This window comes from Cantharellus anzutake, assembly GCF_015039405.1.
Source record: "Cantharellus anzutake strain C23 chromosome Unknown EI90scaffold_180, whole genome shotgun sequence".
NCBI lineage: Eukaryota > Fungi > Basidiomycota > Agaricomycetes > Cantharellales > Hydnaceae > Cantharellus > Cantharellus anzutake.
In genome coordinates, this window is record NW_024067130.1 from 80871 (window position 1) to 146409 (window position 65539).

At 50.8% G+C, this 65539-nt stretch overlaps 10 protein-coding genes across 10 annotated transcripts; 3 read left to right on the forward strand and 7 right to left on the reverse strand.

Annotated features, from left to right (window-relative positions):
• Positions 1–24919: 24919 nt before the first annotated feature.
• Positions 24920–25627, reverse strand: EI90DRAFT_3159870 (uncharacterized protein; the record flags this gene model as incomplete). The annotated part of the gene is made up of 2 exons (XM_039066252.1): positions 24920–25535; positions 25606–25627. 2 exons carry the CDS (start codon positions 25625–25627, stop codon positions 25138–25140), a joined length of 420 nt encoding a protein of 139 aa, XP_038908145.1. The 3' UTR covers positions 24920–25137.
• Positions 25628–26510: 883 nt separating this feature from the next.
• EI90DRAFT_3137132 (uncharacterized protein) lies at positions 26511–27379 on the reverse strand (the record flags this gene model as incomplete). Its single annotated transcript, XM_039064831.1, has 2 exons — positions 26511–27298; positions 27370–27379. The coding sequence occupies 2 exons, from the start codon at positions 27377–27379 to the stop codon at positions 26511–26513; spliced, it is 798 nt and encodes a 265-aa protein (XP_038908146.1).
• Positions 27380–30107: 2728 nt separating this feature from the next.
• EI90DRAFT_3022885 (uncharacterized protein) lies at positions 30108–31491 on the reverse strand (the record flags this gene model as incomplete). Its single annotated transcript, XM_039057825.1, has 5 exons — positions 30108–30461; positions 30525–30643; positions 30749–30776; positions 30869–30890; positions 31007–31491. 5 exons carry the CDS (start codon positions 31489–31491, stop codon positions 30108–30110), a joined length of 1008 nt encoding a protein of 335 aa, XP_038908147.1.
• Positions 31492–32065: 574 nt separating this feature from the next.
• On the reverse strand, positions 32066–33257 carry EI90DRAFT_3137134 (uncharacterized protein; the record flags this gene model as incomplete). The annotated part of the gene is made up of 2 exons (XM_039064832.1): positions 32066–32970; positions 33032–33257. The coding sequence occupies 2 exons, from the start codon at positions 33255–33257 to the stop codon at positions 32066–32068; spliced, it is 1131 nt and encodes a 376-aa protein (XP_038908148.1).
• Positions 33258–35502: 2245 nt separating this feature from the next.
• EI90DRAFT_649634 (kinase-like domain-containing protein) lies at positions 35503–36717 on the forward strand. The gene is made up of 6 exons (XM_039067909.1): positions 35503–35616; positions 35673–35757; positions 35822–35890; positions 35947–36136; positions 36189–36247; positions 36306–36717. Exons 1-6 carry the CDS (start codon positions 35603–35605, stop codon positions 36633–36635), a joined length of 747 nt encoding a protein of 248 aa, XP_038908149.1. The 5' UTR covers positions 35503–35602; the 3' UTR covers positions 36636–36717.
• EI90DRAFT_3092965 (uncharacterized protein) lies at positions 36637–37506 on the forward strand (the record flags this gene model as incomplete). The annotated part of the gene is given in 3 exon segments (XM_039062455.1): positions 36637–36871; positions 37123–37212; positions 37223–37506. Coding segments are annotated over 3 exon segments (184 nt in total), but the record flags the coding sequence as incomplete, so codon positions are not given.
• Positions 37507–37925: 419 nt separating this feature from the next.
• On the reverse strand, positions 37926–38398 carry EI90DRAFT_3092967 (uncharacterized protein). The gene is made up of 2 exons (XM_039062456.1): positions 38204–38398; positions 37926–38140 (listed from the first exon to the last, which is right to left on the reverse strand). The coding sequence occupies exons 1-2, from the start codon at positions 38335–38337 to the stop codon at positions 37972–37974; spliced, it is 303 nt and encodes a 100-aa protein (XP_038908151.1). The 5' UTR covers positions 38338–38398; the 3' UTR covers positions 37926–37971.
• An 8-nt stretch (positions 38399–38406) lies between these two features.
• EI90DRAFT_2880354 (uncharacterized protein) lies at positions 38407–38778 on the reverse strand (the record flags this gene model as incomplete). The annotated part of the gene is made up of 1 exon (XM_039053917.1): positions 38407–38778. A coding segment is annotated over one exon (372 nt), but the record flags the coding sequence as incomplete, so codon positions are not given.
• Positions 38779–40599: 1821 nt separating this feature from the next.
• On the forward strand, positions 40600–42053 carry EI90DRAFT_3004468 (uncharacterized protein). Its single transcript, XM_039056365.1, has 2 exons — positions 40600–41102; positions 41158–42053. Exons 1-2 carry the CDS (start codon positions 40751–40753, stop codon positions 42021–42023), a joined length of 1218 nt encoding a protein of 405 aa, XP_038908153.1. The 5' UTR covers positions 40600–40750; the 3' UTR covers positions 42024–42053.
• A 15036-nt stretch (positions 42054–57089) lies between these two features.
• Positions 57090–57701, reverse strand: EI90DRAFT_3137141 (uncharacterized protein; the record flags this gene model as incomplete). Its single annotated transcript, XM_039064833.1, has 1 exon — positions 57090–57701. The coding sequence occupies one exon, from the start codon at positions 57699–57701 to the stop codon at positions 57090–57092; it is 612 nt and encodes a 203-aa protein (XP_038908154.1).
• Between the last annotated feature and the right edge of the window lie 7838 nt (positions 57702–65539).

Below are 65539 nucleotides of genomic sequence, written 5' to 3' on the forward strand. Positions count from 1 at the left end.
ACGGCATCTAACTGGTGGATTTCAAGGTCGTGTCCAGCGGCATAGGTGAGGCACGCAAATAAAGTGTCGCGGCCAAGTGTGGGTGAGTAAGTCTGGAAGTAGTCCACTCCCAGAACCTCGGTATATCCTTTTGCCACCAGTCTAACTTTCTTTTTTACGATTTCTCCTTCGGCATTAGTTTTCTCGGCAAAAACCAATCGGCCATCGTGGACCCAAATGCCTCCGGGAACATTGGTTTCCTCGAATACCTTTCGATTGATAAGGTTTTGATATTCTTCGGTTATTGCTGCCGTCCAGCCATCAGCATCATTCCTTTTCATCGCTTCGTGATAACTCCGGGGAGAGGTTGCTGCGACATAGGCGAATTCTTTGCCATCGCGCATGATAGCAAAGTTGAGTGTTTCAACTTTCTCTTCATTTTCGCCCACTGAAGTTGGATTCTTTTCAGAATTGCCCACTGTTTCCGCATTTGGGATTGATTGCGTAGTTACTTGGGTGCATCTAGAACCCAAATCCATCTTTGGATCTTCATCTGGTCTGATGGGTCGCTTTCCAGTGTTAAAAACCCGGGTGGTTGTGGAAGAGGGGTTAAATGCGTGAGTCCGAATGCAGGCGGGGCTCAACTAGAGGGGGGTCCGAGGGCTCCGGTAGTGAACCGAAGCTTCTCAGGGAGCCCGGTCCTGCTGGATGGTACAAGAGGCTCTAAGAAGGACGCGGCCTCAGCGACTCGGAGGGAGCGCTGTGCCTCCGTTACGTCTCAGTTAGTCCTTGTATTTCTTATGTCTGAGGTGTCTTGTAGAACAGGGACAGGATTCACTCAGAGGGACTTTGGGTGGCACTTCAGTCGAGATTAGAACTGAGGAACTACAGGTTCTAATCTACGTGTATTTATTAAAGGAGGATGGGGAGGACTTTAGTCAAAGCCCGAAATGACAAAATGGGGAAAACACCGAAAGGTACCGAATGATACCGAGAGGTACCGAAAGGTTCCGAACGATATCTAAAACGGGGAACCGAGGTGTCGGGCCAAGGAGGGCGGAGTTGGAGGCCGGAAAATGAATGGGGAAGACAAATGGGTAAAGGGGGGTTAGCCGACTGAATGGTAGTAAGAAGGTAGTCATGCTAAGAATGGGAGATGACTAATAAGTGATAACGTGAGGGAGATCACCGAAGGATGCGGGTAGCTCCGAAAGCGGAGTTGCGTATCCGAAGGATGTTGGGTGACTCAAATAAATGAAATGGGTGGAGGAAGGGTTTAAGGGCATGTCACGGGATATCGGAGGTCTGTCGGGGTTCGGAGCAAATCCGGGGTCTCCGAATGTTCCGACTCGGGACCGAGGTTCCGGGATGGGAGTGGCCAAGGTTCGGTGTGCCGCAACCAGACCGGAGCTGAGACAGTCAGGAGGGAAGGTGACTTGGGGAGTGGGGAGGCATGGTGTAGGGGATGGTGAAGTTGTTAGGAAGGTGTGATGTGGTGGGAGTGCGCGGGGTCGGGATTCCGGGATATGACATCCAGCATTTATGAGTCATCCAACGGAGTGGTGGATTTGGAGTAGGATTTGGGTCTGGATTGGGATTTGGGTTCGGAGCAGTGTTGGGTTTAGGATTAAGGTTGGAATGTTGGTTCTTGATTGACTGGTTCTTGGGTATGTTAGGTGAGTTGATTTTTGTATCATTCTCGCCATTTCCGTCCTTGTCCCCCCTGAAACGTCATTCTGACTACTCGGACTTCCTTTAGATCTTCCAACTTCGTCTTCCACTCCCTCTTCCTCATCATCTACATTCACCCTCACCCTCTCATGTTCACCTCCCTCAATAAAGGTTTTCGACCGAAATAGGCCTCGAATGGTGTCTGATTTTGGTCAAGAGCTCGGGTCAATACCCGGTTCTTAATCCAGACAGCATGTTGTATGGCAATACCCCAGAAACTTGGAGGAAGTTGCTTGACTTTAAGCACTTCTTTCGCATCTTCTAGCATTGACCATGTGCGGTCATTTAGAGTGCGGTTTACCCTTTCAGCAACTCCGTTCTGTTGCGGGGTGTAAGCATTTGTGATCTCGTGGGTGATTCCCTCAGACTCAAGGTAAGTTTTGAAGTCGGCGGATGTGTATTCGCCGCCTCCATCTGTGCGCAGGGTTTTAACCTTTCTTCCAGATTCCTTTTCAGCTTTCACTTTCCAGGCTTTGAATAGATTTAGCGCTGAATCCTTGGTCTTTGCAAGTCCGATATGGGTGTACCAGCTATAATCGTCGGTGAAAGTGATGAAATAATGGTGACCCTCGTGGGTTTCAGGAGTGATTGGGCCGCATAAGTCGCTAAAGACTCGGCCTAGTGGTTCGGATGAGTGGGTTGAAGTGGATTTAGGGATTGGATCACGTGTTTGCTTTCCCTTTAGGCAAGGTATGCAGCGTCCCTTTCCTTTTTCCGTAATTTCCATTTCGCCCACTGACCCATGTTTCTCCATGTTTAGGATTGTATCCTCGGTAACGTGTCCAAGCCTCCGGTGCCATAGGGCTAGGCTGGCTTTGGAAGTTGACATGGTTTGGGTTGTGAGTGCATGCTCACCATCCTCTGCAACTTCGACTTGACAAAACTTTGCAGTTTCGGGATACATGATCTTTACCCGGAGTCTATAGAGACTTCCGTGTGGGTATGCATGATTAACGACTCTTCCAGATTTGGAATTTATGATGTCAATGCGATCATCCTCAATAATGGTTCTGAGACCATTCTTTGCAAGTTGTCAGCCAGATAGAAGATTTTCGTTTAAGCGGGGCACATGAAGAACATTTGTGAATCGGCCAGGATGGGATTGATCTCCCATGAATGTTTGGACCTTGATATCACCAATACCAACTGCGTCAATATAAGTGTCAGCGGTTTTGATCTTCTTTGGGTGAGTGAGTTTCTGATAAGTCGAGAACATTGAGGAGTTGGGGGTCATATGCAATGAAGCCCCTGTGTCAATGACAAAGTGGGTGAAGGGGGAAGTTTTTGAGGCTACTAGCACAGTCTCAGACTCGAGGGTCTCATGCGCGAGGTATACCAAGAACCCCTCTCCTGATTCTTCGGCTTCAGCTACTTTAGCTGATTGCCCTTTCCCTGACTTCTTCCATCTCGGACCTCTTCCCTTTGGGGCTTTCCCTTCTGCCCCACCTCCTTCTGCCCAACATTGCTCTGCAGTGTGCCCCTCTTTCTTGCAGTTACCGCACGTTAATTTGTTTCCCTCCCTAGATCTCTGACTCAGCTGGCCTGAAGAGGCCTTCCCTTTTGGGGTTCCCTTCCCAACTTGGACTAGCATAGCAGTTTCCTGCTTGTGCTTGAGTTTACTCTTGTGTACGAGGATCGCGTCAGGGTAAGTTTGTCCTTATTCAGGAGAATTTCCTGAATCATCTCCCACTCTTCCAGAAGTGCCATGAGTATGGCAACTGTCTGGATTTCCTCGCTAATATTGGTTCCGAGTGAGTCGAGTTTAATGAACAAATCCTTTAGCTCCTGAATTTGACTGTAGATATCCTTTTCGGGAAGCATAACAGTGCAGAAGAGTTTCTTCATAAGGTAAAAGACAGACTTCGCACCTTTTCCTTCAAACTTCTTTTTGATTTCCGCCCATGCTATAGGAGCTTCTTTGATACCCTTTATGAGGAGTTTGACTTCCTCATCGACGGACACGACAAGTTGGAGTAAAGCTGCAGAATTACCCTCTTTCCATATTTGGAGTGGAGTTAACGCGGTGCTGGGTTGTGGGGCAGGAGTAGCAGGGGGAGTGTTTCCTGAACCTGTACCAGTATTGGCAGGTGCAGTAGTGGGTGTGGGAGCAGGGGGAGTGGAGGAAGGTTTAGGGATTGAACCATCAACATATTCCAGTAAATGATGATTCTCGAGTACAAGTTCAATCATTGATTTCCAAGTTCCATAGTTCGATCCATCAGCTCGTAACTGATCATTCTCAAAGATTCTGGTATCAACTTTGTGGGAAATGGTGGTCATGGTTGATACTGGGTTGATGGGAGTTCTTTTTGGTTAGAATTAGAGAGCCTCTGGGCTCATAACCTAATAGGAGGGCTAAAGCAGGAGCTCAGTCTCCATTAATGAAGAACTGAATTACTACGGTTAATACTAACCTAAAGTGGGAGCTATAGTACAGAAGAGTACAGAGTAAGTAATGTAACAACTAACTAAAAACAATGATACTAACCTCAGTCACTGTTAATGAAGAACTGAGGAGAAAAGGAAAGTAGACCCAAACAATTACCTATATACAATGCAGTCACGGTATCAATACAACGGAAACAAAAAGTAAGATCATGTGAGTTTGGTTAGTGAGTCACGCGTCGTTGTAACTCCAACATAATCCCTGAAACATTCACTGCGTGGGGAAAAGTACGAATTGCCAATGGTGGAGATTGTATAAGGGTGAAATCCGCACAAGATCTTTATGCAGATCGCTCATGAGATGCTTCATTTGTATGCGTAAGTGGGATCTGGTTTATTTCAGTTAGTTATCCTCAATTCCTACTAACTATGGTACTAGTACGAAGTTCTTGCTGCACTGTGGGAAGTCCCCCCATCAGATTGTACTGGGTTGTACCATCACCTAATCGAAAATGCCAGGAGTCCCTATCAGCTTTTTGGAAATGCTCAGTCGTGTGTAGTACCGGGGCTACCTAGCATCTGGATTCTGACTTACATATTGATACCAAAAGACAATTTCGCACATTAACTTAGAGGATTCCAATCCCTCATTCTCATCATCGCTGAGTTCCATGTCCTCCCTTTTCAAGTCCGTCCAGGTGTGGGAAGTTCCCTGTCAGATTGTACTGGGTTTTACCATCACATTAAAATACTTATCATTTTCTTTGAAATGCGGCAGCTGCTCAGTCGAGTGGAGTACCAGGGCTACCGTAGGCATGTGATTGTTGGGAGCAAGGTGACCATTGGGAAGAGTGGAAGCGTGGGGCGCTAATGTCAGTTTTGGGTTCCTTTCCTCATCCTTGTCGGTTCGGGAGTTGCCATCTACTTTGGAACTTCGTCTCACCTGTCATCTCTCTTATCTCTGTGTTCCCCCCACACTCATCCAATCAATGCTGGATATCCATAATATGCGCAGCCATGTTTTTCTTGGCTGGCCCTCTGTTTTCTGCATCCTAATAGGTGCTTCAATGCTTACTATTGCCAATCCAGGTTGAGCGATCTTGCGCAATCAGCTCATCCGATCTTGGCGATCAAGCCTGCATTGCACCCTTTGGTGGGAGCCATATCTGTGTCTGCTATTTCGTCTCTTCAATTCTTGAGTCCGACACTGTGGGCCCATGCTCTGTTGCACCGTGCACGCTTCCATTCCAATAGTCAGGCCTGTACAATTGGACGCGTTCCCACGCATTTTGACGTGTTCTTCACTCATTGATGCCAAGATTTTGGGCCAACCGACATGGAAGGACGCAGACCAGATGTGTTATCATGGCATTGCCCAATGCGCTGTTGCAGAGCCTGCACTGGTGCCTAACCACAAAGTGTGCCTACTACTACGCTCTTAACTTTCCTCCTCTTCCCATTTCCTTGCTAACTTTCTACTCCAGGAAACAATCAAACTTCCCAAAAGTGACCGGAATTGGAAGACAATAGCTTCCTCCGCAGCTAAAAGGCGAACTCCCGTTGGTGAGGTACAAAGAGTGCTGGAACCCCGTGGGTCGGGTTTCATGGATGAGCAAACTATGTGTTCCCCACCGTTCACCCCACCATTCACCTCATCATTTGCTTTGCGATCTACCTTCCATATTTACCCCCTGATTATTGTCATCCTATCTTCGAAACCGACTTGCTCTTGGGACCTACGCCGGCCCCACAGACCCCGAGGGGTTATCCCTGCAAAGGTGTGTTCAAGCGCAAGGTTTAGCGCGAGGTTTTCTCTGCACCCTCAGTATAGCCTTGGGGTATTATTTTCTCCGACACTCGCAATGACAAGTGCCAGTGTATGCATGTATTACTATATACCAAATGAATATATTATGATTTACTATTAAAACAGGCGGGGTTACCTATCAATAACTTCCAGGGCACCCTGTCAGTATTTCCGGGGTACCCCGTCAGGATGGCCCCGTCAGACTGCGCATATCTGATAGGAGGTCCCGGCACTCGAAATCTGATGGTTGGCCCCATCAAATGGTAATGGGGCTACCTAGCAGGGCTGGTACCAGGGCAACCCTACACCATCTGCCAGGGTTACTTCCCACTGTGAAGAGTGGTTGCCATCAGATCGAGGCAGGTATCAAACATATAAGCCGAGTACAGCTGTACAGGCTTTATAGTCCCTTTATGTACAGGTACAGCAGTTTTCGAAAAAAAGCTGCCGTTTCCGAAAGGAATCGAAATAAGGAGATCCTCACGATCTCGCCACGGTTGTACCCACCTACCGGATGAAAATCGAAACTGGCAGTTTTCGACCACAACGTCGTTAAACTAGCAAGCATGAGACAACACCTAAGTACAATAAACTCAACACCGTAACACAACTCAATAAAACCAAGGGGAACCACTAAGAATCCGGATAAAACACAGGCAAAGACCCCTGGACCTCGACGGGGCAACCTTCACTAAGCCCAAATACACCGTCAGGTCCCCATCCGGAAGGGGCTAGGAGTTGGGTGCGCCAGACAGGAAACTGCACAGTTCCCGAGTACCCGGGTAATCCCGCAAGGATTAGGCTGGCGGTGCCATGAAGTATACTACAGAAATACCTCTCGTCCCAAACAAAACCATACCCGCGGTAGAACACCTCAAGGGTGTGTCTCCCCGCAACCTCCTACTAATTAAGCCACATACATAAAAACTTACAGTGGTTCCCCCAGGCTGCAAATATGCAAAACAACCGTAGTAACCTTAGTGACCCCTATCGCTCACCATCACCCTTAAGCTCCAACGGAGGAGACAACACAATGATTGAGGGCTGGGCCGGAGCGCACCAACACAGTACCCCCATTACCACTGACAAGGACCCGCCCACACTCACGCCCCCTCACACACTACTCCCATCCATTACCTCCATCCTCGAAGCAGCCAAACGCCACAGATCCCCGGACTCGGCCAACATCCAAGGCCCTGACCTTGCACCCCCCCCCCCCCCCCCAGAGAGTGAAGGAAACATGAACAACCCTCCTAACCACACTGTGCTGAATCTCCTGACTTCCGCGACAGCGAGTTCCCCTCCAACTCCCCCACGCAATACCCACCCCCCAGCCATAGCTGACGCACCTGACCCCGTAACCGCAGCGGCCCAGCGCCCACATGACGGCAATGAAACCTTCAACTACATCGACCTTGTAGGTGAACTAGCCAACTTCCGCGCCCACGGAGCGCAGCCAGCGAGAGTCCTTGCAAACATCAGTGAAGATTGCCTCAAACAATGGAGGGCCATCCCAAGAACTGCTCTAGCATACCCACTCGACGCTAAACACAGCCCCGAGGGTGACAAAAAATTCAGAAACAACTTGGCTACTTTCCTCAAAAGGGCCTTCCCCCAATCAGGCCCGAACATAACAGTCCGCCCCCCAATTGCCCAATCCAAAGACGTAACAGGAACCCCCTGGGGCTTCCTCATCGAGGGCCTCCACCCATCACATATCAACACTCTTATCGCGGGCCACTTATGGATGAGTCGCGCAATCTGCTTCATAGCTATCGACTTTGCCAACTACAGGCCCACCAGCTATGTTGTCTCCTTGCGCGGCCTCGGAGCTAATCTAAACGAAACTGGAGATGTCGAAAATGCGATCACCCAGAAGATCCTTAACCAAGGATCTACGTTCAGATCCTTCCTGGAAAGGGCACACTTACACATCGATGACATAAACCACATAGCAACCAGTTGCACTGTCATACCCCGCGGTTATGCTGCATCCAACCACGGGAACCGGCTCAACCAGTCCAAACGCAGGAACCCAACCTCCGACTCCAACGTAACAATGTGGGAAGTCCACCTCCCCTCCCCATTCTTTGAAGTCCCGGACCCCACCCCCGGGGACATGAACACTAGCTTCGACCAGTGGGTCCAACTATTCAGAGAAACCTCATTTGCCACTCCAACGAGTAACAACGGGTCAGCTAGTGGCTCCCATATATACTGCCACACATGCAAAGGATTGGATCACACCTTCGCAGTATGCCCGATCCATGAGCACCATATATGGCGTGAACTCAACCCAAGCACCACTAGTCCGGCATCAAACCCTGATAACCCGCCCCACTCCCACCCAGCAAGACGCGGCTGCGGTAGGTACCAAGGACACAACCGGGGACGCAGAAGACACCATGCCTAACGGCCGGCTTAGATGGAAACCAGTAACCCCAATCCCGTCTAACCCCATATAAAAATATTCCGCACAATATACTCAACACATGAATGAAACTAACCAAAAATAACCTGAGATGAAGCAAAATTAAATTTAAATTAAATTAAAACAACAAAACAGCATCAAACAAGAGCGCCCAAATCTACTGGACCGCAAGGTGACAGGAAAGCGCACTTGCCCACACCTCCTCTGCTCCTCCCAATGGCCAGCAACCAGGAAGGAGCTTACAAACAAAAGCCAGCAAAAAAGCGAACTTAAACAGCAAACATTGGACCCCCAATCAGGTCCCAGCACGAACTCAACCGGTAAATGGCCTCCTCCCTCTGTGTCAGGGCACACCCGCCTGACCCGGTTCCACCCGGGCCCACCTGGGCCCACCTCACCCGCTCACCCGCTCCCCGCTACCCATCTCTCCTCCCTCTTCCCTCTTTCCTCTTTCTCCTTTATTTCACTCTCCCTTTCTGTTTATTCTTTCTATTTACACGGACCACCTTCCCTTGTATCATTGTACTGTTGACCCATCCAGCTTGGACACCCCGGACGACTTCCTGCTACGCCCAGCATGCGCACCTGCAGAGGACGCCCTTGGGATCCCCCGCGGGGATACCCGGATGGCTGCGGCCCTCTCCGTAGATGATGTGGCACCCGTCATGTGACCCAAGCCGCATGTACATAAATGTACCTGAAGTGGGAACTGAAGAAGTAACCTTCTTCTCACGTTTTCCACTTCAGGTAAGTAGTGTAGTTCTTCCTTTTAATAACAATTCACGTTTTCCACTTCAGTCTAAGTGGCCAGGGACTACAGTCCCAGATCGGGCCCGTCAGTACGCGTGCCCGCTTCGTCCCCCGAGAGGGTCCCCCCGCCGGGCGCTACAGCCGGGCCCCCTCCACCCCGGACGCGTCCCTGACACTCTGCCCCTGGAGGACCACCGGCTTTCACCATTTTCCGAACGTCCAAGGATAGAGGCAGAGGATCTGAAAATGGCCCCCACCCACACCCCCCTCCGTCTAAGAGGTGGTGACCCCACCCATAATTGCCTCCCCAGACTAAAAATCGGCACCCTTAACATCAAAGGCGCAAATAGCCCCACCACCAAACACAAATGGACAACCCTCACGCAAAAAATGAAAAAAGAAGGATACAGCATCATGTGCCTCTCCGAAACCCACACTGACCAGCACCAACAAAACTACCTAAATGACATCTACAACTCCGAGTACATAATTGCTCACTCCATCAACCAAGAACACACCCGTGCTGGCGGAGTTGCAATCATAATCAACAAGAGCATAATCAAGACCCCCCCCAAAACCACCAGAGTCATTGAACCTGGCCACACTCTCCTCACGGAAATAGAATGGCCACCCAACCACTCCATAAACATCTTAGCTGTATATGCCCCCAACTCCCACAATGACAACTCCCGATTCTGGGAGAACCTACGCCAAAAACTCCTAGACTCCCCCATCGACATAATGCTAGGGGACTTCAACATGGTAGAAGAGGCTATTGACAGACTTCCCCCCCACCCAGACCCGGACATAACTACAACAGCTCTCCGAGACCTTACCTCCCTCAACGGCCTAACCGATGGATGGAGAGAATCACACCCGGCCCCAGAAAGGAACTATACCTTCGGCCACACTACAGGAACATCCCTCTCCAGAATTGTCAGGGTCGCATCCGCGGTCAAGGCGGTCCGGGCGTAGCGTCCGGTGCTGAGGACCTCACGGGGGATGGATCGGGCATGCGTACTGGCAGCCCCGATGCGGGACGGCGATCCCTGGCCACTTAGACTGAAGTGGGAATGTTGAGTTATTATTAAAAGGGGAACTATGCTACTTACCTGAAGTGGGAATGTTGAGAAGAAGGTTACTTCTTCGGTTCCCACCCCAGGTGTGTTTATATACATGCGGCTTGGGTCACATGAGGTCCGCCACGTCACCCCGCATACAGCCACAGTCACCCGGGTGTCCCCGTGGGGGATCCCGAGGGTGTATGCTGCACGCGCACGCACTAGGTTGCACCCTAGAGCCGTCCGGGGTCGTCCAGGGCTAGGCACGTCGTGTGTGCATCGCGGGCGGGTCAATAATACATGGATATAAGGGAAAGGTCGTCCGTGTGAAGTAGAAATAGAAATAGAAATAGAAATGGAAATAGAAGGGGAAGTGGGAGAGGGATAGAGGGGGAAGGGGTATGAAGGAGGGGTGCAGGGTGGGAGAAGGGGAACCGGGTGAGGTGGGCCCGGGTGGAGGCGGGTCAGGTGGGTGTGCCCTGACAAGAATAGACAGAATTTACGCGACTGACGACATCAGAGGAAAAGCCTATAAATGGGAAATCTCCAGCCCAGACATATCAACCGCAGATCACCAACTAATATCCGTTGAGCTAAGAGACAACCACGCCACCACAATTGGGAAAGGGCCATGGGCCATTCCCCTGTACCTAACCAATGACCAAACTTTCCTTACTGAGGTTGAGTCCATCGGCAAGGAAGCCCTTGACAACATAACCAGAAACAACAGCGAGACCCAGAACATATTCCAAAACTTTGTGTCTGCTGTGACCCGCTTAGCTAGAAAAACCACCAAAATAAAAGCTGGCAAACTCAACTCGGAAATAAAACGACTTACTCACAGATGCGACAAAGCCATACGAAGACTACCCTTGGCTGATGAGACCCTCACGGAAATGACACAGGTTCAAATTCAGAACTTAACAAAAAGAATAAATGAAATAGAAAAACTCAAACAAGCCAAATCAAAAGCACGTGCCGGAGCAAACAAAAGACTCCTCAGCGAAACAACCAATAAATACTGGTGCAAATGGGGAAAAGAAAACAAACCACACGATACTATACCTGAACTGAGACTACCAGACTCAAACCCGCCAGCCTACACCTCCAACTCAGAAGAGATGTCAGACATAGCAGCCAACCACTACAACGCAGTCCAACACCGAGACCTATCTGCCCACCAAGAAGAGAGAGACAACCACATCAGAGACTCTCTCAACGCAATCCGGAACCTAGTTCCACCGGAAGCCCACACTGATTTGGCCACCCCACTAAACCTTGCAGATATAGAAAAGGCCCTAAACCAGTCACCCAACGACAAAGCCCCAGGCCTCAACGGCATACCCACTGAGCTATACAAGAACCTAAACACCAGATGGAAGAAACGTAAAAACGAAAACCAAGGCTTTAATGTGGTAAAACTCCTTACTCACCTAGCAAATGACATTGAAAAGAACGGCACTACGTGCCCTCTCATCTCAGAGGGGTGGCTCTGCCCCATCTACAAGAAAAAAGATAAAAGAGAAATTGAGAACTATAGACCCATAACCGTACTAAACGCAGAATACAAAATAATGCCAAGCAGCCTTCATCAAAAACCGCAGCATCTTTGACCAGATCGACCTCATCAACCGCATGACTGACCTATGCGAACTGACTGGCCAGGATGGAGCGATTATCGCCCTTGACCAGGAGAAAGCGTATGACCGCATCCGACACGACTATCTTTGGAAGGTCATGGAAACCATGGGAATCCCACCCAAACTTATATTAACAATCAAAAATCTCTACTCTAAAGCTAAAACAAAAGTGATCCTCAATGGCGTAATCAGCAAAGAATTCCCGATAACAAGAGGGGTCCGCCAAGGCGACCCCCTATCCTGCCTCCTCTTTAACTTCGCTATAGAACCACTAGCAATCACCCTCAGAGAATCCCCCTCCCTTAAAGGCCTAGAGATCAATACCCCCTCCCTCTCACAAAGAGTAATTGTATCCCTCTTCGCCGATGACGCCGCTTGTCAGGGACTCGTCCGGGGTCGAGGGGGTCCGGGTATAACGTCCGGGACCGAGAGCCTGGCGGGGGGCGGATCGGGCGTGCGTACTGACAGGCCCGATGTGGGACAGCGGTCCCTGGCCACTTAGACTGAAGTGGAAAGTTGTTATTATTATTAAAGGAGAAATATTGTACTACTTACCTGAAGTGGAAAGTTGAGAAGAAGGCTACTTCTTCGGTTCCCACTTCAGGTTCGTTTATATACATGCGGCTTGGATCACATGACGGGTGCCACGTCACCCTCGCACACAGCCGTAACCACCCGGGTGTCTCCGTGGGAGATCCCGAGGGTATCCGGTGCAGGCGCGCGTGCTGGGCACAGCGGGAAGTTGCCCGAGGTGCCCGGGCCGGGTACATGGTGGGCGCGCTGCAGATGGGTCAGTTGTACATTGATACAGAGAAAGTCATCCGTGTAGAATAAAGAGAGAATAAAGGAGAAGTAAGATAAGGAGAAACTGAGGAGGGGAGGATGAGGGGGAAGAAGGGAAAGGGGGAGGAGGTAAGGAGGGGTGGACCGGCGGGGTACCGGGTCAGGTTGGGCCGGGTGGAGCCGGGTCAGGCGGGTGTGCCCTGACACCGCTGTCTTCCTCTCCAAAGACAATGACCTACACGACCTATTCTCAACACTAAACCGCTGGTGCATCGCATCCGGTGCAAAGTTCAACCAAGAAAAAACCGTCATCCTCCCAGTCGGCTCACCAGAATTCTGCGAAAGAGTCCATAACGAAAGAACCCTTAACCCCTGTGGTAACGAAAGCATAGATGAGTCAATAACCATTCTAAAAGATGGTCAAACAATGAGATACCTAGGGGCCCAATGCGGGAACAAACCCGACCATAACGACCCCTGGCCCTCAATCATAATGAACATAGAAAAATCACTCACCCAATGGAATAAAACCCACCCATCCATTGAGGGCAGGCGCCTGATCATCCAAATGACCATCGGTGGAATGACACAATTCCATACTCGTGCCCAAGGAATGCCGAAAAACATTGAAAAACACCTAAACAAAAGAATACGAGAGTTTATATGGAACTCCGAAAGCCCCCCCCCAATCAGCATGAATCAACTGAACAAACCAAAAACCCAAGGCGGCAAAAACGTCTTGAACTTACAAGATAGGAACGAGGCAATCCACCTCATCAAACTCCAAAAAATCCTCGACAAAACCCCCAATAGGCCCCTGGCCTCAGACGCCGCCGAAGCAATCCTAATAGCCACCCTCCCGAAAAACCAACTGCCCCAGGACCCAGCATACCCCTTCATCACAGACATCCTCACCCAAAAACCCTTCCTTAACGCCCGGTCCCACTCCAGGAAAATCCCAGCTGAACTCCGCAACACCCTAAACGTCGGAACCAAGTATAACCTCAGACTAGAAAACCCAACAATCGACCTGGACGCCAAGCTCAATCGACCAGCCTGGGCCCACCCCGGCCTAGGAGACAACCTTCGAATCAATGACCGCTTGAAAACTACATCGTGCCTAAGAGCGACTCACGGGTGTACACGTATCGGCGACCTAATCACCCAAGTCGGCCACCAAGAAAACCCAATCCACAACCCTACAAAAAAAAAGTGTTCCTGCCCCCCGTGCGCAACCTACAGACAAGCCGGGTGCAGAAACCCAGAAGCCTGTTACCAAACAGCGATAAAGATAACCACCAACCTTGACTACCACTATAACCCCTACAGCGACTCACACCTCCTCTCCCAACCGGACCGCCCCCCTGAAGAAACCGCAAAACAATACGCCATCGGGGACCCAAAAGACATCAAAATCTTCTCCCCATCCCCGCTCCACACCCCGCTCGACCACCACTACAGAATATTTGGCAGAACCCCCCCGGTTATCCCGAATAACCCCACTCCCCGACCACAACAGCCTCACAACGAAGTGGCATTCACAGACGGGTCCTGCTCCCAAAATGGTGAGACATACGCCACAGCCGGCTTCGGTGTATGGTATGGCCCGAACGATCCCCAGAACACCAGCAAAAGAGTCAATCCCCGCTACTCACAATCCAATAACATAGCCGAAATACTCGCCATACATCACGCCGCCACCTCCACACCGCCATCATCCAACCTCCATATCGAATCCGACTCAAAATGGTGCATCAACTCCCTCTGCAATAACCTCGAAACCCTCGAAGACTCGGACTACGCCTACGCAAAGAACAGCTACTTTATTAAATTGACTGTAAGCGCCCTGAGAAGTAGACTCACCCCCACCTCATTCGAATGGCTTAAAGGCCACGCTGGGATCCGCGGAAATGAAGAAGCGGACAACCTCGCTGCAATAGGGGCACAATTAGCCCCAGAACACCTCCCACCTGTAGAACCTCCCCCCCCCACATACCAAGCGGAGCCCGCTTACGCGCCCTAAACCAATCCACAGCGACCAAACTAATCTGCAGATCCAGATTAGCCAAAATACCCGATCAAAGAACAACAACAGCCAATAACATCACCAGAATCCAATCGACTCTGGCAAGCCTAAGTAACGACCCCCCCACACAAGACAAAATATGGGAAACCATAGCGAAGAACCGCAAGGAAACCTCACCTGAGATCCGGAACTTCCTCTGGAAGCTGACCCACAGCTGTCTCAAAATCGGCGAATACTGGAAGAAAATCCCAGGCTTTGAACACCGGGGAGAGTGTGACCAATGCCAACAAATAGAATCGATGGCTCATATCTTATTCGAGTGCCCCCTCAACCACGGAGAATGGGCATGGGCTACAGCCAAGGCAATGTGCAACCGAAGGAAAATCACATGGCCCCCAACCTTAGACACCTCACACGTGATGGCCGCCCCGATAACTAAAATAAAGAACACTAACGGTAACCTTCGAAAAGGCGAAACAAGACTGTACCGTATTGTAATGCTAGAATGCGCGTGGCAAATCTGGAAGGCCAGATGCCGGAGAGTCATCAACCCTGACCACCCACAAACCACACTAACCGAAATAAAAAACGCCCTCCACGCCGGCCTCAACGATAAACTCCAACAAGACATCGCCCTAACAAACCGGAACAAGTACGGCCGAAAGGCCCTGCCGACCAAACTAGTCCTGCATACCTGGAGCGGAAACCTTCACGAGGAAGGGAGACTGCCGGATAACTGGCTGAATAGCACCGGGGTTTTAGTGGGTATACCGGACCCTCCGTGACCGAGTCCGGGAGCCCCACACAGCGCCAAACCGGCCAGTGCGTAATGCATTTCCCCGCGGTGGCAAACCGGCATTCAAACCACTCCACACTCCATGGGATTCTACCTCCCTGCACAAACCCCAAATACATGTTATGTATCGCGAAAGCTAATGGGGTTCCACCAAAAAAAAAAAAAGAAAAAAAGAAACTGGCAGTTTTCTTGTTTTTTGTTTTTTGAAAATGGTTGTATTCCTCAAGCCAAGCTGGTCTAGGGGTTCCGAATTGCATATCCACAGATCTTCAGTCACTGATGGCAAAGCGATCCGAGTAGCTGCCAGAATCATGCAATATGACCGACGAACGGACATTGGACTGAATCTTACATAACTGCACGATCAATGGGCTATGTAATACTATAATGCAGCATCTCGGGAAATGTCTAACCATTCCGGACTTTCATACATCAGGATATGATAGGTCCCTATGCAGGCATCAAGGAGGTAAGCACGCAAAGTGAAGGCATCGTCATGTAGATCCTGAAGCTTTTCTGAAGTCAAGAAGCAGTGAAAATCATACTTACCGTGCGGCCGCGCGCGCGCATCCTCATTCAAATTCAAATAAATTTCACTTAGACTCAGTTTGGTCTAATTTGCTGCCATTTCGGGTTATCACCAGTCCCATTCGTTCAAATCGCCGCGCGCGCCGGCTTTTTTTGGATGCCACTGTAATCAACTTTCGGACCCTCACGCCATAGAAGCAGAACAATTCTGCCAGAGAAAAACTAAGGCAGACCCCGGCGTTATAATCATGTGTTGAGTCCATCCATACAATGACCCGGCTCTGAATACACTACTAAATCCACCCCATGGTTTGTGACGTCGGAGGTCGCCGGAGGTCAGGTGCCCAAACAATACTCTCTGAATACACAGCCATGGACGGCAACACATGACACCACCTCGAAAAGAGAGGGAAAACGTCTAGAGAGATCGAAAAATCTACAATACCATCACCCACACCTCCGAAACCACTTCCCCCCCCACGCACGATCTCCTAACCATGGAGGATCAAAAAAGACCGGACACAGGAGGGAAAGCAGGGCTCCAAAAACCAGCTAACCCCGCTAACTTGAGACAGATTAACACAAAGCAAGATACGTACAACACAAATTCGAGCACACCACTCCAGCCACACCAATTGCCGCATCGTAGCACCAAAACCACCGCAACAAGAGGACAATCAAGCTCAGCTGACAGTAGCCCCTGGGGCGAAGCGGCGGCGATTAACACCCCAGCAATGCAACTCCTTTACGATAAATTCACTGAGCACCCATACCCGACCGCTACAGGAACTGAACGACTGGATGTCACCAGCATCCTGTCATCATGGCCCAGCACCCCAGACACAGAACGTCAGGCCGAACCAATGGAAGATGGCACACAACCCACAGACCCTCCAGAAGACAAACACCGCAAACTTTCCGAATCGGAGGACGAGGAGATGTGGATGGAAACCCCAACCCCTGAGGACGAGGAACAAGACAGGAACTGGAAGCTCATGGAAGAAGCATCCACGAGTATGAACGAGGCCGCGGAGAGACTATCACTCGTTGGCCTTGCAGGCCTATGGGAACAATTCCTCCCAATGTACTCCCATTGGTACGCAGGATTGCCCAAAGCCACACACAAGATCCACAGTGAGACGAAGATGGTGGGGAAAGACCTAGAAAGTCGCCTGGCAGAGGCAGAAGCTAACGTCTCCAATCTTGCCTCGACAAATGCATACTTATCCAATCGCTTGAAATTCTTAGAATCCAACGGGACCACGGCCCAAACCCAATCTCCCTCACCCCACGCCCAACGCCAGCCAGAGAGGGACCCGGTCACTGTGGCGAAACCAATGGCAGTCCCAGCCGAGTCTTGGGCGAGTGTAGCAGCGAAGACCCCACCGAAACCGCAACCCAAACAGGCAGCAAAACCACTACATGAAACAGCCACCCACGAAACCGAACACAAACAGATGGCAGATCCCCACTGCCTAATCATCCGTGTTAACCCCCCCCTGCAACCAGACCAACGCCCGAATGGCATCGAGACCCGAAAGAAGATCAACGACATGCTAGAGAAAAAGAACCTCCCACACTACCTCAGGGTGATGGCAGTGGGATACTCGGTAGCAGGGAACATTAAGATCATGACAGCCCCAACCTGCAAGGCCTCTGACCTACAGGACTATGGGGACGACATCGCGGCCACCATCACTGACAACAAGGTGCTCTCGACCCTACCGGATATGGAACACTATCGCGTTAAAATCAATAAAATTCCCACCCACTGTGGCAACGACCCACTCCCGATTAACATGGTACATGAGGAGCTGATGACGTACTGCCCACACTACAGGGAACTGAAGCAATGGCGCCCACTCAAATGGCTCGGCTCAGATGCCACCATTTACGCTAAGAACTTCGCATCCGTTGTACTGGACCTGGCTAACAAAAAAGACAGAGATACACTTCTTGAACTCAGAACAGTGTATCTATTCAACTACAGATGTACCATTACACCATATGAAGACCGAGCTCAAGTCTTTGCATGCAGCAAATGCGGCATGTACTCCCACCGCACGGCCAACTGTGCACAGCCGCAGTGCTTAAAGTGCGGGGCAAAGGACCACCACACCGATGACCACCCAGCAGATGCACAACCACGTTGCATAAATTGCAAAGAGGCACATGCAAGCACATTCAAAGAATGCAAGATCAGACGAAGCAAAATGGGCCTTAAACCCATCCCGAAGAAAACTACGCAGACGCCTAGCAACTCACAGCCACAAACTGCGCAGCTGAAGGCTGGCAACAAAAAGAGAGGCAAAGACAAAAGAAAGGAGACAACCAGTCAATCAGAGGAAGTTAGCTTAGACATCGGCCTGTCGGGTGACGATGTAAGCCACATCCTGAAACAGAACCAATCACTGGAAGCCCAAAGGGCATCCACAGCCAAGCTTGTCCACACACGGTCGAAGACGAAAACCGCCAAACAGACCATTCAACTCAACTGGTCAACCACACAAAGTGGGGAAAAAATGGATGTTGAAATGCCAAGCTCTCCCCTCACCTCCCCCCAATGAAGCGCGCACCCAAAATTGCGGCCCAACTCTTGGTATGCAGCTTGAACGTGAACCGCTCCAATGCGGCAACACAAGCAGCAATGCATATCATCTCTAAACGAAAGAACCCAAAACCAGACATCCTACTCATACAAGAACCATGGTGGGAGAAGATCAACGGCACTTATGCATCGGCCACCCTAAAGGGGTGGCAAGCAATCCTTCCCAAACTACCTATCGCTGAAGGCGAACGTCCGAGATGCATTGCCTACACCCGCCAGAATGCACAGATAGAACTAACCCTAAGGAATGACATAGCAGCGGATCTTGACTTCATGATCTTAGAAGTCAAGAGAGAAGGAGCAGAACACGCACCCATCAGACTAATTAATATCTATAACCAGAAGACCCTCACCGACTCCCAGAGTAGGGAATACACGGCTGACAGACTGGTTAACATCAGGCTGGACGCGGATGTTCCAACGATCATAACTGGCGATTGGAACATACGACATCCAACATGGGATGACCAGGTTGAAACCCCCTGCAACCGCACAACAGAGACTCTAGAATGGCTCGAAGGGAAAACCTTCTCCATCTGCAATGAACCCTTTGTCCCAACCCGGGAAGACAACATGGGACACTCATCAGTTATTGACTTAACCTTTGCCAACGCAGCAGCACTCGGAGCAGGTGTCCTAATGGGACACCACGTAGATATGGAAATTGGCAGTCTTTCGGACCACCATGCGCTCTCCTTCCAGCTAGGCCCTCCCAGGGAAGAAGTAGCAAACCTGTGTGAGGAAAAACTCAACTGGAAGCACGCATCGGAGGATAAATTCACAGAGGCCCTGAAAGCGACCATCGAAAGCAACAAACTGGCTCATGACAGTTTAGTGTATGAACTCCTCAACGACCGCCGCATCACCGCTACTTCAGAAGAACTTGACAAGGCAACAGAAACCTTGCACAAGTACCTGGAAAAAGCAGCAAATGACTCGGCACCAGTGAGACGCCCAAGTAAAGCAGCGAAGCCATGGTGGACGGAAGATCTCTCAAAAGCATACCAAGAACTCCGTGAAGCCAAGGAAACACTGAAAGACTGGTCTAGAGATTTCCACCGACCCTCAACATTCCTAGCTGGCCGCGTAAAAGACCTCAAGAGGGAGGTCCTCACACGCATCAGAAAGGCCAAGCAGGAATACTTCCGCAACATCACAGAAAAGGCAAATCCACGCAACCTCTGGGATATAAGGAAGTGGACCAAATGCCACAGGACATATATATCACCACCCATAAAGCGTGGAGACGATCTGGAACCAGCCATTAGTCATACAGACAAGTGTCAAACCTTGCGGGAGAATCTCCTCCCCGAACTCCCAAGACTTACTAATGCCCCGCCCATTTCTCTCGATCCACGCAACAATGACATAGAATATGTCAGTGTGACAAAACGAGAAGTCCGAGACGCCATCTTCACTGCTGCCCAACTGAATGCCCCAGGGATCTCTGGACTCACAGGGCGCGCTTGGCGGTGGGCATGGAAGACCCTTGGGGAGGAGATATTCCACCTCCTCAGGCTATGCGCAGACTCAGGCTACCACCCGAAATTATGGCATACTTCCATCGCAGTGGCGTTGCAGAAACCAAACAGGGACTACTCCCTCCCCAGATCATATAGACTGATTCAATTGCTGGAAGTCTCAGGCAAAGCCCTTGAACGGATCCAAGCCCGCAGGCTAGCATACCTGGCAGCTAGACACCGTTTATTCCCCAGCACACAGTATGGCGGAATCCCCGGCAAATCAGCCCAAGATGCCCTCCTCACTATAGTACACGACATCGAGGCGGCATGGAACCATAAGAGAGTAGTCTCCATGCTCACCTTTGACATCACCGGCTTTTTCGACAACATCCCCCACTCCCACCTGATCAGCACGCTAAGAGCTTACCACATCCCGCTCCCCATAGTAAAATGGGTCCTCAGTTTCCTAAAGGACAGAGAAGCGGCAATCTGCCTAGACGGAAAACGAGACCAGCTAAGACCCATTTTCACCGGTGTGCCACAAGGCTCATGTGTCTCACCAATTCTGGCAGCATACTTCACGTCCCCCCTGGCGAAAGCCGTAGAGGAAGGTGTCCACACCAGGATTGCACAGACCACCGAGCTAAGCTCTAAATTGAACAAAGGCCTAATCACCCCCATTCCACTCACCCTCTATGTAGACGACGGGTCCATATCAGCATCAGCGCCATCCAGAGAAGAAGCCACCGAAGTCATTAAGACCGCTTTCCGCATAGCCCACGAGTGGCTCAGAGAAAGAGGCTTAAAGACTGACCCGGTAAAAAACGACCTCATGCACTTCACCCAAACCAGAACGGGCAGAAATGCCGGGCCAGGCCCATCCATCACCATCCCCTCACACATAGACAACGCCGACAAAACAATCAACCCATCCAGCCTGATGAGATATCTAGGCATATGGTTCGACCCACAACTCAAGTTCACGGAACACATTAAGAGGACCACCTCGAAAGCAGCGTCTGCAGCCCAAGCCCTTCGTATGCTGGGCAACTCAGAGAGAGGCCTCCACCAGACCCATGCCCGGCGCCTCTACCTAGGAGCGGTATTGCCCATCGCTTTATATGGCTTACCGGTATACTGGCGCAAAAAATCTAAATTGATCATTAAACATCTCTCTACATTACAGAACAAATGCCTGCGCATGATTACAGGAGCATTTCGAACGACCAGCATACAGGCCATGGAGATCGAAGCATCGATCCCACCCATCGACATACTCCTCGAATACCGACTGAAGATGGAGGCAACACGCTTGTCCCGACTCCCGGACGACCACCCAGTCACCAACCGCCTCTACCCGTGGCAGAGGAGATTAACAACACCACACACTGTACCACCACTACCGGTATACGACCCCCACAGAAGATATCGCTCAGACCCAAGGGACACCTTCTCAACGTGCATCACCCGCATCGCGGACCATATGATTCACGGCACAGAGAGGATCCGCCCACACAGCGAAGCCCCATGGCACATTTCGGAATTCGACATCGAAGATCGTATCCAGATCTACCTACCAGAGAACACCGCTGGTGAATCCGCCAAGGAGTCGTGGACAGACGACCACCTGGAATTTACGACGGAAAACGAGGACGACCCAGACTTCCTCTTCGTGTACTCCGACGGATCCAAGTACACAGAAGAAGGACAAAACGCCACAGGATTCGGTGTAGTCGGTTATTCAGCAGGTGTAACGGTATTCGAGAGGAACGGTTCCATGGGTAGCTACGTAGAAGCCTTCGATACAGAAATGATGGGGCTGAGGGCAGCAGCGGAAGAAACACGTCGCTTCATCGAAAACAACCCGGACACCCACAAGCCATCGAACATAGTATTTTACTCAGATAACACGAGCGCGATCGGCCGCATCTTCCAAGGGAAGCCCGGTAAAGCCCAAGAACACGCCCAGACCTTTAGGAAGATAGTGTGCAGACTACTGGACGACAGAGCTGACCTCAAGGTCGCGATAAGTTGGTGCCCAGGCCACTGTGGCATCAAGGGAAACGAGCGGGCGGACGAACTGGCCAAAGAAGGAGCCCGCATTAACCCGGACAGACCCCGCTACCACTCATTATCCTATGTAGAAAGCTTGCATAAGCAGGATATGGAAGAAGAGTGGAAAGAACGTTGGACAAGCACACCCACCCCGATCCGATCAGGATTCCATACGGCAAACCAGATCTCCCCATCAACTAAACCCACCACCAGATTCAAATCGCTGGACCGGAAAACCTTCAGTAGGCTGGTCCAGTTCCGCACCGGCCACGCACACCTGGGCGAATACTATCACCGGTTCGGCATCCACACAGAGAGCAGAGAGTGTCCATGTGGAGCTGCCAACCAGACAAGAGAACATGTCCTTCAGGTATGCCCACAGTTTAAGAAATACAGACACATACTGGGCCGCGGTCGTCAGAGCAGATTTTCGATCCTGATGGGGAAGCCCAAAGGCATTCTTAGACTAGCGGCCTTTATTAAGAAGTCGCGGGTCATCGACAAAAAGAGCGGACAGAGAGCAATGCATAGCGGAGGAACAGGGGACAGGAGCACACAACCAGTAACCACCCGTAGGGAGAGAGGAGTGACATAGACGCCACCACACCCCCACGCATACCCAGACACAGCTTAATCCCAGACATCACAAACCGGAGGATCCCGTCATCCCGACCACACCAACCAGATAACCTACCTTGTATTGACGAGCCCCTCATGTACAGTCAGATGTAAATAACCGGGCTAGCCGCACTGCCACGTACAAACGCGGCCGCGGGGTAACAAAATAGAGTACAACAACAACAACAACAACAACAGCCATGGACGGACCTTCCCGTATCCTGTGCATGCCTTTTAAGCAACTGAGAACTGCCAGATCCGCCCAGCCTCTCACTGCCCCTGCTGCGCATGTCGCATGTAGCAGAGATTCCCAGGCATCAACAGTCGAATAGCAACGTTATGTTTGCAGAGTGCGAGTCAAGTCGACGTTAAATCCAACAGCCCGGGCGTAGCTATTGCGTCATATCCGATAATATTTCAGGCCATAGCGGCGGCCTATGTCGCTCATCCGATTGTCGACCGGCACTCTCGCATGCATCTGTGACTCCTGCGACAGGCACGTCAAACGAGAGACTCACTCACTGCCACCAGCGCCACTGTCAGCATCGTCAGGCCCAGCGGTTCAGCCCCAAATTCACCCTTTGGGGAGACCAACTTACTTTACTGTGCGACAGTCTGGGCTTTGCTGGTGTTGCAAGCGAAATGTCCATTGCTGGTCAGATGAGCAACTTTGCGGATTTCCTGGCTGGAATTATTAATAACACAGGCGAGTTGTAACCTACATGATCAAGCGGTCATTGGTCCTCAAACCCTGGCGAGAAAAGTACAGGGTCGAAAACGGGAAAACGTCACCTGAATTGGATGCTTGGGGGATTATTGCGGAAACGAAGATAACGATTACTGTGCTTTTGTACCCGCTGTCGGCCTCCCCCCGATCTGTCCATCCGCGCTTCTGCCCTGCCAGTATAGTGTTATTGCTCCTTCATGTCCTAGACTGCTTGCCTTCAACCGCTACCTGTGTCCGCCGCCAGCACCCGCTAGTTCCGTACATTCCCTGCTCGCATCTTCTTGCCCACCGCATATCTTCGTCCGCCGATTCTTTGTTTTGTTAATCTTGCCGTGTGGGTCTACCCTCACGCTGAATAGTCAAGCAGCCCTCTGACTGAATCGGTGTTCGTGGCCGTCTTCTTCTCTGCGAATATCCACCTCCCCAAACAGCATGGTCGCTCTGCGGCAACGACTACGAAACAACAATTAGTAAATCGCCGTTGAGCAGTCCTGACATCCTTCGTATCACCTTTGTATCCACCGACTTACAGAGCGGCGGCCACTCTGGGCCGTACTGGGAGTTCCACACCGTGCCAATGATCATCTCCTAGTTGTTCTAAATAGCTTCGTATATTATCGCCTTGACCGTACTTCTAGATATCTTTTACATCAGCAACGCCATCGAAAACCTTCCCTTCGACTCTGACCATCTATTGCTTTTCATACAACAGGGCTCAGCTTCAATCCTCGCCGTCTACCTCTGCCACCACTCCGACTATCGGGTCGAGCTCGCGGACTGCCGTGTCTGGGACGCCCCCATTGGAGTCACCACAGTTCCCTCCCACTCATCTCAACTAGGCCGGTGACAGAGAGGGTGACAGTGAGTGCGTTCCCGTGCCCGTACCAGTTTCGGCTCGTTGGCAATTGCTTTTTTCGGTTCACGACAATTGGGTGCAAGCGTTGTACAACTCCTTCCTGAGGAGGCTGTTAATGCACCTCAGGGATTATTGTTCGAGCCAGTCCGAGATGTACGCATTCACCTAATCCCAGCCAGTATGTGCTTTTTGCAGATGGTGGACAGCGTTCTGGAACATCTCCCGAGCTCGGAGACAATCGTCGGGTCAAGTATTCTACTTCCACTGCACCCTACGGTACGGCACCCATCACACACATCCGGTGTCGATCCAACATGTCGATGAGTACGGGAGGATTGGGTCAAGGCCAATCCTGCCCTCCCCCGACGAATCCTGCAGAACAAATCTTATCTGCTCCGACTCCAGGAATGAGCGCCAACGCATCGCCCACACAAAATCCCTCCCAGCCCAACAAGGTCATCCATCGGTACTGCCCCAACCTCCCCAGCGGCAGCAATCAATTGTACAACCATCCACTCTAGAGGACCCAATGCTAGCTAATGACCCGAACCGCCAAGCGCTTCAAGTGATCCCCTGCGCAAGCTGCAACGCTGGGGAGAGGGACTTCGGAGGCTTCATCGGGTGCGTCATCGTCGCTTTCGTTTAGCCAACCATTCTTACTCACCCTGGGTGATTTTTAAGCCTTCAAGAATCTGGACGGATAAAAGCCTTCAATGTCGGCACCCCCATTGACCACTTTCTCGCATCCTTCCATCTCTCGATCTCGCCTCGCTGATTATACGGACCTTACCGGTATTGGGTGAATACTTTGGTGTGGCTTGTTTGTATGATGGATTGAATGAGATGACGAATGACAATTGTGTTACAGGCACCGTAAGATGTGAGACGATAAGTTATCTCCCTTTCCGAAATGCTCGCCCAACTTCGGACCGTCGTGACCTCTTTCGTTCCTGTCCCTCCTCGCGTATTTCTCGTGCCTTGGCTCGAGGATCGATGACCTCGTAATCATGTTCAGCACGATGCGTCTCAGTCTCGTCATTCTTAGGGAACTCCAGTCGATGGCTCATCCAACCAGCGTCATTATCAACCTCAAGTGCAGCCTCCTCGCCATCCTCACCCGTTTCTTCAGGCTTTGTATCATCTTCACCCACGCGGTTGCTTGAAGGTCCCTCGACACGCGCATCCTTCAGCCTGGCTTTGAGCCGGTCAAGAGCAGCAGGGAGGGCCCTTTCATCCTTTGCTTTTCCTTTTCCTCCAGCAGCCCGTTTTCCCTTTGAGTATTTTGCCAGTTCTTGTTGAAGAAGAGAAGGCCCCGATTTGGTCCTTTTCGATTTGGGTTCATCCTCGGAGTCACGACTCACTCGGCTGTTGCGCACGGGGCATTGCTCTTACTACTGCCTCATCGTGAGGAGCTTGCTCAGGCTGGTCTGGTGATGTAATATGATCTGTCTTTTTTGGGGAACTGGAGATCGTGCGGATCATGCAGAGCGACCAGTACATTTGGCCAAGATGGCAGCGAAAGCGGGAGTTGGCAAAGAACTGCCCAGGAAGCAGAGCGAAGGGCTCAAGAAGTCCCTTCATTCACTCACCGGACGCCGGTCAGAACCTGAGGGATCAGCCGCGGATGGTACATCTTTTGAGCGGGCGAGGGGCGAAGCTTTGGCAGCACCGGGGTGCCGGGTACGAAAGTTCGTGTTCTACTATGCTACCCTTCTGATGAACTCTTAGGAGTTGTTCCGTTCGATCTTGATGTCATTCAAGTCCCCACCCCTACGGCCCTGCCAGTCGCGCCAGTTTCAGGCACGAAAAGGGGAAGAATGTGAGGGTGGGAATGGTGTGGGGAAAGAAACGGTGATTGATGCTAGGAGAGGTGAAAATCAAACGGATTGCGAGAGTCTTTTAATTTGTCCCTACGTAACTTGTGGTCTGATGGTTTTTATAATCTCAAATGTAACGGCGCATCTGAGTCGTATTCGAATGTAAACAACGGTAATAAGACATGAAATAAGAAGCACGGTACATGCATCTATCCAAGATGTGGGAGGAATGAGGTCCAAGATGGGGTCCGGTAAAGATCAGGGGGAGGCGAACGCAGAGAGGTGGTGGGAAGAACAAACAATCCGGGCAGTGACGTAAGAGGCCTCCATGAGTAGCCCACATCTATTAAGTACGGAAGAACAAAATTAGCAGCCTCGCGATGAGCTACACCAAAGACAAAACCGGGTTGTCCTGTAATTTTTTAACTAGAAGCACGGTACATACACAGCTATCCAAAATGCGGGAGGAATGATGACCAAGACGGGGTCTGGTATAGACTAGGCGGAGGTGAACGCAAAGAACTGAAGGTGAGAACAAGCAGGATGACCCGCGCTGCAGCATAAACAAGTGCAAAAACAAGTGCAAAAACTTGAAGTACTGATCCGTCGTTAATCCACGTGATCAAAATTGGAAAGACAGGAGCCACTGTAATGTATATTGCTGAAACCCTCCATAGAATCATCTCCGTGCGTGTCGGAAAGGCAAACGACCATGCAAGGCAATGGATTCCCCCAAAGATCATCCCAGTGGCTATAAATATGGACCCGACTCCCAACCCCTCGGGCTCAGACACCTGCACGAGGGACATCGGATCTGCATCAGTCTCCGTTTTAGGTGTTGGTTTTGTCTCGGAAGGAACGGAAGGGGACTCTCTCGTCACATGGATTGGGAATTGAATGTTGACGGGTTTATGCCACCACAGCACGTAAACAAAGAGACTCAATGCTGCATACGCCAGCGTCATTGTCTCGAGTTGTGATCTGTGCAAATGGCTTGCCCATCGTCCGACATATTGAGTGATGAACCATAGTAGTTGAAGGACAATGATAAATTTCGAAAACACATCCCCTTTACTTTTGTCGAGAATTTCTTTCTTTATTATGGCGGCCTTTCTAGTATTCCCGGTCTTCTCGATTATGCCGGGGTATTGGTACAAGTCGTTCGGGTCCACCGCTATTCCTGTTGATGGGTTGAAACCACCCATGACGATGAAGTATGAATGCGTCGAGGTCCACCCTTGTGACAAGTACAAGTCAGTGCCTCATCCCTTCCTAACTTGAGCATTTCCTCTCAAATTCAGGACACACCTTCAACCATCTTGTATCTTTTTGATATTTTCCAAGACCACAAGAATTGGTGCCATGCAGTCATTAGAATCATCTCCGGTGAAACCAATGAAACCATCATCAAGCCAACGTGCGATGCACCCCCAAGACACCATCATCGTGATTCGGTAGATTTGGGTGCACTGCCGTCCAAATGCAAGCAAAGACGGTAAGGAGACAGCTATATACGATGCCCCACATTGTTCGGCAATTCCGGAGATCGTTGCAACCATCAGATACATTTTGCACGAAATAAGTCATATTGTGAGGGGAGATAGGCGCTGGATAAACACTGTGGACAAGAAGAAAGGTGATAAGAGTAGTTGCCATCAGATCGAGTGTGGGTACAGGTACAAGCACACCAAATACAGGTTGAGTATAAGCTTTATACTGTGGACTGGGGCATGTCCCTATGTTCAGCACTTTATCAGACATGCGACTTCCTCAAGGCAAGCAGGTACATAGATGCATGATTCTAAGGGTTCCGAATTACATACCACAGATCTTCGATGACTAATGATGAAGCAATCCTGGAAGCTGCCAAATTCAATGTGAGGGGCTAGCCGATGAACGGAGATCGGACAACTGCAGTGAATTGAATGGGCTAATACTAGGTCGGGAAATGTCTAACCATTCCGGACTTCCATATATCAGGATATGATAGGTCCCTACGAGCAGGTAAGCACGCAAGTGAAGGCATCATTTTGTAGATCCTGAAGTTTCTCTGAAGTCAAGAAGCTGTGAAAATCATACCATGCGGCTGCGCGCGTAGCCTCGTTCAAATTCAAGCAAATTTCACTTTTGTCTAATTTGTTGCCATTTCGAGTTATCACCTGCCCCATTCGTCCATATCGCCACGCGCGCGCGCCGGCTTGTTTGGGATGCCACTGTAATCAACTTTGAACCCGCCGCTGCTCGAGTTTTTCTCAGGCAGAATGGGGTTGTTTCTGCTTCTATGGCGCAGAACATACGAATCCCCACCGGGCACTGGAAAGGCACAGGACCGAAACCAGGAAGTATGAGAAGCTAGCGCATCATGCAGGTCGGGTTGCAGGAGTGAAGCCACAAGTTGGCCAGGGTACATTGCAAGGTGGACCCCAGCGTTATAATCATAAGTTGAGTCCATCCATACAATGATGTTACCACTTTCGTGGAAGGACCTTCCCATATCCTGTGCGTGCCTTAATCAACTGAGAACTGCCAGATTTGCCCAGCCTCTCACTGCCCCCTGCTGCGCATGTTGCATATAGCAGAGGTTTCCAGGCATTAACGGTCGAATACCAACGACATGTTTGCAGAGTGCGAGTCAAGTCGACGTTAAATCCAACAGCCCGGGTGTAGCGATTGGGCCAGCGATCCATGTCGCCCATCCAATTGTGGACGGATACATCTGTGTCTCCTGCGGCAGGCTCGTAAAACGAGAGACTCATCCACTGCCACCAGCGCCACTATCGGCATCGTCGGTTCAGCCCCAAATCCACCCTTTGGGGAGACCACCCTACTTCAACATGCAACAATCTGGGCTTTGCTGGTGTTGCAAGCGAAGTGTTCGTTGCTGGTCAGATAAGCAACCTTGTGGATTACCTGGCTGGAATCAACGGAGGCGAGTTGTAACCTACATGATCAAGCGGTCATTGGTCCTCGAACCTTGGCGAGGAAAATATGTGCAGTGTCGGAAACGGAAACCGTCACCTTCATTGGACGCTGGGGGATTATTGCGGAAACGAAGACAACCATTACTGTGATCTTGTACCCGCTGTCACGATCGGTCTCTCCCTGACTGTCAATCCGCACTTCTGCCCTCCTTTAACCGCTACCTGTGTCTGCCACTAGCATCCGCTGGTTCCCTGCCCGCATCTTCGAGCCCGGTACTTGTGTTTTTGCCCGCCGCATATCTTCGTCTGCAGATTCTTTATTTCTTTGGGTCAGCCCTTTCGGGTCGCCTCTGTCGTCACTTTACTTGCCCTCCTTTCATTCTGTGTCATCCTTTGTGAGTTTCTTTCGGTCATTTTAACGCCGAAATCTACTTGGTTCCAGTCTTGCCGTGTGGGTCTACCCTCACGCTAAATACTCAAGCAGCCCTCTGACTGAATCACCGTTCGTAGCCGCCTTCTTCTCTGCGAATTCCCACCTCTCTAAACAGCATGGTCCCTCTGCGGCAACGACTACGAACTACAATTAGTAAATCGCCGTTGTGCAGTCCTGCCGGCATCCCTCGTATCATCTTTGTATCCACCGACTTACAGAGGGGCGGCTACTCTAGGCCATACTAGGAATTCCACACCGTGCCAATGATCATCTCCCAGTCGTTCTAAATAGCTTGTATATTATCGCCTTGACCGTACTTCTAGATATCTTTTACATCAGCAACGCCATCGAAACCTTCCCTTCGACTCTGTCCATCTATTGCTTTTCATACAACAAGGCTCAGCTTCAATCCTCGCCGTCTACCTCTGCCACCACACCGACTATCGGGTCGAGCTCGCGGACTGCCGTGTCTGAGACTCCCCCATTGGAGTCACCACAGTTCCCTCCCACTCATCTCGACTAGGGTGGTGACAGAGAGGGTGGCAGAGAGTACGTTCCCGTGCCCGTGTCAGTTTCGGCTCATTGGGAATTTCATTGTCTCTTTTCAGTTCACGACAATTGGGTGAAAGCGTTGTTCAACGAAACGAGAATCCTTCCCGGGGAAGCTATTAATCCACCTCAGGGATTATTGTTCAACCCAGTCCGAGATGTGCGCATTCGCTTAATCCCAGCCAGTATGTGCTTTTTGCAGATGGTGGACAGCGTTCTGGAACATCTCCCGAGCTCAGAGACAATCGTCGGCTCAACATGTTCCACTTCCACTGCACCCTGCGGTACAGCACCCACCACACATATCCGGCGCCGACCCAGCATACCGATGAGTACGGGAAGATTGGGTCGGGGCCAATTCTTCCCTCCCCCGACGAATCTTGCAGAACAAATCTCACCTGCTCCGGCTCCAGGAGCGAGTGCCAACGTATCGCCCACACAAAATCAGCCTCAAGCCAGCGAAATCCCTCCCGGCCCAACAAAGTCATCCATCGGTACTGCCCCAACCTCCCCAGCAGCAACAATCAAAACCATCCACTCTAGAGGACCTTGCTAATGACCGGACCCGCCAAACGCTTCAAGGGCTTGACACTGATTCCCTGTGCAAACTGCGATGTTGGGGAGCCCGTTGGCTGGGGAGCCGAGGGTTGGCGAGACAATTGGCAGAGGCCGACTCTTGCTATTGGGTAGAAGATAATGACGCTGTCTCCTCACATACGAGGACTTCGGAGGCTTCATCGGGTGCATCATCGTCGCTTTCGTTTAGCCAACCATTCTTACTCACCCAGGGTGATTTTTAAGCCTGCAAGAATCTGGACGGATAAAAGCCTTCAACGTCAGCACCCCATTGAACACTTTCTCGCATCCTTCCATCTCTCGATCTCGCCTCGCTGATTATACAGACCTTACTGGTATTGGGTGAATACCTCGGTGTAGCTAGTTTGTAGGATAGATTGAATGAGATGACGAACCACAATTGTGTTACAGGCACCGTGAGACGATGAGTCATCTCCCTTTCCGAAATGCTCGCCCGACTTCGGACCGTCGTGACCTCTTTCGTTCCTGTTCCTCCTCGCGTATTTCTCGCGCCTTGGCTCGAGGATCGATGACCTCGTAATCATGTTCAGCACGATGCGCCCCAGCCTCGTCGTCCTTAGGGAACTCCAGTCGATGGCTCATCCAACTAGTATCATTATCAACCTCAAGTGCAGCCTGCTCGCCATCCTCACCCGTTTCTTTGGGCTTTGCACCCACGCGGTTGCTTGAAGGTCCCTCGACACACGCATCCTTCAGCCTGCCCTTTGAACCGGTCAAGAGCGGCAAGCAAAGTGCTTTCATCCTATGCTTTTCCTTTTCCTCCAGCAACCCGGTTTCCCTTTGAGTTTCTTGTCGAAGAAGAGAAGGCCCCGATTTGGTCCGTTTCGATTTGGGTTCATCCTTGGAGTCACGGATCACTCGGCTGTTGCGCACGGGGCATTGCTCTTGCTGGTACGGTGAAGTAATATGATGAGTCATTCGATTGGGCATCTTTTTTTGGGGAACTGGAAATCGTACGGATCATGCAGAGCAGAGCGACCAGTACATTTGGCCAAGATGGCAGTGAAAGTGGGAGATGGCAAAGAACCGTCCAGGAAGCAGAGCGAAGGGCTCAAGAAGTCCCTTCATTCACTCACTGGACGCCGGTGAGATTAGCCGCAGATGGCGCAGCTTTTGAGCGGGCGAGGGGTGAAGCTTTGGCAGCACCGGGGTGCCAGGTATGAAAGTTCGTGTTCTACTATGCTACCCTTCTGATGAACCCTTAGGAGTTGTTCCGTGCAATCTCGGTGTCATACAAGGCCCCACCCCTACGGCCCTGCCAGTCGCGCCAACCGCGGCAAATTTTAGGTACGAAAAGGGGAAGAATGTGTGGGAATGGTGTGGGGAAAGAAACGGTGTTTAATGCTGGGAGAGGTGAAAATCAAACGGATTGCGAGAGTCTTTTAATTTATCCCCACGTAACTTGTGATCTGATGGTTTTTAATCTGGCGCATCTAGGTCATACTCGAATGTAAACAATGGTAATAAAACATACAAATTGGAATATGAAGCACGGTACATACATCTATCCAAGATGTGGGAGAAATGCGGTCCAAGATGGGGTCTGGTAAAGATCAGGGGGGGGCGAACGCAGAGTGGTGATGGTAAGAACAAGCAAGATAATCCGGGCAATGACGTAAGAGGCTTCCATCAGAAACCCACATACTCTGGCTACGTTAGAGCAAAAATCAACAGCCTGGCGACGAGTTATACAAAAGAAAAAATTTCCAAGAGCAGAACGATAAGTATCGTCTACAGGGAGGAGAGTGATCCGTCGTGTCGACATGTGCAAGGCATAAGGAATAGGGCACGCCACAATAATTATCGCTGAAACCCGCCACAGAATGGTCTCCCTGGGTGTTGGAAAGGGAAATGACCACGCCAAGCAATGAATCCCCCCGAAGATGATGCCCGCGGCTACACTGGCCCAAACAGGGCCATATCCAACGATCTCCGCTAGAGTGAGATTCAGAACTGCCCCCTTCTCCACACTGTGCTCTGGCTGATCGGCATCGACGTCCCTGAAACTCGGAGGATCGAAACAGCCGGAATCTTTCGTCACACGGATCGGGAGTTGGATGAGAGTAGGTTTATGCCACCACAACACATAATCGATGACACTTAGTGTTGCATACGCCAACGTCATTGTCTCGAGTTGTGAACTATGCAAACCGCCTGCCCATCGTCCGATATAATGAATGATAAACCACAGTAGTTGCAGGATAACGATAAATTTCGCAAACCAGTCCCCTTTGCTTCTGTCAAGAATTTCTTCCTTTGCTACTGCGACCTTACCAGCACTCTCAATTATGCCTGGGTATTGCTTGAGGACGTCCAGAGGATTTTCGTTCCTTTTGGGAATCACTGCTCCTATGGATGGGTCGAAGAAGCCACGCATGATGACAAAGAATGAATGCGTATCCGTCCATCCTTGTGAAGAGTAGAGATCAGATTCTTGTCTTGTGTATTTCTGCTCAAATTCAGGGCACACCTTCGATCATCCTGCAGCCTTTTGACACTCTCCGAGCGTCCAAGAGATCTCCCAACGCTCCCCCCAGAAGGACCTCCGGTGCAACCAGTGAAAGAATCATCAAGGGGCCACGGGACGATCCAGGATGTTTGAACAGGGAATAATCAGGCTTTGGTATATCTGGGTGTACGGCCGTCCAAATGCACGCAATAATCGTGAGGAGACAGGTATAGACGATATTCCACATAGTTTGACAATTGCGTAGGTCATTGCAAGCATTAGATATATTTGGCACTGAGAGACTCGTGGTGTTATGAGGGAGGATAGGCATTGCATAAACACCATAGGCAAGAATGGGTACAGGCCAAATTTTATAGGTTGAGTATAAGCTTTATACTGCCCCTATGTTTAATGCTGTGTTAGCCATGCAACTCCCGCGAGGCAAACTGGTATTTGATTCTAGAGATTCCGAATTACATATCCACAGCTCTTTGATGGATCTGCCAAGCTCAATGTGAGGTGCCTAGCCGATGATCAAATGGGCGTCGGACTTAATCTTAACTGCCGTGACTGGGCCCACTTTCATATATCGGCATGTGATAGGTTACGCAAGTGAAGACATCATCACATGGATCCTGAAGCATTTGAAAATCATACCGTGGGGCCATGCGCACGTATCCGACATCGCCAACCCAAGATCGGACAACCCATACGTGACGACTTGAGAGTGGAGCGAGTTTGCAGGATAAATATCCAGAATAAACAACAACAACGCCTCATTCAAATTCAAACAAAACAAATTTCCCTTTAATGCGCACCGGCTTTTTTTTTGCATAGCCGTTGTCATCAACTTTGAACCCCCCTCCCTGATTGCATGCGTTGGAACTTGCGTCACGTCGTAGGAGCAGAAACAATTGATCCCGCCTTTGATCAATTTCCCAGGAACTACCAGAGAAAAACTCGAGCAGCGGGGGAACCCTGGCTGGAATGCAACTTACGAATCCCCGTGGGGGCACTGGATGGAAAGGCAAGGAAGTGTGAGAAGCACATCATGCAATTCGAGAATTAAACACCACAGATATATGCATGTCTTGAACACGTGCCAGCAAAAGTTAATAAATTCACTCCACTCCGTATCCAGACTCCTTCCCAGTCGCTCACATGATTTCTCCGAGGTTTAGCCGCAACTTACGTTGCCCTCCGAAATCTGTCGAGCGACTGGTACAACTTGCAACACGTGATGTTCCCACGCTAAGTTGTAATGAGTTGTACATAGGTTACGGAATATAATTTTTAGTATTTACACATGCGGTCATTGCACTCAACCCAACCCGTGAAGACTAAGGGAGCACATCCAAGGTTATGGAGTCAATATCCGGGTGTGCGCGAAGTTTAACAGTTTATATATTACTTAGTTGCTAGTCACTTGTTTGTGCCCGGTGGCATAAGTGGTATAGCGCGAGCTGAGGCTATGCAGTTTTTTTAAGTGGCACATGTTCGATTCTCACATAGGAAAACTTTTTTTGGGCCCTCCCATGGAATAATTGTGTGAAATGGTTGTTTTCTGTACACTAAGGAGTGAAGGGTATGAAAAAAAAAAGTTTCCCGAGTGAGAATCGAACATGTGCCACTTAAAAAAACTGCATAGCCTCAGCCCGCGCTATACCACTTATGCCACCGGGCACAAACAAGTGACTAGCAACTAAGTAATATATAAACTGTTAAACTTCGCGCACACCCGGATATTGACTCCATAACCTTGGATGTGCTCCCTTAGTCTTCACGGGTTGGGTTGAGTGCAATGACCGCATGTGTAAATACTAAAAATTATATTCCGTAACCTATGTACAACTCATTACAACTTAGCGTGGGAACATCACGTGTTGCAAGTTGTACCAGTCGCTCGACAGATTTCGGAGGGCAACGTAAGTTGCGGCTAAACCTCGGAGAAATCATGTGAGCGACTGGGAAGGAGTCTGCTCCATATCAGTCTCCTGAACTATTCGAGAGAGGTAGTGGTGGAAGCTGGGAGCACATAGTCATACCCTCGCGCTTATCGATATCACTCCGACAGACCCCTCATACAATCCAGTAAAGCCGCATTTGGGCTTCTTCGGCGTATGAAGATAAGGTACCATACTGGATGTGACTCCTGCAGCATCACTTTCTCCCTTGGAGTTTGTGCTAATTCAGGTCTGGCTGGCACTGTTCTCGATCCTGCCTACGATGGGAAGGCCAAACAAAGAGGGCACCAAAAATGCGGTCTTTTTTCGGAGTGTAGCTGGGACAAGCGCCAAGAGCAGTCCTCGGAATAAATACATGATAATAAAGTGGGACAAGTCTACGATTCGGGTATGCTTGTCTGCTTTTGTTCAAGTGATGCCCAAAGTACAAGTGTATGTTCATGAGAGTGATATAATCCGTCGGCTGACTGGCGAACCCACCATTCTTGGTGCCGTTCACACAGGTGATTGGGAGCGTCAAAATTGAATAAGTAATACACCCCTTATGTCCATCCGTGCCCAAGAACACGTTGGAGTACTCAGCACAAGCATCACTGAGTGTCAATAATTATCCTGATGTTCACTCCGGATGCGTCTCAAGAGGTAGAGGCTGTACTTCTCGAAGAACTATCTGCCGTAGATCCACGCAACCTTACAAGTTTGGTCAACGTCGATCTTGATCTCAACTGTAGGAGGGGCTGGGGGGGCTTTGGTGACGTATATTTGGGTGAATATCATAATTCCGTGCGTTCGCTCTTTCTTCGGGGATCAACGTTAGCGCCCACTGACTTTTTACTCTTGCTTTCAGAACGTCTGCGTGAAGGTGCTTAAAGAAGTCCCTGTTATCAGCACAGACTGGCTTGGGAAGTTTATTCGGGTTCGTATCGTTTCCCTCCCTCTCCTTTGCCTTGGCCACAACCTTGCTCCTTTCAGCGGCTCAGACGAGAAGTCAAGGTTTGGCACAACTTGCAGCACGGAAATATCGTAGCATTTCTTGGCTGGACGCTACAGCGCGTTGTTGACGATAAATTACGTGTGAGCCTGATATCGGAGTGGGCTGAAGGTGGGAACGTGAAGGATTTCTTGCGCCGTAATCCACTTGGGGACCGCCCTCATCTCATCAGTTGGTTGCGGATTTTTCAACTCCAAACTCCGTCGCTAATTAAGTCAGTTAGATTCGGGGAGCATGTCAAGGATTGGTTTATGCGGTATAGTCCACGGAGACATCAAACCAGTGCGTTCAACCATAATTTCGTCCCTAGTACTGGTTTATCTACTGGTGACTGCAATAGGAGAATATACTCGTCCTGGGAGCGGATTGTGATGCACAATTATGTGATTTCGGGCTTTCCTCCATCCTCGACGATTTTACAACGCACGCCGAATCATCGAGCGTGATGAGCACTCCTAGGTACGCTTCCCCAGAACTGGTGGAGGCCATCATCACCGGGCGAAATGAAGCCAGCGATATTTGGGCTTTTGGGTGTACAGCTGCAGAGGTGAAAGTTATGCTTAGGAATATGAGCCCGAGGACTGATTTGTGGTTCAGATCCTCACTGACCAGATCCCGTATAAGGCCCGTTCCAGCTTCCTTCGGCCATCTCCAAGGGCCCTCCTTATGAATGGAGCAATGTCGGTTCCGTTGAAAGGTGCCTTTCGGCGTGTTTCGAACCTCGCCCTGAGCTACGACCCAGCGCTGCTGAGCTCAACCATCTGCTTGAGCGGGTGCAGCGAGGGGAAACACTGACCAGCTTACCAATTGGGGAGCTGAGGATTAGCGGGTCGATGAGTACTACCGGTGGAAGGGTAGCGTTCCAATCCCCTTTCATTACGCGTCAGAACAGAGCGGCGTGGCCTCCAGAAACTTTGGAATCCTCACTGCCAGGTGCATCTAAGGAGAGAGAACAGAAGGAAGAGCCAATGGTATGAATTATGATTACCACTTATCTGACTATTTCAACTTATCTTATGGTTCCGCGTCGAACCCGCTGGGTGCCCAGGGTGGCACAAATATTGGTATCGGACCATATCCAACGACAGATGACATACAGCGACCCGCATCACCCACCCAATTGTCGATCCTTGCATACATCGGTGTCTCCCACGCCAGCACGCCGGACCCATCCACTACTGCCAACCCCACTATCAGCACCATCAGTCCCAGCGGGTCAGCCCCGCGTTCACTCGCAGAGCAGCCGCCTTTTATACGCTATTTTCACAACGATCCTGACTTCGTTGGTATTGCAACCGAAATGTCCGTTGCCGGTCAGATAGGCAACTTTGTGAATTATCTGGCTAGAAACGGAGGTGAGTTGTACCCAACATGATGATACGGTTATTTGTCCTCAAACCTTGGTGAGAGAAGTTCGAGAGGAAAGGCAGGGACGAAAACGGAAAAGGTCACCTCTGTTGGATGCTGGAGGCCCAGTGTTATCACGGAAAAGAAGATGACGATTATTGTGCTTTGGTCTTTACCTGGACATAAAGGGGGAGTAGATTCAGATTGGCCAAACCCTCGTTGTCTCTGTACACTTAAATCAGAAGCCCCACGCGTAGGAATAACCTAATACGCCCAGAATCAAACAATCAACTAAATAAACGGTGAAGGATGAGAAGCACGAACCCGGTAAGGCCGGCATTTGGCCTGCCTTGTTGCACCATCTGGGTATTTTTGCCAACAATATTATTCATGCGAGGGGCAGGCTTCCCAGGCATGGTGAGATCCGAGGGAATGGCTTGTATCTGAGTGGCCTAGGGGGAATTGGTTCGGGAGATGGTCTCTTTGCAGCCATCCAAGGACCTCGGCAGTGCAGGGATGCCGGATGCCAAGTGAATCACTATGTGACTTGTGATGTCATGAATTTGAATCTTAATTAACGCAACCGCGCTCATGGTGAGTCATGTTCAATTGTGCTATCCCGCAGTACATAAAACACCCGAAGCGCGGTACATACACAGCTATCCAAAGTGCGGGAGGAATGATGACCAAGACGGGGTTTGGTATAGACTAGGTGGAGGTGAACGCAAAGAACTGAGGGTGAGAACAAGGAGGATGACCCGCGCAACGGCATAAACAAGTAAAAGAAGTACCATTATCATCATACCCAAATCATCATCAACATGATCACTAAGCCATCCGGCCAACGTTATAAAGACAGGAGCGACTGTAATATATACTGCTGAAACTTGCCATAAAATCATCTCCGTGTGGGTCGGAAAGGGGAATGACCATGCAAGGCAATGGATTCCCCCAAAGATCATCCCAGTGGCTATAAATATCGACATGACTTCCATATCCTTGGGCTCAGACACTTGCACGGACATCGGATCTGCATCAGTCTCCGTTTTAGGTGTCGGTTGATCGACATTTGTCTCGGAAGTCGGAGGAACGGAAGGGGACTCTTCCATCACATAGATTGGGAATTGAATGTTAACGGGTTTATGCCACCACAACACATAAAGAAAGACGCATAATGCCGCGTACGCGAGCGTCATTGTCTCCAGTTGCGATCTTTGTAAATGGCTTGCCCACCGTCCGACGTATTGAGTGATAAACCATAGCAGCTGAACGACAATGATAAATTTGGAAAATGGGTCCCCTTTGCTTCTGTCAAGAATTTGTTTCTTTGTTATTGCGGCCTTCCTAGTATTCCCCGTCTTCTCAATTATGGCAGGATATTTCTGCAAGTCATCCACCGGCAATTCCAGTCCCGAGTCGACTCGGAAACCATCTATGACGACAAAGTATGAATGCGTCAGGGTCCACCCTTATGACGAGTAGTGTAGCAGCGGGCATCATCTTCGGGGGGATCCATTGCTTGGCATGGTCATTTCCCTTTCCAACACCCAAGGAGACCCTTCTGTGGCGGATTTCAGCGATAATTATTGTGGCGTGCCCTATTCCTTATGCCTTGCACATGTCGATACGACGGATCACTCTCCTCCCTGCAGACAATATTTATCGTTCTGCTCTTGGAGATTTTCGCTTTACTATAACTCATCGCCAGGCTACTGATGTTTGCTCTTCCGTAGTTGAACTATGTGGGTTACTCATGGAAGCCTCTTACATTATTGCCCGGATTATCTTGTTCTTACCTTCACTTCTTTGCGTTCGCCTCCCCCTGATCTTTACCGGACCCCATCTTGGACCTCATTTCTTCCACATCATGGATAGATGTATGTACCGTGCTTCTTATTTCAATCTGTATGTTTTATTACCGTTGTTTACATTCGAATACGACGCAGATGCGCCGTTACATTTGAGATTAAAAACCATCAGACCACAAGTTACGTACGGATAAATTAAAAGACTCGCAATCCGTTTGATTTTCACCTCTCCCAGCATTAATCACCTTTTCTTTCCCCACACCATTCCCTCCCTTTTCGTGCATGAAACTCGCTGCGGTTGGCAGGACTGGCAGAGCCGTAGGGGTGGGGACTTGAATGACATCGAAATTGAACGGAATAACTCCTAAGGGTTCATCAGAAGCGTAGCATAGTAGCACATGAACTTTCGTACCTGGCAAGATTTGTTCTGCAGGATTCCGTCGAGAAGAATTGGCCTTGACCCTTACTCATCGACATGTTGTCTCGACACCGAGTGTGTGTGATGGCTGCGGTGCCGGAGGGTGCAGTAGAAGCAGGATATCGTGGAGCATGTTGGCCCGACGATTGTCTCTGAGCTCGAGAGATGTCCACCATTTGCAAAAAAAACACACATATCAGCTGGGATTAGGTGAATTCACAGATCTCGGACTGACTCGAACAATAATCCCTGAGTGGCCTCCTCGGAAAGGATTCCCATTTCATTGTACAGCGCTTGCACTGAATCTCTGAAGCTACGACAATAGTCAATCATGTAAATATGGAATCTATAGCATCCAGCGCCCGAGTAATTGTCGTGAATCGAAACTAGTGCGAGCACGAGAACGTATTCTCTGTCATTGTCCTAGTTGGAATGAGTGAGAGGGAGAACAGTTGCTTCACGGCAGTCCGCGAGCTCGACCCGGTAGTCATTGTGGTAGCAATAGACGGCGAGAACCGAAGCTGAGCCATGTCGTATGAAGGAGCGATAGATGGCCAGTGTCAAGGAAGGTTGTCGATGGCGTTGCCGATGTAAAGAAGCACCGCCAAGGTGATAGTATACGAAGTTATTCAGTACATGATCATTAGCGCGGTGTGGAATTCCCAGTACAGCTTAGAGTGGCCAGCGTCCTGTAAAGGATGTGCCAGACGCCAATAAGACTGGGGTTCATTCACCCTTTATGTAGTTTCTAAGAGAGAGGCCTATTCCCTTCGGGGATGTGGGGAAGGGACCTAACTCTACAATTTGCGGGGAATGCGTTTTCTCGCATCGAGTGTTAGGAGACCATGGCAATGACTGAGCTAACACTTCCTGGGGGGTTATATAACTATATCTAGTGCCCCAAGGGCCCGAACCGGCCCTGGTTTTCATGGCCGTGCACCATTGAAAGGAACAACTGGTATGTTATCGCAACAGTCAACCGCTTATGTAAAATCGTCGACTGCGGTGACTGAATCTAGAGTCAAATTTAAAATTTGTTCGAAGTGAATGACGCGCGGTAACTTAATTTCACATCGATGCAATTCGAAATCCCTGGAATTGCCGCATGGCTGATAACGAGCTGAACATCGGCAGTACCCCAGTTCACATTATAAAGCTTAAGTATACTCGACCTGTATTTGGTGCGCTTGTACCCCCATTCTACCAGATCTGATGGCAACAGCCCTTATCAACGTTCTTCTTGCCTACAATGTTTATTCGGCGCCCACCCCCCCTCACAATACGACTTGTTTCCTGCAAAATGTATCTGATGGTTACAACGATCCCCGGAATTACCGAATGATATGGGGCATCCTCTATAGCTGTCTCCTTACTGTATTTGCTTGCATTTGGACAGCAGTGCACCCAGATCTACCACAATCCTATGATGATGATGCCTCAGTGCTTATACTGCGCGCTGTCATGATGACCTGGTCACTGGTTCTACCGGAGTTCACTCTGGCGCTTGCCTGGGACCAATTTTTGATATCTCGGAGAATATCAGAAAAATTCGAGATGGTTGAAGGTGTGCCCGGAATTTGAGGGGAAATGCACAAGATGCGCTGACTACTTGCCACAAGGGTGGACCTTGACGCATTCATACTTTGTTGTCATGAATGGTTTCTTCGACCCATCAGAAGGAAGCGTTGTGGGCCTGAATGACTTGCAGCAATACCCCGGCATAATTGAGAACACCGGGGATACTAGAAAGGTCGCAATTACACAGAAGGAAATTCTTGACAGAAGCAAAGGCGATGCGTTTTCCAAAATTATCACTGTCCTCCAACTACTCTGGTTTATCACTCAATATGCCGAACGATGGGCAAACCATTTGCACAGATCGCAACTCGAGACAATGGCGCTGGCATATGTGGCATTATATATCTTTGTTTACGTGTTGTGGTGGGAGAAACCTGTCAATGCTCAATTTCCAATCCATGTGATGCGAAAGTCCCCTTCTGTTCCTCCGACTTCCGAGACAAATGTTGATCAACAAACACCTAAAACGGAGCCTGATGCAGATCCGATGTCCCTCGTGTGGGTGGATGAGCCTAAGGGGTTGGAATTCATGTCCATATTTGCAGCCACCGGAATAATCTTTGGGGGAATTCATTGCCTTGCATGGTCGTTTCCCTTTCCGACACGCACGGAGATGATTCTATGGCGGGTTTCAGCGATATATATCACAGTAGCTCCTGTCTTGATTTTTCCGATTGGATGGGTTGCAGGTGTCGCATGGGTTAAGGCATGGGTTGGGGATTGTGTTGCATGGCTTGATGATCATGTTCATGAGTCTATTATTAAGGGCATAGTATTACTTCCTCCACTTGTTTACGCTGCTGCGCGGGTCACCCTGACTGTTCTCACCTTCAGTTCTTTGCATTCACCTGAGCCCAGCCCATACCAGACCCCATCTTGGTCATCATTCGACCCGCATTTTGGATAGTTGTGTATGTACTGCACTTCTAGTTAAAATTACAGGACAAAATTTACCTCTTCCAACATTTCTTTCCCCACTGCATTCTTTGCCTCCCTGTACTGCTGTCAGGGCCCGGCCTCTGTCCGGGGGCAGCCCTACCTCAGAACTGGACACTTGCGGTGTCCCAGGCAGCCAGGTGCTAGATCCTACCCCAAGCTCCTCAAACTCACTAAGCAGGGATTGAGTTGAGAAGAAGGGTAAGTTTCCCTATTCCCCGCTTGGCTACTATAAAAGGGAAATGTACTGTACAGTTTGTAACATGACTAAGGGTAGGAGCCGAGCATGTTCCCGCGATGCGGAAAATGTTGGAGGACAGCCTCGAAACATGTATTTACATATGTTTGTGCCGACAATTTTATTTAGCGGTCTACTGTCATCTTGTCCGACCCCGGCCCTGGAACTGCCATAACCCTATATTTTCTATAGAAAAGGTGTCACATGGGTTAAGGTGAGTTGCTTGCCTTGACCCACGTGATTTTTCCCATGGGTTTGCATGCAGGCTGTAGTTGTGAAAGGTGTGTAAGGATGGGAGGATGAGGGAAGTGGGGGGAGGTCAGGGAAGGTGGTTCTGGGGTTGTATGGTCAGGTGTGGTTGCCCTGACATCACCCCCCCTCTATACCGCTTCGCCTCGGAGTGGCTGGGTGTCTTGGCTGGTGTCTTGGCTGGTGGGTTCTATTGGACCTTTCTTGTCTCAGGGCATCAGGGTGGGATCGGTGGAACTCTTCTACGAGCTCTTGAGAGTGCTCTAGGTTCTTGTGGGGGAGCCATTCATTTTCCGAGTTTGGCCAGCCCGAGAATTTAACAAAATACCAGGGTTTTCCGTACCTGTACCCAGAGTTTAGGATCTTCTCTACTTCATATTCTTCTTCTCCATCAATAACTTCTGGGCCAGGGTGGGGGTCTGCTGCATGCTTGGCGATCTCATCTGGGAGGTAGGGGTGGATGTTGGTGACTGAGACTACAGGGTGGACGCCCTTCAGCTGGGTGGGGAACTGCAGCTTCACAGCTGCTGGGGACACCACCTTGGTGATGCGGAAGGGGCCAATCCTTTTGTGGTCCAGCTTCGAAGTTGGTCGGTCAGTTGTGTAGTTTCGGGAGCTGAGCCAGACCTTCTGCCCTTCTTTGTACTCTGGGGCAGCCTTCTGGTTCCTGTCATAGTACCAGGCCATCTCGTCTGCTGCATGCTCTAGTGCTGCCTTTGCCTCTTCCTGCATTTTCATCATCCGGGAGGCAAAGGCATCTGCTGCTTTGACGTCAGAGGAGCAGGTTGGCTCAGTCCCCATCCAGGGGTGTTGTCCTGAGTCGAGCTCAAATGGGGTCTGGCGGGTGGTGTCAGGATCCGGACCCCAGCTGGGAGTGGCCGGAGGGCGAGGCCGGGTGTGGGTGCTGGGGTACTCTCCCCAGGTGCTAACTCCTCGAAGTCGCTGAGGGGACTGGCCTCAGCCTTCACAGGGAATGAGCTGCTATTCATTGAAAAGCGGGTAAGTACACTTGCCTTCACAGGGAATGAGCTGAGAAGAAGGGTAAGCTTCTCAGCCCCCTGTGAGGCTGACACAAAAGGACCCTAGGAACTATACAGTTCCCGCTCGCTGCCGACTTTCCATAACGGGTGTGACCCGTGGGAAAGTTCTGGGCAAGCTGCTCGCCCAGAATGTTCCCACGGTTGTGGCTGTACATTTCTGGGCGAGTCGCTCGCCCAGAACGTTCCCACAGGTTCGCGCATGCGCGTCATTATGTGAAACAGTGGGGGGAAGGATAAGGGGAATGGGGAAATGTGGAGAGAGGGTGGTTAGGGAAAGGGTGAGGGTGTCTGAGGGTGAGTGGGGTCAAGGGCCGTGCCCTGACAGGTGGCTGAGTGGACCCGGTTGTTGTATGCAAACTCAGCTAGTGGGAGCCAGTCAGCCCAATCATCCTGCTGGTGGTTGACAAAGATGCAGAGGTAGGCTTCAATCTCTTGGTTCACACGTTCTGTCTGCCCATCTGTCTGCGGGTGGTATGGGGTGGATGGGGTGAGCTTGATCCCTAGGAGTGCTGCCAGCTCACTGGAGAATTTGGACACAAAGGCTGTGCCTCGGTTGCTCAGGATCTCCTCTGGAAGGCCATGGTGCTGCCAGACATGTTCCAGGAACAGCCAGGCTATGCCTGCAGAGTCCACTGTGGTGATGGTAGGAACAGCATGGATCCTCTTGGAGAGGCGGTCTACTACCACCAGGATCACATTGTAGCCCCTGGACTCTGGGAGCTCGCCTATGGTGTCCACCGAGATTATCTGCCATCGGTGGGAGGGCACTTTGTTTGGGATGAGCTTCCCAACCTTCCGGGAGGGGAAGGATTTTTCCCGTGGCAGGTGTTGCAGCCTGAGACATAACTAGCTACATATTGTGACAGTCCCGGCCACCAGTAGTTCCGGGAGATCAGTTCCAGAGTCTTCCATCTGCCTGGGTGTCCTGCTGGGACCGAGTCATGGTGCAACTTCACCAGGTCATGGTGGAGCTGGGGGTCCTTGGGGACGTATACTCGCCCCTGGTAGAGGATCAGGTCCCCATCTCTATCCCATTCGTCCGGGTGCAGAGAACCTTTTCCTAGTTCTCTTAAGGCCTTCGCCACTGCCTCATCATGTTCCTTCCCTTCTTGGATCCTCTTCAACATATCCATCTCCTCTCCTTCCATCGACACCCCCTCGGTCACTTGGACTTCGAACCACTCCGGGTGCAGTAGGGTTACACCTGTATTGTCCCCTTCTCCTCGAGGGTGGTCTGCTCTGCGTGACAGAGCATCTGGCTTCCCCATGAGCTTCCCTGGGCGATGGGTCAGCACGAAGTCGAAGCGGGAGAGGTAGAGGGACCAGCGTGCTTGTTGCCGGTTCAACCTCTGGGCCGTCCGGAAGTATGAGAGGTTTTTGTGGTCCGTGAAGATGGCAAACTTCTCTGGGGCTCCTTCTAGGAAGTGGCGCCATTCCTCAAGTGCTCATATTATGGCGAGCATCTCCTTGTCATAGATCTTGTAGTTCCTTTCTACCTCCAAGAAGCTCTTAGACATGAAGGCCACCGGGTGGTAGTCTCCGTCCGACTGGAGCTGTGAGAGGACTGCCCCCATCGCAAAGTTGGAGGCATCACACTCTAGGTGGAATGGGGCCGTGTTGGAAGGGAAGGTGAGCACCGGGGCTGACGTGACTGCTTGCTTCAAGTCCTCAAAGGCAGTCTGTTCTACCAGGCCCCAGGCCCAAGGCTGGGTCTTCCGGGTGAGTTGGTGAAGGGGCTTCGCCTTTTCTGAGAAGTCCCGGATAAAGCGGTGGTAGAAGTTGATGAAGCCTAAGAAGGATTGAACCTCCTTGACCTTCGTGGGGACTGGCCAGTCGGTTACTCCCTTCACCTTGACTGGGTCCATTGCAACATGACCTTCAGAGATGATGAGGCCCAGGTAGTTGATGGTGTTCTTCTCGAACCTGCACTTCTCAGGCTTGAGGAAGAGCTTCCACCTCCTCAGGGTGGCGAGAACCTCTCGCACAGCCCTCCAGTGCCCTTCGAGACTGGGGGAGAAGACTAGGATGTCATCCATGTAGCAGATGACATCCCCTCGGTCGATGAACTCCCACAGGATGTCATTCATCATTGTCTGGAAGGTGGCAGGGGAGTTGCAGAGGCTGAAGAACATCACTGTGGGCTCAAACAGCCCTCAGTTGGTGGCAAAGGCTGCCTTCCACTCATCCCCCTCCTTGATCCGGACATTGTTAAACCCCCCATTGTAGGTCTAGGGTTGAGAACCACTTAGCGCCCCGGAGGCGGGTGAGGACGTCGGATATCAGGGGGAGTGGGTAGGAGTTTTTAACTGTGACCTCGTTCAGCTTGCAGTAGTCTTGGACTAACCTCAGGGACCCATCCTTTTTCTTCACAAAGAACACAGGGGCCCCCGTTGGGGACTTAGATGGTCTGATCTGTCTGTTTGCGAGGTTCTCCCTGAGGAAGGCATCCAGCTCTTTCTGCTCTGCTGGTGAGAGTGGGAATGTCCTCCCTTGGGGGAGCTTGGCATCTGGGGCGAGGTCGATGGCATGGTCCCAAGGCTTCTGGGGGGGGGAGTTTGTTGAAGGCTTCCTTGGAGAATATGTCCTGGAAGTCTCGGTAGTGCTCTGGTACCAGTTCCTCGAAGGGGTGTTCTACCGGGGGGCCTTCCTGTGCATCCTGGGCCATTCGCTGAGAGGGGGTGGATGTGGCTCGGAGCTCATGGCTCCACTCTGGTGGGATCATGGCTGCATAGAGTCCGTCTCCAGGTTCGAGGGTGAAGTCGGGTTCCCCCTGGGTTCCTTCAGCACTGGGTTCCGGCCATAGCAGGCTGGTGGACACCGGGACAGGGTGACCCTCTGCTTGACCCAGTCTACTTCTGGGTTGTGGTGCAGGAGCCACGAATGGCCAATTATCACTGTCTGGTGGCCCAGGTTAGCAACTGCAAACTGGGCCCGCTCTGTGTGTCGGCCGAATCGGAGGAGCACTTCTACCTCCTCTGTGATGGATCCGTTCTCATTCAGGGTTCCATCTACATTATGGACAGGGACCGGTTGCACTAGAGGCGACGTCTCTAGGTTGTGCTTCTGGACAAAGTCGCATCCGATAAACATTCCAGTGGCCCCTGAGCAGAGTGAAGTGGTGGATGTCAGTTCCACTGAGAGGTTGAGTGAGCAGGGGGAGTGCTTGGACAGGACATAAATTGCAGGGGCTGGGACGGCAACCTTGCACGGGGGTTCACCCCCTTCTGGCTTCCTTGGTGTGGCTTTTCTCTTTTTTGCAATTACCCAGAGCAGCTTAGATTGGATGGCCCATCTGGGGCAGCTGCGGTATTTGCAGGTGGGTACATTGCTCTCATCAGGCAACCAGGGCACACTCTTCACTGGTCGCCCTCTAGAAAATCCCCTGTTGGATCTTCTTCCGCTTCCTCCAGTTCTGGGGGAGGGGCCTCCACTGCATGATGGCCTCTCAATGAGTCGATGATCACTCGAAGGTCCTCTGGGGCCAGCTGGGATGGGGTTCTGGGGCCTTCTTCTTGGAGGGCCCCACAGATCTGGCGAGGTCTTGGCTTTGGACAGTCACAGGCTATGTGCCCCGGTTGGTTACAGTTGAAACAGAGCCCACTGCGTCTCTGCTCAGTGCGGGGGGAGCGTGTGCGGTCCAGATCCATTGCCTGAGGGTCTGGCTTTGGGGTTGCAGCGGGAGCAGTGGTAGACGGTGCCAGGGGAGGGGTGGGGCGAGAGAGGAATGGGGAGGGTTTTGCTGCCACGGTGTGAGGTTGGGTGGCTTGGAAACGTCGCCACTGGTTGTCAAGGACGGAGGCCTCATGCTTCCATTCGGCCCAGGTTGTAGGCATCGGGAGAGGTGGTAGATGCTCTCTCGGAGGCATGGCTGGAGGGCCTGCTCAAAACGGTCTACCAGGGCAACATCTCCCATCCGTGAGTGGAGCTCAAACTGCTGGATCAGTTTGTCCACTGACTTGCTGCCTTGCCGGAGTGAGGCCAGCTTCTGCCGAGCTGTGGCCTGATGGTTGGGGTCAGCAAACATGGAGTCTAGTTCTTGGGCGAAGTCATCGAAGGCAATCCTTGGGGCACCGGGGGCAAGGAGGGAGTTGATGCGCTGGGTAGCCCATGGGCCGGCAGCACCTCCCTTCATGTATGACAGGATGAACAGAACTTGGCTGTGTTCATCTGGGAACTCAGCATGGTGCATGCTCATGTAGAGCCCGCATTCTGCCTTGAAGTGGTCCAGGTCATCTTGCGACCTGGAGAAGGGAGTGGGGGTAGCTACTTTGGGTGGCTTGCGGGTTGGAGCGGGAGCAGCAGCAGGGGGGGGCAGGCTGCCTTTGGGTAGCCAGCTGGGTCTGGAGGTCTTGGAGCTGGCGAGTCAGCTCTAATATCTGTTCTTCTAGCGACATCAGGGGATGTGGAAGTAGGTTGAACCCTTCTTCTGCTGTCAGGGCCCGGCCTCTGTCCGGGGGCAGCCCTACCTCAGAACTGGACACTCGCGGTGTCCCAGGCAGCCAGGTGCTAGATCCTACCCCAAGCTCCTCAAACTCACTAAGTGGGGATTGAGTTGTCATGTATTATGGAAGGTAGCTACAACTTGCCTAAGCGGGGATTGAGTTGAGAAGAAGGGTAAGTTTCCCTATTTCCCGCTTGGCTACTATAAAAGGGAAATGTACTGTACAGTTCATAACATGACTAAGGGTAGGAGCCAAGCATGTTCCTGCGATGCAGAAAAGGTGTCACATGGGTTAAGGCAAGTTGCTCGCCTTGACCCACATGATTTTTCCTGCGGGTTCGCGTGCAGGCTGTAGTTGTGAAAGGTGTGTAAAGATGGGAGGATGGGGGAAGTGGGGGGAGGTCAGGGAAGGTGGTTCTGGGGTTGTATGGTCAGGTGTGGTTGCCCTGACATATCACCAGCCCTAGATACTCTATCTGGGTCTGCTCAAACTTGCATTTCTCTGGTTTGAGGAAGAGTTTGTGTCTTTGCAGAGTGGCTAGCACTTCCAGGGTAACCTGACAATGTTCTTCAACAGTTGACGTGAAGAGTAGGATGTCATCCATATAACAGATGGCAACACCTCTGTCAATACACTCTTGGAGAATGTCATTCATCATCGTCTGGAAGGTTGCAGGGGAGTTACAGAGGCCAAAGAACATGACTAGGGGCTCAAACAGTCCTCGGTTGGTGCAGAAAGCAGCCTTCCACTTGTGGCCTTCCTTAATCTGGACATTGTTGGAACCCCATCTGAGGTCCAAGACAGAGAAGTACTTTGAGCCTCGAAGATGGTTGAGCACATCTGACACAAGTGGGAGTGGGTATGAGTTCTTCACTGTGTTAGAACTGGGCAAGGGCGGACGATTCCAGAGGGGAACCGGAGACTTAGCAAGGAGGGACCTTGGCCTCAGCAACTCAAGTGGAGCACTGTGCCATTGCTGTTTGTCCATTTGGTCCTTAATTTCATAGGCAGCAAGCAGGAAGTCTCTAGGGGCATTTCAGGTCAATTTTAGACTAAAGGACTAAAATGAGTATGTACAACTGCCAATATATATAATGGAGAGGGCGAAAGCACAAGGAAACAAAGGGGGTCCGAATCAGAACAAAGGCATCCAAACAGGAACAAAGGGATGACAGAAGCAGAGCAGTACCGAAGGTCATAGGGCAGAACCTGCAGTACATCCGAAAGGAGGTAAGGAGGGCAAAGCCCAGAGGGGCAGGAGGGTGAGGTGAAGTGGGGATGATGACTAACTGGCTAGAATGGGAAGAAGCAGCAGTCCAAATAAGGATGAGGGGAGAACGCGAAAGATACATTACAAGTGGCAAAAGTGCCGAAGATGATCCATGGAGCTTGGAGGTTGCAGAGCTTATGGAGCTTATGGAGGTGGGGTTGAAAGTCCAAGGAATATTGGCAATGGTGTTTATGTAGTATGAGGTCACCAATGCAATGGACTAAAGCTGAGGTGGAGTCAAAGTCCAAGGTTGGGGCTATGATGGGATCTTGGAGCAAAGGTATGAGCATAGTCTGAATATGGGGTACGGGACAGCAGCGGAAGGTTGTAACTTGGCGGGGGGTCAGTGGAAGAGGGTCAGAGGGAAGAGAGAGGAGAGAGGAAAGGAGAGAGGAGTGGAGGAGAGGAAAGGTGTTAGGTCCAAAGGTGAGTATCGGATGGACGGGAGAAGGGTAGGAGGGTGATGGAAGGGTGGAGGTGTCATGAGGGAAGAGGGGTGGTGTGGTGTCAGGTGTGGTGTCAGGACCAAAGGTGAATATCGGAACGGACGACGGTAGGGTTGGAGGTGGTGAAGATGGAGGTCCGGGAGTTGGTTTGGGATCGGGTATGCACAGATATGACACACTGTGATTTTGTTCAGCTTTCAGTAGTCTTGAACAACTCAGAGGGATCCATCCTTCTTTTTAACAAAAAACACTGGGGCCCCCATTGGGGACTTAGACAGCCTGATGCAGCTGTTGGCAAGGTTCTCTTGCAGAAACTCATCAAGTTCCCTTTGTTTGTTTTGGGACAAAGGGAAGGTGCATGACCGTGGGAGATCAGCCCCAGGCAGGATATCTATTGCATGATCCCATGGCTTCTGTGGAGGTAATGCATTAAATGCTTCCTTTGAGAAGACATCTTCATAGAGGCAGTAGGCCTCAGGGATCACCCCTTCTGGGGAAGGCCTCTCATCCTGCCGGCCTTCTCTGCGAATTGCTGAGAAGGGGTAGTGATGGCCTGAATCTCCAGCACGCTGCATGTCAACATCACGTGGACCACAAAGACTTCATCTCCGGGTTCTATCGATTCTACTCTCGCAGGTACAGCTCTCTGACACTCAGGTGGACATCGTGTCATCGTCACCTTCTGTCGAACCCAATCCACCTCTGGGTTGTGGAGGAGAAGCCATGGGTGGCCAACAATAACCGTCTGTTGGCCAAGGTTCACAACAGCGAGTTTACAACGCTCAGAGTGGTCCCCAAAACCGAGGATAATGTCGACTTCTTCCGTGATGGGACCGTTCTTGTTCTGAGTCCCATCAACGTTGTGAACAGGGATGGGTGAAGCTAGGGGGGTCGTTGGCAGCTGGTGTTTGCAGATGAATTCCTTGCTGACAAACATTCCTGTGGCCCCTGAATCGAGTAACATGGATGTTGTAACGGGTCTATCGCCTAGACTCGAGACAGAGAGAAGGGGGAGGGTGGTAGTGTGCGCAGGTGTGGTTCGTTGGGCCGGGTTTTGGTCCGTGGGCACTACTGAGTCTGCAAAAACCTCAAACAAACACTCACCTACGTCTCTCTTGGACGTCAAGGCTGAGTATTATGATGTGAGGGGTCTTAGATGTGAGCAACTAGCTCAGAGGGGGCGTTAGGGTCGTGGATGGCGTCTTTGCCACTTGGATGCAACTTCTGCTTGTCCCTTCACGGGTCTATTCAATACTAACTTGTTATGTACAAGCTGTTATCTAGTTTATATATGTTGGAAATGGAATGAATGGACTGGGGGAATGTAAACGGGCCGTTAGGCAACCGTAAATGATGAATATCCAATTGGGAACAAAGAAACAATAAAAGAAATATGAATGAATGGGGAAAATGTGACAATGGGTCCGAAATGGGAATTGTGAAAATTAACTCCGCAACAGTTCGCCACAGCGCCCGCCTATCCTCCCGTCAGCAACCTCCTCGTCTCCAGCTTTCCAACGAGCCCTTATTCGTCCCAATTGGTGCAGTGGTTCTTGAGATGTGGAGAGGGGGTGAAATTGGCGGCGTGGTTGGGCGTGGGAATTTTGCTTGGGGTTGTCGGGAATGATGGGGAAAATAAGGAAAAATAAGGAATGAGTGTATGGAGTGTTGGATAGTGATAGAATGAACATTGGGAGCGTCAGAGGGTATGTGGTATATGTTGGTGGCCAAATTCCGCAGAATCCGACTTTTTGCGGTACACGGAGTTGTCCCCACAACAACGTCGACACAGCAGCAAGCGAAGTAGCAGACCTGAGTGAGATCAGAATGTTCATCGAGCATGGGGTCTTCCCCATTGTCTTTCGTGCATCAGCTCCTTTTATTTTCGCATTCTTCTTTCTTTGTGCAACTTTCTCGCCTTTGCCTCGTTTACAGGTTTGATTTCAACCTTCGTACACAGATATTTACAGTTTTTTGAGGCATTTACAGGCGAGTCACCCAGTCGGGGTGCAGCTTTCACTGACTGGCATTTCAAAAACCCTCTTTGTTGGGTTCTTCCCCTTCCACAGCACTCCCATTCTCAACAAGCTGGTCCTTGATCAGCTGGGTTATCACGTGAAGGTCCTCTGGGGATAAGGACAAGGGTCGTGGGTCTCCTGGTTCTCTTATTGGCATGGGTTCATCAACCACGTGGATTCTTTGTGTGGCCGCCGAGGGGCAGTTGCGTGCGATGTGGCCTGGTTGCCCACAGCTGTAGCAGATGCCGTTTCGTGGGTTTCAGCGAGGTTGTCGGGCTCGGTCAAGGTCCATGGGCTGAGGGCTAGTCGACGAGGAAGATGGGCTCAGTGTCTGCATGTTGGGTGGGCACATCGTGTTCTGGTGAGTAACCACAGTACTGTTTCGTTGGGGTTGAGCCCGCATCTGGTGAGGGGATGCCCCAAAGGCACATCCTTGGCCCATCTGGGCTTGGAAGTGATCAAACCTTCTGTGCTGACTGTCCAGGAGCAGGGCCCATTGCTTCCACTCTTTGTTGGGAATGGGTGGGATCCATAGATTGACTCTCAAAGGTGATGGGTAATGGCTCATTGGAACTTGTCAATTAACCTGGCATCTCTGAGCCTGGACACTGGTTTGTACAACTCAAAGAGCTGGATGACTGTCTTGACAGGGTTGGGCCCTTGTCTTATGTCCGACAGCTTCTGCATTGTGGTCGCTGCCTGGTTTGGGTCGGCGAACATGTCCTTCAACTCTTGGAGGAAGTTCTCAAGTGTTGGGATCGCAGCATTAGGGGAGAGGTATGCATTAATCTTCTGGGAGGCCCACAAGGCTGCCATCCCCTCTTTCATATGTGATAGGATGAACAGGATCTGTTGTTGATCATCAGGATACTCGGCATGGTGGAGCGACAGGTACAAGCAGCATTGTGCCAAGAAATCCTCTAGTTTCTCTTGGTCACCATTAAAGGGCGATGGGGTAGCGACTTTGGGAGGCCTTGACATGGGGAGAGGAGGTGGTTGATTAACCTGAGCAGCCTGGGCACTGAGCAGCACTTGGACCAACTGGGTGAGTTGTTGGATTTGCTCCTGAGCAGACATTGTGGTGTTTGATGCAGACTCAGGAAGAAGGTTGAAACTTTCTTCTGATGTCAGGGTACTGAGCTGCTCAGACTCTAAGTCGAGGGATCCTGAGCCTTTGCTGGAGCTGAGGCCAAGGGGGACAGGGTCAGTCTCAATGGGGGAACCGGCAAAGCAGATTGCGATAGGGATTCCAGCTGAGCAGCGAGGGGAAGTGAGAGAAGAAAGTTATCTTCCTCACTCGCTACCCAGGGAATGATAAAGTCAGTATGCCTGGCAAAGCAGGGCCGCTCTACAGAAGGAAATATAACAAATGTCTGTGCCAGTCCAGGGATGATGATCAGGCTGTGCGGGTAATGCTGGTCTGGGGCAAGTGTGTCATCAGTTGTGTGTAAGCAGTCCGGGCTTAACTGGGCTGTACTCTGACAGGAGGGAGGTGGAAGATCTGGGATATGACACTTACCCACAGTAGGCAAGTGTATCTTACTTGCCTTCTATCTATTCACTTTCCTACCCACACATTGTGCAGTGCCCTGACACAGAGTGGGCAGTAAAAAAAACAGAAGGGCCATCACACTGCATCTGGAGCAGCAATGGCTGCAATGGAGGCCATTCTCAACTAAAATTCACCTGAGCCTTCTAATGTTGATATACTCTTGCAAAATCTCATAACATGTGAAAAATTTTGCTCAAAAAATTGTCTGGGGCTAAAAAAAAAAAGAGAGAAAAATTGTCAGGGCACACCCACCTGACCCAGCTCCACCCACCCTGACCTGGTATCCCGCTCACCTCTACTGTTAGAACTTGTGGATTCAGACGACTCCGGAGTGGAATCGGAGACTTAGTGTGGAAGGACCTCAGCCTCAGCGACTCAGGCGGAGCGCTGGGCCATTGCTGGTTGTCCTGGGGGTCCCTAATCTCGGATCTAGCAGAGGGAAAGTCTCTTGGGGGGAATTCAGGTCGATTTCGGACTGAGGTTACAAGTTACTAGGTACATTGTATATAAGGAGGGGTCTGGAATCAAAAGGAACAAGGGTAGGACGAAAGGAGACAAAGGGAGATGGAAAGAGGAACAACACCAAGGGTCAAGTGTTTGACTCAATGGTGTTTCTCAAAGGAGGAATGAAGGGCCAAGGCCCAAGGAGGAAGGAAGGAGGATGGGAGTGGGGAATGGCCAGCTGACTGAATAGAAAGGAAGCAGCAGCCCAAATAGGAATGAGGGAGTATAGCGGAATTGAATGGAGCAATGCAATAGTTGCAAGGTCCGACATAAGTCCGGAAAGTCCGAACTCAGAAGTTAAACTCCGGAATATTGGCAAAGGCAATTAAATGGAATGAGCTAACCAATACAATGGGTATAAGCGGAGGTGGGGTCAAAGTCCGAGGTCGGAGCTAAGACTGGAGGTTCCGGAGACGGAGATGCAAACAGGATTCCGGAGTGGAGGTCTGGAGTCAGGAGCATAGGTGTTGTGTACTCGTCTGGAAGGTGTCGAGGTTGGGGTCGGACCCGGAATGTTCCGGAGTCGGACCGAAGGTGGTGTTGGAGCCGGAGGTGGGATAACCTCTTGGGAGTCAGCAAGGAGAAGGTGATGGAAGGGAAGTAGGGCTCTGGAGTTGGTTTCGGAGTTCCGGGAGCCCGGAGCAGAGATTGTATGGATATGACATCTACCCCCCACCCTTCATCATGTTTCCTCAACTCTTGTTCTTCTTTCTATCCTTTTGTTCTTTTATTCCTTTGTTCTTTCTTCTATCTTTATCTACATGGACGACCTTTCCTCATACCTATGTATTATTGACCCACCCGCAATGCGTGCCTGACACACCCAGCCCCGGACAACCCGGACGGCCTTGTGGTGCAACCCAGCATGCATGCGTGCAGCACATGCCCTCGGTGTTAGAGATGGGCGGAAACGGACGACTCCGGAGTGGAATCGGAGACTTAGCGTGGAGGGACCTTGGCCTCAGCGACTCAAGCAGAGCGCTGTGCCATTGCTGTTTGTCCATTTGGTCCTTAATTTCACAGTAGGTGAGCAGGAAGTCTCTTGGGGGCATTTCAGGTCGATTTCGGACTGAAACCAGACGAGTATGTACAAGCGCCGATATATATATAAGGAAGGGGCAAAAGCACAAGGAGAACAAAGGGTGACCGAATCGGAACGAAGACGTCCGAACGGGAACAAAGGGTTAGAGGGAGCGGAGCGGTACCGAAGGTCATAGGGCAAGACCTGTGATACATCCAAAAGGAGGTAGAGTGGGCGAGGCCCAGAGGGGCAGGAGGATGAGGGGAAGTGGGGGTGATGACTAACTGGCTAGAATAGAAAGAAGCAGTAGTCCAAATAGGGATGAGGGGGAATTGCGAGAAATACATTACAAACGGCGAGAGTGCCGGAGGCAGTCCGCGAAGCTCGGGGGTTGCGGAGCTTACGGAGCTTACGGAGGCGGGGTTGGAAGTCCGAGGAATATTGGCAATGGTGTTCACGTAGTATGAGGTCACCAATGCAATGGACTAAGACCGAGGTGGAGTCAAAGTCCGAGGTATGGACTATGACAGAGGCTCGGAGTAAGGTACGAACGGTGTCCGAGTGTGAAGTACGGAACAGCAGTGGATGGTCGTAACTTGGCGGAAGGGTGGCGGAGGAGTGACGGAGGAAGGAGAGAGGGGACAGGTAAGGAAGAGTAGTCAGGTCCGAAGGTGGATATCGGAACGGACGGAGAAAGCGTAGGGGATGACGGGAGGGTGGAGGTGTGGTGAGGGGGGAGCGGAGTTGTAGGAAGGGTGGCGAGTAGGGCGATGTTTGGTCCGAGATGAGTATCGGAACGGACGGAGAAGGGGTCGGAGAGGTAAGAGGAGGGGTGTGTTGCCAAGACCGAAGGTGAGTATCGGAAAGGCAGCGGTAGGTTATGACTCCGGAGGTGAAGAGGGTGGTGTCCGGAAGTCGGGTCGGGGTTGGGTATGCACGGATATGACACTCGGGATCCCCCATGGGGACACCTGGATGACTGTGGCTGTATGCAGGGTGACGTGGCAAACCTCATGTGACCCAAGCCGCATGTACATAAAGGTACCTGGGGTGGGAACCAAAGAAGTAACCTTCTTCTCACAGTTCCCACTTCAGGTAAGTAGCATAGCCTCCCCTTTTAATAACAACTCACAGTCCCCACTTCAGTCTGAGTGGCCAGGGACCATCGTCCTGGACCGGGCTTGCCAGTATGCATGCCTGCTCCACACCCCACGACGGCCTCAGTGCTGGGCATTACCCTCGGGCCGCCTCGATGTCAGGGCACACACCCTGACTAGCCCGGACCCGGACCCGCATCCGGACCCGCTTCCACCCACTGTGCTTCCCACATGCGTGCACGCTCCGCGCACCGCATGCTCCGGGCCCGGTTCCTACTCCTTCATGTGACTTCCGGGTATCCCCGGAAGTTTTCCTGATATGGTGGCCACTGTGGGAAGATGAGAAGTTAGCTTCCTTCTCATCTTCTTACCCACAGTAGGCAAGTTGTATCTTACTTGCCTTCCTATCTATTACATCTTCTTACCCACAGTAGATTGTGCCCTGGATAGGGCTGGCCAGACCTGAGGCTGTGGGCCATAGGGGAGGGTCATGGGGACCTGGGAGTCGTCCCCTGACACTCGACCCCGGACATGTCCCTGACAGCTGGCACTTAACTGCAGCTGAAAACCCATCAATCAGGTGTGAAGACGACTCTGAGCATGTCATCTGTCTCTTTCCAGTCTCTGGAAAGGAAGAGGAACAAGTCTGTGCTGGTAGCACAGACAGGATTAGGGAAAAGTGACCACTGGATTTCAGGGTGGCAAGGTGTACTGAAAGAGAAGGAAGGTGGGAAGGGAGATGGATTGGGAAGGAGGGAACAGGAGTGGGAAGGCTGTGGGTGTCCCAAGGGGGCATAGCAATGAGGTCCGGGAGTGGCACTGGAGAGTCTTCTCCAGCCACTAATTCCTCGAAGTCACTGAGGGGACTTGCCCTGGGCTTCACAGGGAATGAGTTAGTGTGCATTAGGAAATAGGTAATTACACTTGCCTTCACAGGGAATGAGTTGAGAAGAAGGGTAACCTTCTCAACCCCCTGTGAGGCCGCTACAAAAGGAGCCTGGGAACTGTGCAGTTGTCGGGTCTTTCCCGAGTTTCCATATTAGGTACCGTGGGAAGATTCTGGGCAAGCAGCTCGCCCAGAATGTTCCCACAGTTGTGGCTGTGCTGGTTTCTGGGCAAGTTGCTTGCCCAGAACATCCCCACAGGTTCACGAACCGGTATCATTGTGGAACAGTGGGGGAAAAATGGGGGAAAATGGGGGAAGGGTGGTTAGGAGGGGGAAAGGGTGTCTGAGGGTGTGTGGGGTCGAGGGCTGTGCCCTGACAGTGGGGATGCACGGTCTTGGAAATCCTTTGCCTTCCAGCAAGGTGTTTGCATGCAATAAGCACCATTCTTCTGAAGCCATAGTGCTCCAGAAAATGCAGTTCCAGCTCTTCTTCCACAAGCCAAAGAGCCCATTCAAACTTTTGCTTGAACGTCTTTTCCAAATAGTTCTCTAAGCCTGGGGCATAGAGTGGGCATGTGAGTGTGTGGAGTCGGGAAGCAACTCCATGGAGTTCTGCCAGGCAGTCTGATTCCACTCTCTGGAACATAAAGTTGCATGCATATGCATGCATGTCAACCTGATCAGGGCTCAGATGCCACTGAATGTACCTCTGGATGAGGTCAACATCAGCCTCAGCACCAGGGGTGTTGAGTGGGAGTGTTGCGACTTTCAGAATGATAGTCAGCACATAGTTGAGGATATCATCCTCATCATACACTGACCTATCAAGGGAGTCAGGGTTTCCCAGATCCTGAGATTGGGAGGGTTTGCCTCTACTCTGAGGCATAGTTGAGTGTGCATCTAGGAATGGCACACACGTGATTTGCATGTGAGAACTAAGCGCAAATGCACATTGTCAGGGTAGACAATGCATGTGGGACACAGTAGGGTTCCGTCACCAATCGCGGTGCTGAGATTGTAAAAGGAAACAAGCTTAAAAAAGTGAAGGGTTGCTTACTTATTTGGGGACGGTAACGTTCCGTTCCCCCGTTCACCTCAGGCCTCAGTTAGTCTGTCTAAACATAAGCTTTAATGAACTGTATATTCAATGGGGTAGAGGTAAAAGGCTACCGGGTCTTTACAACTACTCCGAGGTATATATATGTAAATTACATATCTCGGCACAAATAAATAAAGAAATAATAGCATCACTATAATGGGAATTATAGCGATGCAACATAATGATATCACTATAATCGGAATTATAGTGAAGTAAGGTTAATCCCTTACAGAAAGGTTGCTTACTTATTTGGGGACCATAATGTTCTGTTCCCCTGTTTGCCTCAGGCCTCAGATAGTCCATCTAAATATAAGCTTGAGTGGGCTGTATATTCAATGGGGTAGAGGTAAAAGGCTGCCGGGCCTTTACAACTACAGTTGTGGACAGGCAAATTTTAAAGATAAAAGGCTATGATGCATAAGATTCTCAGACTTGTACAAGAGTTCTAGAATTGAATTGTACCTATGATGCATAAGATTATGTGTTACAAAAATGGGGCCGGAGGCACCCATTTTTGTCTGTCCTGGCACAGGAATAGGGAAGGGGGTTGGACATAAGGGTTTACAGGTGGTTTCACAGATGGTTTAACATGTTATTGAACAGGTAGTGTGGCAGCAGGTTTTCATTGATTATTGATTGGTCAAACTCAATTACAATACAAATCATGTGATACAGAACCCATAAGAGTCTAAAATGGGAAATTCCCATTTCCATAACATTCTGTGTCAACATGTACATAGTTAGAAAGATGTCTATAATAATAAAGCTATAGCTCTCACCTCAGACTCATACAAGAGTTTGAGGGGGAGGATCTACAGAGAGAGCCCTCTTTATATGTGAGCCACATCTCTGACATGTCTCACCACATAAAGAGTGCACAGAGAGCAAACAGAGACTGAGACAAGACCCTCAAAACTCATTCCACCATCAGTGGTGAGTTATTGATCATGTCTCAGTGTTTGTAGCGACCCCAAAAAAAAAAATCAAATCCCATGTTACTCAGATGCTGGGACTAGTTGTTGAAATCCCAACAGCAAATACATTAAAGTTTCCAGACTGGAATTTTTCATCACAATAAGCTCAATTTTGAGGGAAACAAATTCTTATTGGGTGTAGCTACCCAAAAATGGTGTTTTGGGATTTTTGTCAGGGATGCATCCAGGGTGGAGGGGGCCTGGATGTACTGTACTGGCATGACCAACAACCGGTAACGCATAACGCTGGCCCGCCGGTCCAGTTCAAATGTAAAATTGTGACGTGTAATGCGAGGCAGCCGGTCGGCTGTCCAGTGTAACGCAGATTCACGGACTTTGTGGTGGCTGTGCTGATGTAATTCAATTTTCCTTTTTTGTATTGTATATACATTCAAAAATGTGAATAGCAAAATTCAGCCAACTCCGAAGCCATCATGAACACGTGCTTGAAATTTTTTGTCATTTACAGTAAATTTCATAACACGTTGCCAAATGTGTGTCAGTATAATATGCCTTCTAAGATGAATAAATTAGGCCAACCCCGCTGCACCGCAGCTAAGGTAAGACCCGATCTCGTTAAAAAAACAATCAAAAAACCAACCTGTATCACATGTGAATCCGGTCGGGTGTAATGCATAACGCAGGGTTGCCGGTTGGTGGTTTTCCGAAACTTTTTCCCACACCTCCACATGACCCGGTTGTTGGTTGTGCCAGTACAGTAGTGCCCAGCAGAGGGACCCTCTTGGGGTGCAAAGTGGGCATGCGTGCTGGTGGGCCTGATGCAGGACAGCAGTCCCTGGCCACTTAGACTGAAGTGGAAAAGGTAAGAAGAAGGTTACTTCTTCGGTTCCCACTTCAGGTACATTTATGTGCATGTGGCTCATGATGGGTGCCACATCATCCTTGGAGACAGCCACAGCCATCCAGGTGTCCCCATGGGGGATCCCAAGAGCATCCGCTGCAGGCATGCATGCTAGGCACAGCGGGGAGCCATCTGGGGTGTCTGGGCTGGATGGGTCAATAGTACATTGATGCAAGGGAAAGTGGTCCATGTAAATAGAAGGATTAAACAGGAAGAGAATGATGGGAAGAATGAAATAAAGAAAAGGGAAGAAAGGGAGAAAAGAAAGAAAGAAAGAGGGTGTCAGGGACACGTCCAGGGTCGAGGCAGCCCGAGGGTAATGCCTGGCACTGAGGCCGTCGCGGGGTGTGGAGCGGGCATGCATACTGGCAAGCCCGGTCCAGGATGATGGTCCCTGGCCACTCAGACTGAAGTGGGAACTGTGAGTTGTTATTAAAAGGGGAGGCTATGCTACTTACCTGAAGTGGGAACTGTGAGAAGAAGGTTACTTCTTTGGTTCCCACCCCAGGTACCTTTATGTACATGCAGCTTGGGTCACATGAGGTTTGCCACGTCACCCCACATACAGCCGCAGTCATCTGGGTGTCCCCATGGGGGATCCCGAGGGCATGTGCTGCACGCGCACGTGCTGGGTTGCACTGTGAGGCCGTCCAGGTCATCCGGGGCTGGGTGTGTCATGCGCGCATTGCGGGTGGGTCAATAATACATAGGTATGAGGAAAGGTCGTCCATGTAGATAAAGATAGAAGAAAGAACGAAGGAATAAAAGAACAAAAGGATAGAAAGAAGAACAAGAGTTGAGGAAACGTGATGAAGGGTGGGGGTAGAGGTGAGTGGGATACCAGGTCAGGGCGGGTGGAGCCGGGTCAGGTGGGTGTGCCCTGACATCACCCCCTCCTTAAGCCGCTTCGCCTCGAAGCAGCCAGGGGGTTTGTTCTCTCCCTTCCTGGGGCGTGGGGGTGTGTTTGGTGGAACTCCTCTATCTGGTCAGGGGCATGGATTAGTTGGTCTCGGGGGAGCCATTCATTCCCTGAGTTCGGCCAACCCACGAACTTTACTAAATACCAGAGCTTCCAGCGTAACCACTTAGAGTCCAGTATTTTCTCTACTTCATATTCCTCCTGTCCATCTACGAGTTCTGGGCCCAGGCGGGGGTCGGGGGTCGTTCTGCAATCTCGTCTGGGTGGTAGGGTCTTACATTCGTCACAGATACGACTGAGTGTATTCCCTTTTGCCGTGCGGTGAGCTGGAGCTTGACAGCAGCCGGGGAGACGATTTTGATGACTTTGAAGGGGCCTAGCCACTTATGGTCTAGCTTCTTGGTCGGGCGGTCAGTCGTATAGTTTTGGGTGCTGAGCTAGACTCGGTTGCCTTCCTGGTACTTGGGGGCTGTCTCTCGACCCCGGTCATAGTAGCGGGCCATCTCGTCCACTGCATGCTCCAGGGCTGCCTTCGCCTCTTCCTGCATCTTCATCATCCTGGACAAGAAGGCATCGGCAGCTTCTACCTCGGATGTACGTGTGGCTCTGTCCCCATCCTGGGATGCTGCCCCGGTGTCAAGCTCGAAGGGGGTTTGACAGGTGGATGAGTGGACGCGGTTGTTGTAGGCGAATTCTGCCAGTGGGAGCCAGTCTGCCCAGTCATCCTGGCGGTGGTTGACGAACACCCGGAGATAGGCTTCGATTTCCTGGTTAACCCGCTCTGTCTGTCCGTCAGTCTGGGGGTGATAGGGCATTGAGGGGGTTAGCTTGACCCCCAGGAGATCTGCAAGTTCTTTCGAGAAGCGTGAGACGAAGGCACTCCCTCTGTCGCTGAGGATCTCTTCCGGGAGCCTGTGGTGCTTCCAGACGTGCTCCAGGAAAAGCCGGGCAATACCAGCCGAGTCCACGGACATCACGGTGGGGATCACATGGATGCGTTTGGACAGACGGTCCACTACAACTAGGATGGCGTTATAACCTTTCACTCTGGGAGCTCTCCCACCATGTCTACCGAGATTACCTGCCAATGGTGGGTAGGGACTTTATTTGGGGTGAGCTTCCCAACCTTCCGTGTGGGGAAGGATTTGACATGGTTACAGGTGTTGCATCCATGTACGTATCGCCCGACATATTCTGCCATCCGAGGCCACCAGTAGTTGCAGGAGATGAGCTCCAGGGTTTTCCATCGCCCTGTATGTCCCATCGCCTGCACGTCATGGTGTAGCCATACCAGATTGTGTGTCAGGGCTCGGTCCTCGTCAGGGACAGCCCGACCTCAGGCCTAGGTCTGTGCGGCGTTCCGGGTGGTTGGGCGCTAGACTGTCATATCTGTGCATACCTGACCCCGACCTGACTTCCGGACCTCCACCCTCTTCACCTCCGGAGTCATAACCTACCGCTGCCGTTCCGATACTCACCTTCGGTCTTGGCAACACACCCCTCCTCTTACCTCTCCGACCCTTTCTCCGTCCGTTCCGATACTCATCTCGGACTGAACATCGCCCCACTCGCCACCCTTCCTACAACTCCGCTCCCCCTCACAACACCTCCACCCTCCCGTCATCCCCCTACGCTTCCCCCGTCCGTTCCGATACTCACCTTCGGACCTGACTACTCTCCTTTCCGCCACTCCCTCTTCCTTACCTGTCCCCTCTCTCCTCCTTCCATTACCCTTCCGCCAAGTTATGACCGTCCACCGCTGCTCCGTACTTCACACTCGGACACCGTTCGTACCTTACTCCGAGCCTCTGTCATAGTCCCTACCTCGGACTTTGACTCCACCTCGGTCTTAGTCCATTGCATTGGTGACCTCATACTACGTAAACACCATTGCCAATATTCCTCGGACTTCCAACCCCCTCTGTAAGCTCCGTAAGCTCCGCAACCCCAAGCTTCGTGGACCGCCTCCGGCACTCTCGCCGTTTTGTAATGTATTCCTCGCAATTCCCCCTCATCCCTATTTGGACTACTGCTTCCTTTTATTCTAGCCAGTTAGTCATCACCCCCACTTCCCCTCATCCTCCTGCCCCTCTGGGCCTCGCCCTCTCTACCTCCTTTCGGATGTATCACAGGTCTTGCCCTGTGACCTTTGGTACCGCTCCGCTCCCTTCACCCTTTGTTCCCGTTCGGACGTCTTCGTTCCGATTCGGTCACCCTTTGTTCTCCTTGTGCTTTTGCCCCTTCTTTATATATCGGCGCTTGTACATACTCGTCTGGTTTCAGTCCGAAATCGACCTGAAATGCCCCCAAGAGACTTCCTGCTCACCTACTGTGAAATTAAGGACCAAATGGACAAACAGCAATGGCACAGCGCTCCGCTTGAGTCGCTGAGGCCAAGGTCCCTCCACGCTAAGTCTCCGATTCCACTCTGGAGTCGTCCGTTCCCGCCCCATTCTAACATAGACCCTGTCCTTAGCTCCTCAAACTCACTGAAGGGACTAAGCGGGGATTGAGTTGTCATGTATTACAGAGGGTAACTACAACTTGCCTAAGCGGGGATTGAGTTGAGAAGAAGGGTAAGTTTCCCTATTCCCCACTTGGCTACTATAAAAAGGAAGTGTACTGTACAGTTCATAACGTGACTCCGGGTAGAAGCCGAGCATGTTCCGACTCGGAAAAGGTGTCACATGGGTTAAGGCGAGTTGCTTGCCTTAACCCATGTGATTTTTCCCGCGGGCTCACATGCGGGCTGAAGTTGTGAGAGGTATGTAGGGATGGGGAGGTCTGGGAAGGTGGTTCTGGGGTGTGGTTGGGTGCCCTGACAGCGGGGTCAGGGGCCGATCCCTGACATCACCCCCCTCTATGCCACTTTGCCTCGAAGTGGCTGTGGTCCGTGGTTGGGGGGTTTCCTTTATCCTCCTTGGTCTGGGGGCTTCCGGGTGGGCCTGGTGGAATTCTTTCAGGAGGTCTGGGGAGTTCTCCAGGTTCTCTCTGGGGAGCCATTCATTTTCTGAGTTTGGCCAGCCAGAGAATTTGACGAAGTACCAGAGCCGTCCATACCGGTACCTGGAATCCAGGATTTTCTCCACTTCATACTCCTCTTCTCCATTCACGATGTCCGGGCCAGGGAGCGGGTCTGCATGGCGTTCGGAGATTCTGTCTGGGGTGTAGGGGCGGGTGTTTGAGACCGAGACTACCCGGTGAATTCCTCTTTGACGGGCCGTAAGCTGTAGCTTTACTGCTGCTGGGGATACCACCTTGACGATCTGGAAGGGGCCGATCCATCTGTGGTCAAGCTTCTTGGTTGGTCGGTCTGTCGTGTAGTTTGAGTGTTGAGCCAGACTTTGTCCCCAACTTGGTAGACTGGTGCTGCCTTCCGGTTCCTGTCATAGTACCGTGCCATCTCTTCTGCTGCGTGCTCTAGTGCTGCCTTTGCCTCCTCTTGCATCTTCATCATCCGAGAGGCAAAGTCATTAGCCCCTTTGACTTCAGACATGTGGTCGGTTTGGTCCCCATGTGGGTGTTGCCTGGAGTCAAGCTCGAAGGGGGTGCGGTGGGTGGAAGAGTGGATGCGGTTGTTATAGGTGAACTCGGCAAGCGGCAGCCAGTCAGCCCAGTCATCTTGCCTGTGGTTGACGAACACCCGGAGGTAGGTTTCTATTTCCTGGTTGACACGCTCCATCTGGCCATCAGTCTGTGGGTGGTAGGCTGTTGAAGGGGCGAGCTTGATCCCTAAGAGGTCTGCTAGCTCCCTGGAGAAGCGGGAGATGAATGCGCTGCCTCGGTCGCTGAGCACTTCCTCTGGGAGGCCATGATGCCTCCAGACGTGTTCGAGGAAGAGCCGGGCCACGCCTGCTGAGTCTACCGTAGTGACTGTGGGGATTGCGTGAATGCGCTGTAGGAGAAATAATATTCAAAGAATAAAACAATGATCTATCAGAATAGTCAACGAACAGGTGACAAGTTCAGACGTTTAACAGATCTCATGATCTTTATGAGACTGGACAGACATTAGAAGATCAGTATAAAATATCTACACCCATGTAGTATGAGATTTAATCTACTACAATCATGCCTAGAACTTGACATAGGTGTAATATTCAAAGAATATATCCCTACAACAAGAAAATAGCACATAGATGGCAGAATAAGAAGGAACATTGGGAAAGAAATGTAAATATCTCGGGAACCAGTAAACCTTTGACTGTAACTTTTTACCATCTGGAAGGACTGTTTCTTAACTTTATCCACGGTTTTGTTTCATTCTAAAAACTTCAAAACTGACGGAGATATCGCTCAAACGGCGAAACACCTTATAATTCATATATATTTATTTGCTAATTCTTACAAAAGGTAATGTGACTCAAAGGAAATATATTGGCGCCCAGAAGTCTGGCGGACCGAATACCATATGATAGAGTATTCCCCGGCGCGGGCGGACAGTTTTTGATCGCATCAGAAGAGGAGAAAATGCTAAAAAACCGGATCTTGTATATTTTCCCATGATTCATCAAAACTTTTTGATTTTAAGCCCAAATAAATCGGAACAAAGGAATGATTGATGATCTGGATCTCGGATCATAAGCATGAAGTGATTCAGAAGTCCGCGGATCAGTTAATTAATTGGGAAGGCTCTAGAACATTAGTAATGATGTGGCTTCACAAAAAGGGGTCAATTAGAGAACAGTCTAGAAAGTTCCTTTATAGCCGAGTCATTTCTAAAGATAACCGTTCGTAATTAAGGCGGTGTAGAGCATAGCTTCAGCGCTACAAGATCCCGCTGAGATCGGCCCAAAAGACAAAGAAATGAATTACTTATTGCTGAGTCATGTCCTAAGTCCATTATTAAGCTTACACAGCCCAACCCCTA

Bases quoted from the DNA above. Each gene is read 5' to 3' on its own strand.
- EI90DRAFT_649634 (XM_039067909.1), top strand. The intron at 35,758-35,821 runs GTGCGTTCGCTC...TCTTGCTTTCAG, and splicing joins TGGGTGAATATCATAATTCC to AACGTCTGCGTGAAGGTGCT. The intron at 36,248-36,305 runs GTGCGTTCAACC...TGACTGCAATAG, and splicing joins TCCACGGAGACATCAAACCA to GAGAATATACTCGTCCTGGG.
- EI90DRAFT_3092967 (XM_039062456.1), bottom strand. From the start codon at position 38,337: ATGTCCGTGCAAGTGTCTGAGCCCAAGGATATGGAAGTCATGTCGATA. The intron at 38,141-38,203 runs GCAAGTTTCAGC...CGGATGGCTTAG, and splicing joins CACACGGAGATGATTTTATG to TGATCATGTTGATGATGATT.
- EI90DRAFT_3004468 (XM_039056365.1), top strand. From the start codon at position 40,751: ATGGCAACAGCCCTTATCAACGTTCTTCTTGCCTACAATGTTTATTCG. The intron at 41,103-41,157 runs GTGTGCCCGGAA...ACTTGCCACAAG, and splicing joins AAAATTCGAGATGGTTGAAG to GGTGGACCTTGACGCATTCA.